This window comes from Eublepharis macularius, chromosome 4, assembly GCF_028583425.1.
Source record: "Eublepharis macularius isolate TG4126 chromosome 4, MPM_Emac_v1.0, whole genome shotgun sequence".
In the NCBI taxonomy this organism is placed as follows: domain Eukaryota; kingdom Metazoa; phylum Chordata; class Lepidosauria; order Squamata; family Eublepharidae; genus Eublepharis; species Eublepharis macularius.
In genome coordinates, this window is record NC_072793.1 from 166822949 (window position 1) to 166894842 (window position 71894).

The 71894-nt window shown below is 44.8% G+C and overlaps 2 protein-coding genes across 2 annotated transcripts; both read right to left on the reverse strand.

The window, feature by feature from the left end:
* Nucleotides 1–316: 316 nt before the first annotated feature.
* Nucleotides 317–14758, reverse strand: LOC129327772 (zinc finger protein 420-like). Its single transcript, XM_054976528.1, has 4 exons — nt 14673–14758; nt 9433–9571; nt 8608–8737; nt 317–3512 (listed from the first exon to the last, which is right to left on the reverse strand). The coding sequence occupies exons 1-4, from the start codon at nt 14756–14758 to the stop codon at nt 1474–1476; spliced, it is 2394 nt and encodes a 797-aa protein (XP_054832503.1). The 3' UTR covers nt 317–1473.
* A 2063-nt stretch (nt 14759–16821) lies between these two features.
* LOC129327773 (zinc finger protein 420-like) lies at nt 16822–44250 on the reverse strand. The gene is made up of 5 exons (XM_054976529.1): nt 44179–44250; nt 38317–40385; nt 35756–35818; nt 24453–24582; nt 16822–18423 (listed from the first exon to the last, which is right to left on the reverse strand). The coding sequence occupies exons 1-5, from the start codon at nt 44210–44212 to the stop codon at nt 16955–16957; spliced, it is 3765 nt and encodes a 1254-aa protein (XP_054832504.1). The 5' UTR covers nt 44213–44250; the 3' UTR covers nt 16822–16954.
* Between the last annotated feature and the right edge of the window lie 27644 nt (nt 44251–71894).

Consider the following 71894-nt stretch of genomic DNA (forward strand, 5'->3'; position numbering starts at 1 on the left):
TTAAACAAATGGAAATTGAACCCAGATAAGACAGAAGTGATACCAGTTGGGAACTGAGAGATCTTGAGGGACATTGTGCTCCCCACTTTCGATGGGGTTCAGTTGACCCCTGCAGACTCAGTTAGGAGCCTAGGGGTTATATTAAATCCACCGCCGCTGCGAGAGAAACAAGTTAATGCAGCTGCAAAAAGTGCCTTCTACCAACTCAAGAGGCTCGGGGGGGGGGGGGGGGAGCCGATGCTGCAGGCAGGGTGAATAGGAGGTTACTGGGAGAAAGCATTTTTGAATGTTCTCTGCAGTCTTCCTCCACCCCCATGACTGTTGTGGAGATCCACCCTTGTATAAATATCACTCACAATATGTCATCTTTTCACATACATTCAGAATCAAGGCTCTTCCCCTTGGAAAATTACACCATTCCTCAATCTGTAAGAGGTAATATGAGGCATTACAATCACGCTCATCATCTTGGAGAATGATCCATTAATGTGTCTTTTAGAGACTTCAAAAGGAAATGTGAAAGTTTTGCTCCCCAAGTGGTGCCACAAAGAGGGTGAGGTTGAGGGGTAAAAAGGAGAGTGTGACACCGTGATTGTTCGGGCAGCCTCACAGGGTCCAGCCAGCATCTCCATGCTCTGGGCAGCATAGCTGGAAATAAGTACAGATCAGCTGAGAATGTTGTGGGGATGCCGGCAAGGGTGCAGGGCACAACTCAGCTGGCTGCAGAGTTAAAAGGTGGTTGGGAGAAGACGGATGGTGGCTGAAACTATCGAATGGTAAAAACGTGGACGCCAGGAAGGCAAGTGGAGACTCGCTCACCAGCAGCAGCCCCAGCCCAAAGGAAAGCAGAGATGGAAGGAGAAGGACAAGGAGAGCCTGGACAGTGAGAAACCGTATGTCTGCCCCCGCCCCTTCCAACTACTACAACCACAAACATAGAACAATGTGCAATCGGCTGCTCAGGACAAGAGCAGGGAGGAACCACCAAACAAGGGTCATAAAGAGAGAAATTAGTCACAAGGGGGAGGAGGAAGCGCCTGACCAAGAAATTAAGAAATATTGGTGGGAAGCCTAGGCAGTAGTCACTCTACCCATAACCTCTCCTGGTGTATCTGTAGTGAGAGGAAGAGGCAGGATAGCAACTCCCTGTAGAGAGAATCATAAGGACAGCACTGAGGCACCCCAGGAGAGCGCATATGGGGAGCAGGTGAGGCCAAGGAGGAGCCAACAGGAGTCTAGAGTACTGCACGCAGGCTGGGAGTCAGTCTGAGGCCAGGGATGACAGTCACAGGACATTTCATGGACATGAACAAGCAAGGTCAGCTACCTCAGTTGGTCTCACATAGGCTGTGACTGGATAACTATTACCCTGTGTGAATTTTATGGTAGAAGGAAAGACTTTGACTGAAGCTATTTCCACCCACCAGGCATTTTCATGACATCTTGTGTGTGAACCTTTTGATGATCAATTAGCTAGTCATTCTGAGAGAAGCTCTTCCCGCACTCAAAGTATTTATATGGCTTCTCCCTTGCATGAACCTTTTGATGTTTACTTAGGTTGCTATTTTGAGAAAAGCTCTTCCCACACTCCAAGCATTTATACGGCTTCTCCCCTGAGTGAACCTTTTGATGTACAGTTAGGTGGCTATTTTGAGAGAAGCTCTTCCCACACTCGAAGCATTTATATGGCTTCTCCCCTGTGTGACTGCTTTTATGCTTAGCTAGTGTACCATTCTGAGAGAAGCTCTTCCCACACTCCAAACATTTATATGGCTTCTCCCCCGTGTGACTATTTTTATGTTTAGTTAGTGTGCCAGTCTGAGAGAAGCTCTTCCCACATTCCAGGCATTCATATGGCTTCTCCCCTGTGTGAATCCTTTGATGAACAGTTAGGTCAACTCTCCGAAAGAAGCATTTTCCACACTCCAAGCATTTATACGGCTTTTCCCCGGTGTGAATCCTTTGATGAACAGTTAGGCTACTATTTTGAGAGAAACTCTTCCCACACTCCAGGCATTCATATGGCTTCTCACCTGTATGAATCCTTTGATGTACAGTTAGGTCAATTCTCCGAAAGTAGCATTTTCCACACTCTAAGCATTTGTATGGCTTCTCCCCTGTGTGACTCCTTTGATGAACAGTTAGGTCAAATCTCCGAAAGAAGCATTTTCCACACTCCAAGCATTTATATCGTGTTTCCCCGGTGTGAATCTTATGATGAACAGTTAGGCTACTATTTTGAGAGAAACTCTTCCCACACTCCAGGCATTCATACGGTTTCTCACCTGTGTGAATCCTTTGATGTACAGTTAAGTCAACACTCCGAAAGTAGCATTTTCCACACTCCAAGCATTTGTATGGCTTCTCCCCTGTGTGAATCCTTTGATGAACAGATAGGTCAAATCTCCGAAAGAAGCATTTTCCACACTCCAAGCATTTATATCGCTTTTCCCCGGTGTGAATCTTTTGATGAACAGTTAGGCTACTATTTTGAGAGAAACTCTTCCCACACTCCAGGCATTCATGTGGCTTCTCCCCTGTGTGAATCCTTTGATGTACAGTTAGGTCAACTCTCCGAAAGTAGCATTTTCCACACTCCAAGCATTTGTATGGCTTCTCCCCTGTGTGACTCCTTTGATGAACAGTTAGGTCAAATCTCCGAAAGAAGCATTTTCCACACCCCAAGCATCTATATTGCTTTTCCCCAGTGTGAATCCTTTGATGCACATTTAGGCTACTATTTTGAGAGAAACTCTTCCCACAGTCCATGCATTCATGTGGCTTCTCCCCTGTGTGAATCCTTTGATGTACAGTTAGGTCAACACTCCGAAAGAAGCATTTTCCACACTCCAAGCATTTGTATGGTTTCTCCCGTGTGTGAATCCTTTGATGTACATCAAGTTTCCCTTTTTCAGAGAAGCTCTTCCCACACTCCAAGCATTTATATGGTTTCCCCCAAGTGTAAACATATTTATCCTTAGTTAATGTGCCATTCTGAAAAAAGCTCTTTCCATAGTCCAGGCATTTGTATAACTTCTCCCCAGTGTCAATCGTTTGATGCACAGTCAAGTTACCATTCCAAGAGAACATCTTCCCACACTCTAGGCATTTATAAGGCTTCTCCTCTGTATGAATCCTTTGGTGGTTAGTTAGGACATCATTCCAAGAAAAGGTTTTTCCGCACTCCAAGCATTTATTTGCTTTCTGGACTGTGGTAACATTCTGATATGTTTTAACACTGAATTTACTGCAAAACCCATTCTCATTCACAGGATCCTCATGACTTCTTTTTCTCTTCTGTATTTCATTTTGGGCTGGGATCTCAGGCTTATTCCTGCTTTGACAGGCAACCGATTCCTTCCTCTGGTTTTGTTTTACTCCTCTTTTTGTTTTGCACCATCTCTGCTCTATAACTTGATCCCTTGATTCTGAATCCCCCTCTGGATCTTCATCTTTTTCTGTAATCACCCTTTCTGGTGCTTTTTCACTTGCCAACTCCCACATTTCTGTAGCTGGAAAAAAAATAAAGATGAATAAGTACAAATACCACTTACACTCAGTAGTAAATGGTATTTTCTCTGAGGAGAGCCACTTGCTACCTCAATCAGCAGCCACCTCATAAAAAGCCCATGTGGTGCAGCACTAGAGTTTCAGATTAGGATCTGGGAGACCCAGGTCTGAATCCCCACTGTGCCACTGGGGGAATTCGGGACAGTCACATACTCTCAATTTAACTGACCTCACAGCGCTCTTATGAGGGAAAATGGAGAAAAGAATTATGTAAACTCCTCGGAACACATATTAGGGAGAAAGGTGGAGTATAAAGTAAATAATAAATATATTGTGTGTCCACTCAATTTAATTTATTCTATATCAACAGATTCAGAACAGAAGTGTTATATTTACAAACAAATATGAGAAAAGGATGTTCTAATGACTCTATAAGAACATCTGTGGCTTATGATAATTAAAGGGAACAAAAACATCTCAGAAATTTGGACTATAAGGATGAATATTCTTACATGCTATTTAGATGGTATTTAACAGCAGAAAGGATTGTAAAATGACACCTTAATTGTCTGGTATATGTTGGAAATGTAAGGCTTGTAAGGGCTCTTTTATTCCAATTCGGTGCTTCTGCCCAGTAGTTAAAAGATCTGGGATAAAAATTTTTTAATCGACTAGAAAAATAAACAGGTTCAGGCACTCTTGGATCCTAAATTGGCATTGCTAAACATTAGCAACAAAGAAGAAAAAAGGGGGTGTGGGGGAAGGTCCCCACAAACTCAACCCAAACAAGCAGGGGAACAGAACAGAGGGGTCAAGTAACAACCTAAAAATATATATTAGAAAGTATGTATTATAGATGTGCACAAGTATAGATTAAAAACAACATAAGGCCTGAATGGCAGGCTACATGTATATGCTAAACCTTGCTAAAGCATCTCAAAGCACAGATGATGGTACAGTGCAATGACCAACACAAATAGACCAAGGTACAGTAAAAAACCAGATGCGTTTCGGCCCTAAGGCCTTCCTCAGTGGTCAATTGTAAACAATTTACGATCAAACACACCCACACATATAGAAACCAATCATGAAATGCTCCTGGTGTTTTATCTAGAGCTGTAACAAAAGAAGAAAGGGGGAGGAGAATTTTTTTAAAAATATAATATAGTCTATTATTATGTACTAGAATTATTTTAGGTAAAATACTAAATCAAAGTTTACCTCTAGTATTGTGTGATAAAATACAAATACTGCAGTAGACCCAGGACTGCATTCACACAATGTTCTTCATTTACTGTTGTACTCTATAGAAAAAATGTACTAAATTTGATAATTATTTCATAACAAACTCTTAATTATCCCCCCAGGTTCTCAAAACCCAATCACAAACCAACCTGAGGCTTGGTTTCCAATGTATAAGGGTGTGTTACATCAATGTGCAGTAAAGATAGAATGGCACTTTAGGTCATCCTGGAAGCAGGAAAAAAATGCAACTGGAAGAATGCCTTTGTAAAGTTTGGTGTAATATGTTAATGGGCAACATTTCAGCATATAAGAAATCTTAGGAAGGAGATACATTCACACAGCAACAATTTATATAAACCTTGTAACCTTTTATCATATTGGAATAAAGTTAAATGACAGGAATGTGTTAAAAGAAGAAACTCTGAATTTATTTTAGAATCACTGAATCACAGAGTCGGAAGGGGCTTGGAGACCATCTAGTCCAACCCCCTGCCCAGTGTAGGAACAGCCTAAGGCATCCCCGACAATTATTCATCCAGCCACACACTGATGACTGCCAAGGAGGGGGACCCATTACTCCCCTAGGCACTGTTGAATTACTCTTTACATGAAGAAGTTTTTCCTAATATCCCTCCTATGGGTGGGAACATCGCCTCCTTTATAAATCAAAGGGGTTTAACAATGTCCCTGATCTATTAGAGCCACTGTATTTTAGTGAGTAGAGCGTCTCCCTAGGATCTGGGAGGACTAGGTTTGACCTACTAGTCATAAACTTATTTATTTACTTATTTAAAGTCCACCTTTCTCACTGAGATCCAAGATCAATTACAACAGTGCAAATGATAATACAATATAATTGACAGGTAGGACATCCATTGAGTAAAGTATAATAGTGAAGAACAGTTAGGACAGTCAGGGAAACAGATACAACAGAGAAAGGTCAGGATTTTTTAAAAACAAGCATAAAGCCGAGCACCGAGCTGAAATCTACCTGAAACAAAGGATAACTAATTTCTGTGGCCTGTTTAGCAGTGTGGAAACACACTAGTAGGCGCATATCTACATCAGCAGATAGTACCCAACAGCAAAGCACTCAGTCCTCATCCCTACCAAGGCATCTCTCAGTTATTTCTTATGACATGGTCCTCTAATCTAGGTAGAAAGCCCTCCTGAATAATTCAGTTTTGCATAGTTTGTAGAAAGCCAGGAGAGTCGGGGCTTTCCAGACTACCCCCGTCAGCCTACTCCTCCTTTCTCTCTCCTAAGTGACAGATTTTACATACTTAAAGAGAGCAATCATGTCTCCCCTCAACCTCCTCTTCTCCAAACTGAACATGCCCAGATCCTTCAGTCTTTTCTTGTAGGACTTGATCTCCAGGCCCCTGATCATCCTGGTTGCTCTCCTCTGCACCCGTTCCTGTTTATCCATAGCCTTTTTGATATGAGGTCTCCAAAACTGCACACAATACTCCAGGCAGGGCCTGACCAACGTAGTATATAGTGGGGACAATGGCATCCTATGATTAGGATGTTATGCCTTTGTTGATACACCCCAAGATTGCATTCACCTTTTTTGCTGCTGCATCACACTGACTGCTCATATTTGGCTTTCCATCCACCCATACCCCAAGATCTTGTTCACATGCACTGTTACACAGAACTGTATTCCCCCTTCCAGTATGCATACTTTGTATTTTTGATACCCAGGTGTTTAGAATCTTGTTTATGTTGTGTGGCTATAGGCTTTGGGCCAGGGGGAAGGGAGGGGAGGAGGGAAATCTGAAGACAGGGAGCTGGCAGATAAAAGGCTGGCACGTGGGTGGAAAGGAAAAAGGTAGAGGCTACTGAGATGTTCAAGAAAAGGAAAGAAGTGGTATGGGAGGAGAAATTGAGCTGCCACTCAATTACAAGTTTCCTACTTGTAAACATCTTAAAGGGATGGGTTAGTGGTTAGAATATCAGGCCAGGATGATGGAGATCTGGGTTTGAATCTCTACTCTGCCAAGGAGGTTTGCTGGCTGACATTGGACGAGTCTCACAGTCTCAGCCACACCTACCTCACAGGACTGTTCTCAGGACAACAGTGGGAGGACAACAATGGCTGATTCCGCACACGTTGGATAATGCACTTTCAATACACTTTATCAATCGTTTAAGGTGGATTTTTTGTTCCGCACACAAAAAAATGCGTTCCAAATGATCTATAAAGAGGATTCAAACGAGTCCAGTAGCACCTTTAAGACTAACCAATTTTATTGTAGCATAAGCTTTCGAGAATCAAGTTCTCTTCGTCAGATGCCTGATACAGAGACTGGTTTCTGTACCATGCATCTGTATCAGGCATCTGACGAAGAGAACTTGATTCTCGAAAGTGTATGCTACAATAAAATTGGTTAGTCTTAAAGGTGCTACTGGACTCTTTTTGATTTTGCTACTACAGACTAACACGGCTAACTCCTCTGGATCTATAAAGAGGATTGGAAGTGCATTATCCAACGTGTGTGGAATCAGCCAATGTAAGCAGCTTTGTTTCCCTACTGGGGAGGAAGGCAGCAGAGAGAGGATGGGTGGGGACATTGCCTCCTTTATAAATCAAAGGGGTTTAACAATGTCCCTGATCTATTACAGCCACTGTGTTTTAGTGGGTAGAGCGTCTCCCTAGGATCTGGGAGGACCAGGTTTGAATCCCCACTTTGCCACTGAAAATTGCTGGCTGAGCTTGGGCCAGGCACCCATTCTCAACCTAGCCTACCTCACAAGGTTGTTGTAAGGATAACATGAAGGAGAGAATGGCATAACCCACTTTGGGTCCTCAGAGGGGAAAAAAGGCAGGGTATGACATTTGTTATTAATCGAATTTTGCCTACAGTTTGGCAAGAAAGAAAAATTTCTGAGGCTGTTGCTTCATCCAGTATTGCTGCAACTCTTTTGTCAGGAGGAAGAGCTAGGCGTGCCAACTGTAGGTTGAAAGGTTCCTGGAAATTTACGTATGGATCCCAGGGAGGGTGGAGTTTGAGGAGGAGAGGGACGTCAGCAGGTTATAATACCAGAGAGACCACTCTCCATAGGAGCTATTTTCTTCAGGAGAACAAACGTCTGTTGTCTGGAGATCAGTTGTAATTCCGGGAAAATTCTGGCCTCACTTGGAGCAATGTTAGGTAGAACTGCTAATTCAGTATTCAGACTAGCATAAATATCACCAGCAGCTACTCCTTTAGTAAAATAATATTGCAATCCGAATGCTCTATCAAGTTGGCAAGGGGTACAGGAAGGGGTGGGCTCCCATATGCAACAACTGGAAATAGGAAGGGGGTGGGGGGCACCTGGTGGGTACGTGAGAGAGACTTTTGAGTGGAAGTCCCACGACTCTGAGCTGGCCAAGGAACAGCAGAACATTACAATGAGAAGCAGTTCTGCCTCATCACAGGGAATCTTGCTGTGGAGTCTGTTGCCTGGCTTCTCCTCCTCCACAGCCCACCTTCCCTCTTCCTCAGCTTTGTAACATCACCGAAGGCTCACAAGGGACTCCCATTCTCCTTTCCACCAAGACTTTGCTCAGAAATTTCTGAGCAAGATTTCACTACAAGGACTAGTGCCTCTGGAGGGCCCTGCAAACAAAGAGCCTCCTCTCGAAACCCCTTTCCAATTGCCATGGATTGGACAGGGACTTTTGAGAAGCCTCTGCCACTGAGCAAGGGCCCCTTCTCTAATCACCAGAGCCTTTTCTCTTCTCCCCCATCAACCTCAGACATACAAGCCAAGGATTATGCAAAAGCTACTCTGTGTCAAAACAGAAAGGCCAAAGAATACAGCAGAGGCCCCAGGGATCAGCTGGCAGGAAAAGATCCTTACCCAGAGAGGCCACAGTCTCGTAATTTTCCTGCATGACTTCCCAGTAGAGTTTTCTTTGGCCTGGATCCAGAAGAGCCCATTCCTCCTGTGTGAAGAACACGGCTACCTCCTCAAAGGACACCAGGGATCTCTGAAAGAGGAACATATTGCCCAGTTGATCATCTATTCCTCTCCCTGAGCATCCAAGAAAGAAAGAAGAATCCCATTGGCTGGTCATTTGATTAAAAGTACATTTAACTGGCAGCAAGAAAATTTGCATTGCATGTTTTCAGCACCTAAAAGGTATAATATACAGAAAGTCTCTAATACAAATTCATAAAATTGCACAAAACTGACCTTCTGTTCCTCAAATTCCCTTACAACTCAAGTCCACTTAATGTGAAAAAAAAACTCAGTTAACTGTACAGGTATCAACTGTGCTATCTTGCACAGTTCACCCCAGAAACGCATGGGAAATTGTATTTCAGCAGAAGGTGCCTGTTTTAAACGATTTTTCCTGCAAAGATGTTCTGTGTTACTCTGCAGCTGGCCTCCAGATCTACAAACATAAACTGGCCTCGTTAACATCATGATGTCTTTTGTTCTACTTTTTCCTAACAAACTCAAGGTCTATTAATCCCAGGCCACGCTCTGGATCAAGAAGAAAATCAAGCCAGGCTGGTTGCACGGAGCACAGCCGAGGAGGGCGTGAAAGCACAAGCGCCCGCCCGTGCAAAGATCCAGGCCAGGAAGGGAAGCGCCGCTCTCTCTGCGCCCAGGGGATCCCTCCACATTTTCTCTCCCCCTCTTCTTGACCAAGGTCTGTTCCTGAAGCCACAAACTCACCTCTCCTGCAGACGTGCAGAAGCCAAAGCCTCCCTCCGGCCGGGGAAAGCCACGGAGAGGAGCGGCCCCCTGGACCTCCATGCTCTCCAAATCACCGCCTCTCTCTTCCTCTCTCTCCCGGAAGAAGCGCCCCGGAAGCCTAGAATGGGCAAGGGCTGGTAGCGTCTATGGTGCTCGCAGGGCCTTCTGGGAATTGTAGTTTCCTGCGACAAGCAGCCGCAAACTGGCAGCAGAGGCAAAGCGTTTGAGAAGGGAAGATTTCTTGGCTTTCCTGTCGCTGGTCCTATGAGACCCCGCTGCAGAGGAAACAGAGAAGGCAGAGCCAGGAAAGTCCATTCCTTTGTGCCCAGAAGGGGAGATTCGGACTGGGAGGAAATTCCCTGGTCATTCCCCCTCGCCAGTTCCTGTGTCCCCTAGCAGCCCCCCCTCCACACACCTTTTTTCCTCTTAACAGCAAAGCAGGCAGCCCCCTGACCATCCCTGGAAGCAAAAATGGGCCAGGCCAGGAAGTCCAAGGGATGCTGTTCATTGTTTTATTGGTTTTCAGTTTGCAAACAAAGGGACTTTGGTATACCTGGCAGACTTCCCAAACAGGAAGGAAAATGCTGGTTTCTCCTTTCACTCTCCAAGGGGGCAAAAATCCTGAGAGACAGGGAGCAAGAGGGGTGTGTGGGTGCGCAGCCCGGAAATCTCTATGGGAAGAGGTCAAAGCAGAAGCACCAGGCCTCACTTCTGCCCAGCAGATGTGTAGCTGAAGGGAAACATCCCTTCCATTGGCTGCCTCTGGGCTCCCCCCCCACCCCAATAATTTATTATAGGAAGGTAAGAGAGGACACTTCATGCCAGCATAGTCGAGAAGGCCAGAACACTTCCATGTTGCTGAGTCATGAAGGCCCTAAGCCTTTCCCTCTCTTGAGGAGATCACAGGGACTTCCATTTGGCAGTTTCAGGGAGCCATCAGGATAGAGTGCTGCAAGCAGGCCCTTGTCCATCTGAAGAGCGATTCAAAGGCTGTTTCCACACTGCCTTAAAATAGCGGCAGGCTCCTGGAAAGCTGGCAGCTTCTTCATGCGATATGAGCTGAAAAACCGCCCCACATCCGTTTTAGAGAAAACATTGCGCGAAGAAGCCGCCAGCGTTCCAGGAGCCTGACGCTTTTTAAAGGTAGCATGGAAATGGCCAAAGGCAGCAGCAACCTGCTCAGAGCCATTAGACCCAACAGATCAAACTGAAGGGCTTCCATTCTGCAACCTGACCATTGTCTGTAGCAGGGCTGGGGCAGCAGTGGAAGGGGGCTCTAGTAACCATTACTCCTGAGGCAGGAATCTCCACTGTGGTCAGTGATGAGACACTGTGGTGCAAATATTGCTGGGCAAGAGATGAAGAGGGTAAATGAGCCACAGGGGAAGTAGGAAGTGGGGGAGATAAACAGGAACAGAGTGGGAAAGAGAAAAGGAGGAGGGGGAAGTGAAAGGTTTTTTTTTTTTTTGCTCTGTGACCACTTAATCCCACTCCCGACAATTGCTTGGGTGCCCAGCTGTTGTTCTGCTGCCACTGATCAATGGAGGAAGGAAAATCTTTTGTGCATGATTGTGATACTTTGCTCCAGCCCCACCATGTGGAATTGGAGATCCTGACAGATACGAATCATTTCTAAAATATGTTCTGCTTATTTCTTTATGATACATTTTAGAAATTATTTGTATCTGTCAGGATCTCCAATTCCACATGGTGGGGCTGGAGCAAAGTATCACAATCATGCACAAGAGAGCATAAGGAAAACTGAATTAAATGTAGATAAAGGTGGAGTGAAAATCAGTGGGAGGAATATTAAGAATTTGAGAAATGCAGATGAAATCACATTACTGGCAGAAAATAGTGAAGCCTTTAAACAACTACTGATGAAGGTTGAGGAGGAAAGTACCAAAGCAGGATTCCAGCTGAACATCAAGAAGACAAAAGGAATGACTACAAAGGAATTACAGCTTTAAGCCTGGCAATGAAGACACTGAAATTGTTCAAGATTTTCTATTCTTTATCTCAATCATCAACCAAAAGGGAGACTGCAATCAAGAAATCAGAAGGAGATGGAGACTTGGAAGGGCAGCCTTGAAGGTATTAGAAAAGTTCATTAAAGATAAGTATGTATCGCTTGGGACCAAGATCTAGATACTTCATAGTATAGTATTTATTCCCAGGTCATTACTATGTATGGATGTGAAAGTTGGATGGTGAAGAAAATAGAGAGGAGGAAAATTCATTCATTTGAAATGTGTTGGAGAAGAGTCTTTGGATACCATGGACCACCAAAAAAACCAAGAATCACAGAATCATAAAATCATAGGGTTGGAAGGGATCTCCAGGGTCATCTAGTCCAACCCCTGGCACAATGCAGGAAATTCACAACTATCATGGGGGAAAGCTAAAATTGCAGGGTGGGAACTTCCCACATTTTCTATTGAAATTTCTGAAAAATCGACTCTCTTTGCAATTTCTTTTTCCCTGGCCACCTTTTTAACATTGTGGCTTTGAGGAGCTTCGTACTTAGTTTTGCTGTATCTTGGGAGAAGGCCCTTTTAATTAGATAGAATATGGAAAAAATCTTCACATCACAAAATTCCTGAGCGCTCAAACATCCTTGGACAGATTAATTTCAGGTAGGGAGTCATACTGGTCTGCGCTACAATAGCAGGATTTTAGTCCAGTGGCACCTTAGTAAAAACATGATTTTTAGTGCATAAACTTTCGAGAATCAAAAGTCCCTTCTTCAGATATAGGAAGGAGGTGGGAGGGGTGAAGCAAAGAAGGAAATCAGGATGTAAAGGGACAATGCATCCTGAGTATTTTTTAAAATTTAAAATTTTAATATTTTATTTGAAAAAAAATTAAGTCAATGCAGCTTGATTAAACCAGAAATTAGCATCTCATTACAGACGGGAATTTTGACTCTTGAAAGCTTATACCCTGAAAATCTCATTTTTCTCTAAGGTGCCATTGCATGCAATCTTGAAAGAATTAAATTTCTTTATATTTTGGGATCTAAACCTCATTTCAAACCAGCCGTTGGCAGTAGGGATGAGTTTCCCGTGATACTCTCGAGTGTGAGTTTTGTGTACATCTGAATTAAGCATAGTGTGGGGGGAAGATGGAAGAAAATCGAAATGACATTAGTTCACATTGTCTCTCCTCAAAATCAAAGAAATGGAATACGAGTTGGAGCATATTCCTGAGGAAGAGCGGTTAAGCACCTGAGGGTTTTTAAAAAAAAGATTAAAACAAGCTCAGGGGACTGTGTATGACAGGATCTTATAAAATTATCCATAATATGAAGAGAAGGAACTTTTATCCCTCTCCCAAAGTACTAGTAATTAGGTTGTTGTGGGTTTTCCGGGCTGTATTGCCATGGTCTTGGCATTGTAGTTCCTGACGTTTCGTACTAGTAATTAGGATTGCTCTCTCTCATGAACCTTCTTCACATACAAATTTAGAAAGGAGAGGCAGCTGGAGGAAGGAGAGCAGGGGTGCTGGTGGTGCGAAGAGCTGCTGAAGGAAAAGCTGAAAGAAAATCTAGAAAAAACAAGATTTCCCTCCATCTTTCAGTCACTCTAACAGGTAACAAAAAGACACACATTATGCCTTCTCTGCCATGTTCCCCATGGGGTGAAGTGAAAAGACCCGCCATGAGGCCAGCTGAAGTAAGGGGGCAGGTCACTGGGGAGATGGACAGCAGATGGCAGGAGTGCTTCTTTCTCTGTTGTAGGGCTCAGAGGCTCGGTCTTCTTGCTCTCAGTTGTGCGAATGCGTGATATCAAGGCTACCCACTGGAAAGACTTCTCTTATAGCACAATGAAGGATTAGGGTCTTAGCATCTGAACAAACAGCTAATGATTTTATTTAAAGCAAAGCCTAACTCTCCTTATTAGGCATGAACTTGATAAGTAAACACAGATGCCAATTAATCCTTCAATTAACAAAAAACACATGCAACAAAAATCAAGTCTCTCCAATTCAAGATGGCGGATGTCTGAGAACACAGAGATCTGTGTGCTTCCGTGCTGGTTCCATTTTTGGATTATACAACTAATATATTATTTTCTTTTTTAACTCTTTGAATTATAATATATTGGGAATTTATATTTGCTGGATTGCTGTTAGAAATATTCTTTTCCTTATTGTCTTCAGCCTTTTTAATGAAGAAAAAAAATGGCCAAAACCTCAAAATAAAATCACTCTGGAACAAACTGTATTGCCATCTGTTGGCTGAGAGTAAATGGAACTGCTGGATTGTTCCAACATAATCGCCACCTACTGGCTTGAAGAATGAACTGACTTTCCGTTTTTCTTACTAATCTGGCCATCTGACAGCAATGCTGATTCTGTGACTCTAGGCAGACCAGGGAGGGCAGGAAAGGTTACATCAGTGCTTAGTTCTTGTGGCCCCTTCTTACATGCCCAGGGTAATGCCGATCGCCATCTTGGGGTCAGGTAGCAATTTTCCCCAGGCCAGTTCGGCTAGGGATTCTGACAGTGTTTTGCTATCTTCTGGGCATGGAACAGGGGTCACAGGGTGTGTGGGGAAGAGGAGGCAGTTGTGAATTTCCTGAATTGTGCAGGGGGTTGGACTAGATGACCCTGGAGGTCCCTTTCAACCCTATGATTCTGTCCAATGTCTTTCTTTTTAAATAAAATATTAAAAAATTAGGTCTCCTTACATTTATATTGAACAAATTTAAATTGAACCCAGACAAGATGGAAATGATGCTGGCTGGGAACTCAAGAGATCTTGAGGGACATTGTTCCTCCCCACTTTCAATGGGGTTCAGTTGACTCCTGCAGACTCAGTTAGGAGCCTAGAAGTTATATTAGATCCACCACTGCTGCTAGAGAAACAAGTTAATGCAGGTGCAAAAAAACCCTTCTACCAACTCAGGAGGGGGCAAGCCGATACTGGGGGCAGGGTGAACAGGTTGCTGGGGGAAAGTGTTTTTTTAATGTTCCCTGCAATCCTCCCCCCCCCCATGTTTGTTGTGGAACCCACCCTTGTACAAATATCACCCACAATATGTCATCTTTTCAGATACATTTAGAATCACGGCTCTTCCCCTTGGAAAATTACAGCACTATTCAAAGTGTAAGAGATAATATGAGGCAGCATAATCACTCTTATCACCTTGGGGAATGATCCATTAATGTGAGTGGCTTTTAGAGTCTTCAGAAGGAGATACAAGTGTTTTGCTCACCAAGTGGTGCCACATACTTTGTGTGAAAAGAGTGTGACACTGTGACTGGTCTGGGCAGCCTCATAGGGTCCAGGTGGCATCTCCATGATGTGGACAGCACACCTCGAAATAAATATGGTTCAGCTGGGTGGGTTGCAGGGATGCCAGCAAGAAGACAGGGCGCACTCAGCTGGCCACAGAGATAAAAGGCAGTTGAGAGCAGGTGGAGATGGTAGCTGATGCGATGGAGCAGTAAAAATGTGGAAGCCTGGTAGACAAGTGGAGATTTGCTCACCAGCCCCAATCCCAAGGACAGCAGTGTCTGAAGAAGGACGAGGAGAACCTGGACAGAGAATGAGAAACCATATGCCTGCTCCTGCTCTTTCCATCTAGTACAGCCGCAAACACAGAACAATGTACAATTGGCTGCTCAGGATGAGAGCAGGGAGGAACCAGCAAGCAAGGGTCATAAAGAGATAAATTAGTCTCCAGAGGGAGGAGGAAGCACCTGGCCAAGAAATTAAGAAACATTGGTGGGAAGCCTAGGCAGCAGCCACTCTACCCATACGCAACCTCTCCTGGTCTATCTGTAGTGAGCCAGTTTGGTGTAGTGGTTAAGAAGAACGGCAGGACTCTAATCTGGAGAACCAGGTTTGATTCCTGATTCCTCCATTTGAAGCCAATGCTTGATCCTCCACCATATGGTGGAGAAACTAGACCACATGGGGCCTTGTTCGTAGCCTTTGTAGATTACAGGATGCTTTTTGACAGTATCTCACATAATAGACTCTAGCTAAAACTCGAAGACTCTACGATAGATCGTAGGCTCCTTGCTCTTATACAAACATTACAGTCAGATGTAACCCACAAGGACAACTGTCCCATAAGGTTCCGGTTAGGAAAGGAGGTCAGCAAGGGTGTCTTCTTGCCTCCTTATTGTATAACTTCTTTATCAATTCGACAGTGCAGACTCTATCAAAGCCTGACTTTCACCCACCAAACATGGCAAATAGGCCAATTGCTACAGTCTTATATGCAGACGACACTGCCATCTTGTTGTATACTGAAGTAGGGTTGAGAAGAGCCCTCCGGGCACTCATGCTGTACTGCAAGGAATAGCACTTAACAATTTATCCAAAAGAAAAATACTCGAATTTACCAGGTTTGTAAAGCACAGATGGCAGACAGATGGTCACAAGATCGACCAAGTCAAAGTATTCAACTATCTAGGGGGTTGCCTTTCAATCATCTGGTTCATGGGCTGCCCAACTTTCTCAGATCACGGAATCTGCCTGAGGATCAGCCTTAGCAACAAGATTTTTCCATACGAAAGGGGGATCCTATATTCCATATGCACTGAAAGTTTTTCAGGGTAAGGTGGTGCCTCAGCTCAGGTATGGATCATAGGTCTGCTTATATAATGATTATTCTACGCTGGAAGCTCTTCAATCAAAATTTCTACGATCCTTTGTTGGAGTACCTCGGTGTGTGCCCAATGCTCTGCTCTGACTAGAGGCAGGGTTGGTAATACTAGAATCACAGATTTGGTTGCAAGCTATATGTTTCTGGTTGAAGTTAAATCCCCCCCCCCTTTAGATTAACTTCCTTACTCTTTGCAGATAGCTTTCGATCAAAGTGGATGGGAGCAATAGAGGACAAACTCTAATTTTTAGGTTTGTCTAGTACAGCACTCCTACATCTGTTCTATCAAGGAGACAAAACAATAAACAAACAGAGGCTATGGGATATTTCCCTCCAATTGGATAGACCTTGAGCTCACCTTGTCCCAGCAGTGGGGAACTACAACCAAAACTTTGTTCTGCCCTCTTATCTCTATATGTTGGAATTCCCCAAACATTGTAAAGCTTTTACCCTTGTTTGACTTAATGTTCTCCCATCTGCCCTTCTGGATGAGAGATATGCTAACATTCCATATGAAAAAGTCTCTGTCCATGCCATACTGGTATGGTAGAAACTATTGAGCATGTCCTCTTATACTGTCAGTTTTACCAGAACATTTGGAATGTATATATTACCCTACTTCTGCACAATTACCCTGCTAGGTCAAATCAATTTTATATTTCACTCTTGCTTGGTGACTGTTATAATAAAATATCTTTTAAAGTACCTATATTTTGTGTGCTGGCACGCTTGATTAGGCAGAAGAATATGGTTTTATCCTAGCAATTTTAATGAAGAATCATATTTTATGTACAGTATACTTTTATATCTATGACCTGAAGTTAACATATATGTCTCGATGACTTTGATTTTGACTTCTGATCTCGGATCATAACAATAAACTATTGATTGATTGATTGGTATTTTGTTAGGTTGTAATTCTGAGAGAAGCTGTTTCCACGCTCAGAGCATTTATATGGCTTCTCTGTGTGAACCTTTTGATGTGTAGTTAGGTTGCTATTTTGAGAGAAACTCTTCCCACACTCAAAGCATTTATACGGCTTCTCCCCTGTGTGAACCTTTTGGTGTGCAGTTAGGTTGCTATTTTGAGAGAAGCTCCTCCCACACTCAAAGCATTTATATGGCTTCTCTCCTGTATGACTATTGTTATGCTGAGCTAGTGTGCCATTCTGAGAGAACCTCTTCCCACACTTCAGGCATTCATATGGCTTCTCCCCTGTGTGAATCCTTTGATGAACATTTAGGCTGCCATTTCGTGAGAAGCTTTTCCCACACTCCAAGCATTTGTATGGCTTCTCCCCTGTATGAATCCTTTGATGAACAATTAGGCTGCCATTCTGAGAGAAGCTTTTTCCACACTCCAAGCATTTGTATGGCTTCTCCCCTTTGTGAACCTTTTCATGTGTAATTAGGTGGTAATTCTGAGAGAAGCTTTTTCCACACTCCAAGCATTTATATGGCTTTTCCCCAGTGTGAATCTTTTGATGCACATTTAGGGTACTATTCTGAGAGAAACTCTTTCCACATTCCCAGCATTTGTATGGCTTCTCTCCTGTGTGAATTCTTTGATGTATACTTAGGTTACCGTTCACAGAGAAGCTCTTCCCACACTCCAAGCATTTGTATGGCTTCTCCCCTGTATGAATTCTTTGATGTATAATTAGATTATCTTTCCTAGAGAAGCTCTTTCCACACTCCAAGCATTTACATGTCTTCTCCTCTATGTGCACCTTTTTATGTATAGTTAGAGTGTCTTTCTGAGAGAAGCTCTTTCCACATTCCAGGCATTTATATGGCTTCCCCCCTGCGTGAACATATTTATGCCTAGTTAGTGTGCCATTCTGAGAGAAGCTCTTCCCACAGTCCAGGCATTCATATGGCTTCTCCCCTGTGTGAATCCTTTGATGAACAGTTAGGTCACCATTCCAAGAGAAGCTCTTCCCACACTCTAGGCATTTATAAGGCTTCTCCCCTGTATGAATCCTTTGGTGTTTAGTTAGAACAGCATTCCTAGAGAAAGTCTTTCCACATTCCAAGCACTTACATGCTTTCTGGCTTGTTGTAACATTCAGATATGCTTCAACATGGAATTTGCTGTAAAACCCATTCTCATTCACAGGACCTTTCTGCCTTCTCTTTCTCTTCCATATTTTATTGTGGGCTGAGACCTCAAGCTTATTCCTGCTCTGATAGGCAACCAATTCCTTCCTCTGGTTTTGTTTTGCTCCTTTTTTCCTTCTGCACTGTCTCTTCTCTACCACTTGATCCCTCGATTCTGAATCAACCTCTGGTTCTTCTACAATCACTCTTTTTGGTGCCTTCTCACTTGCCATCTCCCACATATCTGTAGCTGGAAAAAAAAGAAATAAAATAAGGATGAATAGGTACAAATACCACTTAGCAGATACACTCAGTAGTGAATGGTAATTTCTCCAAGGAGAGACACTTGCTACCCTCGATCAGCAGCCACCCCGCGAAAGCCAATGTGGTGCAGCAGTCAGAGTTTCTGATTAGGATCTGGGAGACCCAGGTTTGAACCCCCACTGTGCCATGGAAGCTCACTGGAGGAACTCAGGACAGTCACACACACTCAACCTGACCTACCCCACAGTGCTCTTACAAGGATAAAACGTAGGAAAGGAGAATTATGTAAACTCCTTTGAGCCCATATTGGGGAGAAAGGTGGAGTATAAAGTAAATAAATAATAAATACATTTGGTGTCCACACAATTTATTCCATACCAGCAGATGCAGAACAGAAGCGTTATATTTACAAAGATGAGAAAAGGATGTTCTAATGACTCTATCAGAAAATCTGTGGCTTATAATTAAAGGGAACAAAACCATCTTGGAAATTTGGGATATAGATGGTATTTAACAGCAGAAAGGATTGTAAAATGACCCCTTAATTGCCTGGTATATGTTGGAAATGTAAGGCTTGTAGGGGCTCTTTTATTCATATTTGGTGCTTCTGCCCAGTGGTTAAAAGATCTGGGATAAAACTTTTTTAATCTATTGGGAAAATACTGCAGGACCAAGCATGCTTGGATGCTAAGTTGCCACTGTTAAACATTACTTCTCAAAGGGTTTCAGGCAACCCAAAGCAGTTGACTGTTAGTTTGGTTGCAGCTGCCATGAGAATGTTGGCTTCATCTTAGAAGCAGGAGAAAGAACTGCAACTGGAAGAACGGCTACATATAGTCTTGTATAATATGTTAATGGACAACATTTCAACATATCAGAAATCTTGGGAAGGGAATACATTTGCGCGGCAACAATTTATATAAACCTTGCGACTTTTTATCACATATTGGAATAAAGTTAAACCACAAGAATGTGTTAAAGAAGAAACTGAATTTATTTTAGAATCATTGAATCACAGAGTCTGAAGGGGCTTGGAGACCATCTAGTCCACCCCCCTGCCCAGTGTAGGAACAGCCTAAGGCATCCCCGACAAGTATTCGTCCAGCCACACCTTGAAGACTGCCTATGAGGGGGAACCCACCACATCCCTATGCAATGTTGGATTACTCATAAGATGAAGAAGTTTTTCCTAATATCCAGCCGGTACCTTCCCTCCTGTAGTTTAAACCATTCATTCATTCATTCATTCATTCATTCATTCATTCATTCATTCATTCATTCATTCATTCATTCATTCACTCATTCATCTCTAGTCCGCCTTTCTCCCTGAGATGCAAGGCAGATTACAACAGTGCAAGTGACAATATAATATAATTGATAGGTAGGACATTCATTGAGTAAAGTATAATAGTGAAGAACAGTTAAGACATTCTGGGAAACAGATACAATAAGGAATGGTGGCAGAAAATTTTTTAAATGAGCAATGAGTTGAAATCCATCTGAAACAACTAATTTCCATGGCAGCGTGGAAACACACTAGTAGGTACATACATCAGCAGACAGTACCTAATAGCGAAGCATTGAGTCCTCGTCCCTACTGAGGCATCTCTCTGAGCTATTTCTTTTGACATCGTCCTGTAATCTGGGTAGAAAGCCCTCCTGAATAATTCAGTTTTCCATAGTTTGCAGAAAGCCAGGAGAGTCGGGGCTTTCCTGACCACCTCAGGCAGTCCATTCCTCTTTTCCCTCCCCTAAGTGACAGCTTTTAAATACTTAAAGAGAGGAATCATGTCTCCCCTTAACTTTTCCAATATTCACAGGCCCTCAGTCTTTCTTCATAGGACTTCACCTCCAGGCCCCTGATCATCTTGGTTGCTGTCCTCTGCACCTGTTTCAATTCATCCACATGTTTTCAAGTGAGGCCTCCAGAACTACACACAACATTCCAGGTGGGGCCTGACCAATGTCTTATATAGTGGGGACAATGACATCCTGTGATAGGTACACCCCTTTGTTGATACACCCCAAGATTGTGTCTGCCTTCTTTGCCGCTGCATCACACTGACTGCTCATATTTCCCACCCACCTGTATTCCAAGATCTTGTTCACACATAGAAGTGTATCCTCCTTCCAGTATGCATGCTGGTTTTTTTGTTACCCAGGTGTTCAGAATCTTGTTTATATAATATGACTTGACTTTGTGGCAGGGGTGGGGAGGAGGGACAGATGAAGACAGGGAGGTGGTAGATAAGAGAGGCTGGCAGGTGGGTAGAAAGGAAAAAGGTACAGGTTACTGAGACTTTCAAGGAAGGGAAAGAAGAAGTGGTGAGGGAGGAGAAAAAGAGATGCCCCTCCTGCAACACCTTGAAACATCATAAAGGTTAGCTGACCTTTGACCAGTCACACAGTCTCAGCCAGACCTACCTCACAGGACTGTTGTCAGGGCAGGAGGGGAGGAGAACAATGTAAGCTGCTTTGTTTCCCCACTGGGAAGGAAGGAACCACAAAGAGGGTGGGTGAGAACATCCCCTCCTTTATAAAACAAAGGGATTTAACATCCCTGATCTATTGGAGCCACTGGAGTTTAGTAGATAATGTGTCTCCCTAGGATCTAGGTCCAGGTTTGAATCCCCACTTTGCCACTGAAAATTGCTGGCTGAGCCTGGACCAGTCATACATTCTCAACCTAGCCTATCTTGCAAGGTTGTTGTGAGGATAAAATGAAGGAGAGAATGGCATAAGCCACTTTGGGTCCCCAGAGGGGGGAAAAGGCAGGGTATGACATTTGATATTAATTTTGCCTACAGTTTGGCGGGAAAGGAAAATTTCTGAAGCTGTTGCTTTAGCCAGTATTGCTGCAACTCTTTTGCCAGGAGGAAGAGCTAGGGGTGCCAACTGTGGGCTGAAAAGTTCCTGGAGATTTGGGTACGGATTCTAGGGAGGGTGGAGTTTGAGAAGGGGTATAATGCCACAGAGTCAGCGGGGTATAATGCCACAGAGTCCACCCTCCATAGGAGCAGTTTTCTCCAGGAGAACAAACTTCTCAGTTGTAATTCCAGGAAAAATCTGGCCCCACTTGGAGCAACGTTAGGTAGAACTAATTCAGTATTCAAACTATCATAAATATCACCAGCAGGCAGCAGCTACTTCTTTAGTAAAATAATATTGAAATTGCAAGTTAGCAAGGAGTGCAGGAAGGGGGGAGCTCCCAATATACAACTGGAAAGAGGAAGGGGGTGGGGGTTCCTGGAGACAACCTGGGCCCAGATAAACATGCCAATTAAGAGGCCTTCATGAACATAATGTATACAAGATCATACTCTAGAGGAAGCAGCAAAAGAATAATACAGGGAGAGGACCCCCTGACTGTCCCATCAGCTAAGGATGCTTACCTGGTAGGTACACAAGAGGGCGTTTTCAGTGGCAGGCCCATGATTATGGAACCGCCTCCTCAGGGAAGTACACCTTGCCCCTTATCCGTCTTCAGGAGGCAGCTGTAGGTGTTTTTATTTACAAATACTTTTAATTAACTTTGCTTTTATGTTACCAGCCAACCTATACTATCTTGTTTGTAAACTTTATTATTATTCTGTGATTGTTTTTATTTGTATTATATGTTGCCTTGTTCCTGCATGGTTGAAAGGAGGTTAACAAGTATATAAAATAAATAAGATGTAGGGGAAGGAATTGTATTGAAAATATATAGCACTACAGGAGAAAGAAATGGCCAAACACCACATTGGTGATTAGGCAGTGAAGCAAGCAAGGGGAGAAAACTTAAACAACAGTACTGCAAGCGCAGCTACAGTCAGTGAGAAGAGTGGGCAGGTAGGGTGTAGCCTAAATGAATAAAAGGATGTGCCTGTCTGCAGGGCTCATTTCGAGGGGGAATGGGCAGGAACGCAGTTCCAGCAGTTCCCCAAAGAGGTCACATGTCAGGTGCACCCGTCCACCTGACTCTCGGCCATTTTGGGCCCGTTTCGTCCTGGATTGGGGCCGAAACGGCCCAGATTGGGCCTCTGAGGGGTGTTGGATCACTCTCCTGTTCAGCAGCAGCCCAATCCTGACCATTTGGGGCCTCTTTTCTGCCATTTTCAGCCCCTTTTTTGCTATTTGGGGCCCACTTTCGGCCCTGAACGGCCAGGATTGGGTCCAAAGCAGCCAGGATAGGTGACACCAGGGGGTGTGGCATATGCAAATCAGTCATGCTAATGACACATTTCTGGTGATATCAAGGGGCATGGCATATGCTAATGTGTTATGCTAATGAGTTCCTCCAGCTCTTTTTTCTACGAAATGACCCCTGCCTGTCTGTCTCATCAGAAAACAAGACTAGGCACAGGAAAGATGGCCACCAGGTTCTGGATGATTGTGGGATTAGCATTGCCTTTTGGGAATCGCAACACCCTGGCTCAGATTATCTCCGGAATATAATGTTTGCAATGGAAGCAAAGATTGACTTGCAAGAAGCCAGGAGGCAGCACAGACAGGAACATTGGAAAATATTCCCTCTTTTACAAAACACAGGGGACTCAGCAGCTTCACTGAGCTATCATATTCAGTGTGGTATAGGGGTCAGATTATTTGACTGGGAAGACCTTGGTCCAGTCACATTCTGTTGGCCAGATCTACCTGTCTCATAGAAAAACGTCCAGTATCACCTTTAAGACTAGTTATAAAATAGTAAAAAGTCCAGTAGCACCTTTAAGACTAACTAACTTTATTGAGGCATAAGCTTTCAAGAACCACAGCTCTCTTCGTTAAGATGCAGAAGAGAGCTGTGGTTCTCAAAAGCTTATGCCTCAATAAAGTTAGTTGGTCTTAAAGGTGCTACTGGACTTTTTAATATTTTACAACTACACGCTAACACCGCTAACTCCTCTGTCTCATAAAGTTGCTGTAAGCATAAAGTGCAGAAGAGAACAATGCAAGCTCCTTTGAGTCTCCATTTGGGAGGAACACGGAGCATAAATGAAGTGATTCCCTATGCTGTTTGCCACGGGAGGAACAGGTCCTGTTGCGGCAAACATAACTCAGCAGAATAAGAGGGCTGCATTGTAGGAAGGGGGTCTCAGATGATTTGCTAATGAGGTAGGGACCATAGACTTCACCACTATGTTGCCTTACTATGTTGCTGTAAATATGTTCTCCTGACTTCCTGTGCTTCATATTGTCTAAAGTCAGTCCTAGAATTGATTATGTTCTGTTTCAGCATTTCAACTCTGTATTGGATCCGTGATAATGCTATGTCTTTGTAAACTTGTATTTAATAACTCTTTGGCATGGTTCATGGAAATGTCCTTGACACTGATTGTTCTCATCTCACTTTATCTCAACTTCCATCAGGCCCAAAAGATTTCGCTACAAGGGCTAGTGCCTCTGGAGGGCCCTGCAACCAACAGCCTCTTCTCTAAACCCCTTTCCAATGACCATGGATTGAACCAGGGACTTTTGACAAGCCAAACAGGGGCTCTGCCACTGAGTGAGGGCCCCTGAGTGAGCAGAGCATTAAAACAGGAAGTAGTTCTGCCTCAGAAATCCCAGTTCATCACCTGGAACCTAGCAGCAGTATGTCCTGCCTGGCTCCTCTTCCAAGCACCTTCCTTCCCCACTCAACTTTGAGAGGCAAAAGAAAGCTCACCGGTAACTCTCCCCCCCCCCCCAAGACTTTGCCTGCAAATTTCAGTTAGGCCCAGAAGATTCCACTCCAAGGGGTGGTGGACTCTGGAAGGCCTCAGGCAGGGCCCTTCCCTAGCCCTGCAACCAAAGAGAATCCTCTCTGAACCCCTTTCTGACTGCTATGGATTGAACCAGGGACTTTTGACAAGCCAAACAGGAGCTTTGCCACTGACTGAGGGCCCCTCCTCTGCCCTTCTCTAACCACCAGTACCCTTTCTCTTCTCCCCCGTCAGCCTCAGACACACAAGCCAAGGATTAGGCAAAAACTACTCTGTCTCAAAACGGAAAGGCCAAAGAAGAAATCACAGGGATCAGCTGGCAGGAAAAGATCCTTACCCAGAGAGGCCACAGTCTCGTAGTTTTCCTGCATAACTTCCCAGTAGAGTTTTCTCTGGCCTGGATCCAGCAGTGCCCATTCCTCCTGTGTGAAGGAAACCGCCACCTCCTCAAAGGACACCGGGGATCTCTGAAAGAGGAACATATTGCCCAGTTGATCATCCATTCCTTTCCCTGAGCATTCAACAAAGAAAGAAGAATCCCATTGGCTGGTCATTTGAATAAAGAGTGCACTATATCTAACTGACAGCAAGAAAATTGCATTAAGTTTTTTCAGCCTCTGACAGGTATAATAGTCTCAAAGTCTCCAAGAAGTACAAACTCACAAAATTGCACAGAACTGGGCTTCTAGTGCTCAAATTTACTTAAAACTCAAACACACTAATGTAAAAAACTTTAATTAATGGTGCGGGCATCTACTATGCTATCTTGTACAGTTCAACCCAGAAATGCACAGAAATTGTATTTCAACAGAAGGTTCCTGTTTTAAATAATTTTGTCAGCAGAGGCATTCTGTGTTACTCTAAAGCTTGCACCCAGCTCTATAAACATAAACTGGCCTAATTCAGGCCATGGTTTTTTTTCTTGTTTAATTTTTTCTAAGGAACTCACGGCCTATTCACCCGAGGCTGTAATGCTTGGGGCTCGGCATTACACCCAGGGCAAACCTGCTCCCTGAGAGGCCTTTGCAGGTATATGTGTATTGTGGAATAACTGCAGTCGGAACTACAAGAAAGTTACTGCATCATCCCAACGTATTTTGGATTTCAAACGTAATGGACTAAGGAAAGAAACAAGATTGCAGAACAATTACTAAGGTTTTATTTGGAGGGGTTGTGTTACCTATACAAATAACTGAAAGCAAGGACCTCGAAATGGACTTCAGGATGATTTTGGGGTTGCAAAGTCAAAAATGAAGACAACTGAAACACCCTGCCCAAGATTAACTTCAGAATATTCCTGTGCTACTTTGTAATAGAATAGCTTTAGTCTGTAGAAGCCAGGAAAGTGATGGCAGCACAGACAGAGATAGCAGAATATATCCCTTCCTTTACAAAACAAGACTTTTGACAAGGGTTTTTAGGGAGGAGGGGTTGCAATATCTATACTAATAAAATTAAAAATGATAGTGAGGACCTCAAAATGGGCATCGAGATGATTACAGGAATTGCAAAGCAAAAGCCAAAAATGAAGGGAATTGAACTTCAGAACATTCCTTTGCTACTTTGTAACGGAAGTGGATGGGTTAACTCCCTAGAAGCCATGGAGGCAGCACTGATTGGAAAGAGGTAGTAGATCCCTTCCTCTACAAAACAAAATTTCAGACCATTTGCAAATTAAAAAATGCAAAAACAAAGCCAAAAATGAAGTCAATCGAAACATCCTCACCCAGTAGAGAAGAACAAGAGTCCAGTAGCACCTATAAATCTAACAAAATTTGTGGCACGGTTTGAGCTTTCCTGAGTCACAGCTCACTTCTTACAGATGCTAGTCTTCATCTTATAGGTGCTACTGAAATGTTGCTCTTTTCTACTGCTACAGACAGACTAAACAGGGCTACCCATCTTGATCCTGACCTAGATTAGCTTCAAAACATTCCTAACTACTTTGAAATGAAAGTGGTTTCCTCCCGAGAAGCAAGGAAAGTCGAGGTAGCACTGAAAGGGTTGCAAATTAAAAGCTCCTCTTGAGGATGATGCTCGCCGGAATCTTACTCTAGAGGAAGCAACAACATGAATTGAAAATGCCCTTATAGGGGCAAAAATGGCCAAACGCCTCTTTAGGGGGTTATCTCGTGGGAGGGGCAGGGAGCCCCTAAAACAGACACAGAGCCAAGCTACAAGTGAGGAGTGACACTTGCCTGGCAAGTGAACAGACTCACATGTATTCCTCAAGTGAATGGCAAGTGAACAGGGAGGAATACACGTGAGTCTGTTCACTTGCCAGGCAAGTGTCATTCCTTACTTGTAGCTTGGCTCTCAGACACACATGGGGGGGGAGCTTGGGGAGCCACGAAGAAGAGACACTAAACGGCGCTGGAGCAGACCAGCGGTCTGCGTAACAGCGAAGAATAAAACCCAGCGAGGCTGGTTGCATGCAGCACAGCCAAGGGAGTGAAAGCACCCGCCCATGTAAAGATCCAGCCCGGGAAGGGAGCCGCTTCCTCTGCGCCCAGGGGATCCCTCCCTCCAGCCGGCGTTTTCCTGCCTCTCCGGCTCTTCACCTCTCTCTCTCATCCTGTTCATGCACATTTTCTCTCCCCCCTCTTCTTACCCAAGGTCTGTCCGTGAAACCCCAAACTCACCTCTCCTGCAGATGCCCAACAGCCAAAGCCTTCCTCCGGCCGGGGAAAACGAGAGACAGGAGAATCCCCATGGAACTCCATCTTCCCAAATCCCCTCCTCTCTCTAGGAATTGAAGCCTCTCTGGTCCTCGCAGGACCTTCTGGGAAGTGTAGTTTCCTGCGACAACGAGAGCCTAAACGAGGCAGCAGAGCCAAAGCGTTTGGGAGGGGTCTGGCTATTCTGTCGCTGTGCGGGGTTGCTTCCGATGAGGGCCCGCTGGAGGACAGGAAAGCTCAGACCCTGGACTGAAGCCCCCTGACCCCAGCCCTCTCCTCTCTTAACACTTGGTCTAAATGGATAGGACAGGGGCTCTCCTCTTTTCTGCCTGGAAGCCGAATTTGGCTGTTGCCTGTGTGCAGGAAAAGGGAGTTTAAGACTTCCTAAAGAGATCTTGAGCGAAAATGAGAAAAGAGAAAATATACGCTTGAAATAATGAATGAATTCAAAAGTGAAGGAAGGGGGTGGTTGGAGAGAGCATATGAGAGATTTCCAGTTTGCTTGTTCTTTAAATATTCCTAAATGTGTTCCATGCAGGTTGCATGCGTTTTTTACTATTATATTTATTACTATTGTGTGTGTGTAAAGTGCGCTCAAGATGCATATACCAACCCTTTTTCATGGCAAAAGACTTCCAAAGGTGGTCTCCCATCCAATTGCTAACCAGGGCCAACCCTGGTTAGATGTGATGAGATTAGGATAGGCTGAGCTATCCACGTCAGGGCTCATTAGTATTACTAACAACAATTCTTTCCATCCTTTTAGTTCTTTATACTTAATATTACACAGCATTTCTCCACCTCAGTCCCTCTGACCAAAGGATTACAGTCTGGTCTGAATAGGCCTTAAGTTTGTTACTAAAAAATAGAACAAAAGTCATGTTGCCAAGTCCAACTCAAGAAACCCCTGGACGTTTTGGGGGTGGTGCTTAACAAGGATGTAATGTCACTGTGAAGTCATGTCCCATAACGTCACTTCCAGGCTACAGATGATGTCGTATCACAATGTCCCTTCTAAGTGATGTCCCAAAATCTGCTCCTTTCTATTAGAAATAGTTATATTTTGTTTGGTAGCAGAGTTACTTAGAAGCGTTTTCCCCCAATGGGCAGTAATTAATTCTCAGGCAATCAAACTGTAGAGTAGATAGAACTTAAGAGTTTATTGAAATAGATTCCATTTCTTGGTAATATCTTGGGGAAGAAAGAAAGTCCTAAAGAATCACTTTCCCTATGGATCTCATGGCCAGCGGTCTGGCATCGAGGCTGCAAGTGGGTCTGTGGATGAGGCCTTCATGGCAGGAGCTCTGAGAAATACATCTTTCCCCTTGGAAGACCATGAGGCAAGAAAAAGAATCTCCCAAGAGACACAGAGACAGAGGAGGAGTCAGGAGGCTTTCCCACTTTAGACTGAGAGCAGAACCACAAGTGACAAAAGGCACAGATTGGACACTTGTCAGCTTCCCTCAAGTTTTGATGGGAAATGTAGGCATCCTAGTCTTGAAGCTTGGCTCTCCGACTGCTGTCCAATGGACTTTTCAACTGTCACTTGTCCAACATTCCGCCAAGCTGCCTACATTTCCCATAAAAACTTGAGGGAAGCTGACAAGTGTCCAACCTGTGCCTTTTGTCACTTGTGGTTCTGCTCAGAGATAAGCAGCTTACTATCAATAGAGTTGCACATACACTCAGAGAGACATGCAGCGCCCCCCAATGGCCAAGGCATGCTGAGTCGCCTATTCCATCATCAATGAAGTCACTACTGTCTCCTTTCAAAATTCATATTTCTGCTGAACCTGGAGAGTTTGGGACTGTGCCTCTGATCCCTCGAACACACCCAGTTGCCAAGCTGTCAGTGCAGCATGCTTCTGGGTATATGCAGTCCCCTCAGCACACACAATTTGTCTCTTCATCTATTAAACTGTTGGTGGGGGGGTGGGGGGAAGCCAGAGGCAGCGTAAAAGCTGATTGTTAATTTGGGGGGGAGGTTGTCTGTTTTAACAATTTTTTTAAAAAAAGAAACATCTGCGCATGTTATCATCTCTTCTCACCTTTTAGGATTGTCTGACATTTTTGATCTAGAGGAGTTAGCCGTGTTAGTCTGTAGTAGCAAAATCAAAAAGAGTCCAGTAGCACCTTTAAGACTAACCAATTTTATTGTAGCATAAGCTTTCGAGAATCACGTTCTCTTCGTCAGCCCTCCATGCATCTGACAAAGAAAATGTGATTCTCGAAAGCTTATGCTACAATAAAATTGGTTAGTCTTAAAGGTACTAGACTCTTTTTGATTTGACATTTTTGAGATAGCAAAGGGGCTGCCATGTTACTAGTTCATATTAGCAAAATAAAACGAAAGCCTAGAGTGGCACTTTAAAGAATAACAACATTTATTTCAATATGAGCTTTTGTGAGTCACAGTCCTCTTGGTCAGAGAGAGAGGTGAAAGAAAAATCATACTGAAAAGTCTTGTGGGGAAGATTCTAGGAGAGGAGAGGCTTTGTGTCATCAGTTTTTTTATATCATCAGTTTTTTAAAGTATAAATCTTCCACACAGGATTTATTTGCATGTGTAGATCAGCAATTAGTGTCCATATTCATGTGGGATAGCGGGGTCCGTGAACAACAGGATCTCAGACACATGCTGATCCAACCTGTGGTGTCTCTTTCACCTCTTTGTGAGAAGCTTGTTTCCCTCCCAGTTAGAGCATCTCAAACCTGATGTAAACAGGCAGCAGAATGGGGCAACAGAGTAGGCTCTATCCCACCAAGTGGAAAGAGATCCAATTTTTGAATTCTCCTATTTAAATAAAACCTCCCCCAAGACAAAAAAAATTGTGGGGAGAAAAGTTCTGGGCTGCTCCCTACAAAGCTTGTTTTCTACCTGTTGGAAATTCTTTTACAAAAGGGAGCATTCAAAAAAGTGATTTTCTCCTTTCCCCCCTCTCCCCCCAGTCTGAAATGATGCCTCCAGTTCTCCCAGTGTGCCTCTCTGCATGGATCACGTATGAGGAAAGCTGTTTTCCCTCCACACTTACACTCCTAGAAAAAGGATGCCTTGGACCACTTGCTTCATCTTAAGAGATGAAGAGAAGAGACAAATTGTGTGTGCTGAGGGGACACTTCATGTCAGCCAAGTCAAGACAACCTGAGCACTGAGAATTTTCAGCTAAACATTAGGAAGAACTTCGTGACAGTTAGAGTGGTTCCTCAGTGGAATAGACTTCCACAGGAGGTGGTGGGCTCTCCTTCCTTTGGAAATATTTAAGAAGAGGTTAGATGGCCACCTGTCAGCAGTGATGATTCTATAATTCAATATGAATGTATGCATTGGTAGAGGGAGAGCATGAAAAGATGAGCTGGTGCTAGCCTTTTGTGGCCCTTTCTTACATGCTTATGGTAATACCAATTGCCACTTTATGGTCAGGAAGGAATTTTCTTCCAGACCAGATTGGCCGAGTATCCTAGAGGTTTTTTGCCTTGCTCTGGGCATAGGGCAGGGATCACTGGGGAAGGCAGGAGGAGGGGGGAGATAGCTGTGAATTTCCTGTATTGTGCAGGTGGCTGGACTAGATGGCCCTTGGGGTACCTTCCAGCCCTATGTTTCAAAGATAGATGGAAGCTAATAAATACTTTAAATTTAAATAGTTCTAAATTTTAGGGGGAGGAGTGAGCTAGTGGCAAGAAGGGAGAAACAAGAGATTGTTCTCCCCTCAGCTTGGTTGAATCTTTTTTTAAAAAAGAAACTAAGCCATTACATTGATACAATGATATAACCATGAACAAAAAATAAAAGAAGTGTGCACCCTGCGATGCCACCAATGACAATAGCACACAGGCTTGAAAATCCTGATTATTTAAGACACATGCAGAACAAAATAAAGTGACCCAACAATTGCAGAAATGCAAAGGGTATGGGCAGACGTGCAGAACAACTGTACTCAAACCAATTCCAGTCCTTGTGGATCCACTGCTATGAAAATTTGGAGTGAGTCAAACATGAGGAAAAGCCCTAAGTCTAATATCACTGCAACAGGCACATTGCCAGTTGCCTGATTCCTTGGAATTTCCCGGCAATTCTTCCTGGACGCCCTTCAGAAGGTACAAGGACTTGAAGTGACATATCCACCACCTTGACATGGTTACTCTTCCAGAATTTGGCCACACCAGAAGAAGCGCTATCAAAACAGAACACCCTTTTCATGGATTGTTTCTGTGAGTAGACAAAATAGAGATCTAAAAGAAAAAAATCCTGAAAAATCCCATAAATTGGCTTCTTTATTATCTTGCTTCCTCCCCCTTACATCTTCATACCTTCTAAATTCCTCTGAGCTCTGGAGGAAGAGCATTTTCCTTTCAGGCTGTGAGAAATGAGGTTGGAACCCAAAATCCTTCAAAGGAAACTTGAAACAACAGGTAAGTGTTTATTTATAATATGTATTTATATCCCATCTTCCTGCCCAGTTAAGGCCATCTAATTAGGGCTAGTATTTTGTCCTTCCAAGAATGTGTGCCCACCACATTTGTGAAGGGAAAATATTTTCCTATATTCAGTCTACTCAAAAAAAATTTGTCCCAAGATGAAAAAAATCATAATAAGGATCAAGCTGGAAACATACGCAATGGTAGAAGTTGTGGGGGAAAGATCAATTTACAGGGTGGAATCACAGATTTCCCAGATTTCCAATGAAAATGTGACAAGTTCTGTCTTCTTTTCCAGGGACATGGAGTAGAAGGGTTCCTAGTTAGAATTCAACTAGAACCTGATAGCTTTCACTATAACCAAGAACTCTTTCTCTCCACTCTATTTTTTAGAGAACACCACTCTGGTAATTTGGGTCAATGCTGAGGTGAATTTTGTCCTCCTCCAGCTTGAACTTCCTGTATCTCCCCACAAGAAGAACTCTCCTACTTTCATGATCATAGACTTCCCACATTTTTGGTTGGAATCCAAACACCTCCCCGTCCCCCGCCCCCAAATCGATTCCTCCACACTGCAATTACTTTTCCCTTGGCCATTTTTTAGCATTGTCTTTTATGAACTTGGTACTTAACAACAACAACAACAACAACAACAACAACAACAACAACAACAACAACAACTGAGCTTATATACCATTCTTCTAGATAGATTAGTGCCTCACCCAGAGCAGTGAACAAGTTAGTGTTATTATTATCCCTACAATACAGCTGGGGAGCTGGGGCTGAGAGGAGGGGCTTACCCAAGGCCACCTACTGAGCTCATGGCAGTAGTGGGATTCAAACCAGTAGACTGTTGATTTGCAGTCAAACCACTTAACCACTGTGCTACAGCAATATTCAAGGTGGTCCAGGTCCCTTCACATTGAACACAGAAACTCCCATCTTCATCCTGAAGTTCAGGCAACTTTTGAGACTCCTAGCTTTAGTTTCAGATGACTTATGCCTGGTAGAGACAACCATAGCTTCCAAAGCAAAAAAAGCAATGGGGAGGTTAGAGGGTTTCTGGTGATGCAAGGACCAGGATGTTTTGATTCCATTTCTGATACGTGTCTCAAAATGGCAGCACCAATCTTTATTTCCAGAAGTGGTATGCCTGCCAAATACAGATTGGCTTATATAGAAGACAAATAATATAATAAGTCCTAGGATACAGTGTCCTGGGCTTCAATTTGGTTTAGGTGAAATTCTCTGGTCCCCTTGATTTGCTTAGGTTCTGGTGGGATTCCATCTGTTCCTTTGCTTCAGTTTGGTTTTGCCAGGCTTTCTCTTGTATTTGGGAGTGTGCCTTTGGCCACTGGCAGCCTTGCCACTATGTGTTTCTGCCTGAGAGCCTGCTTGGAAATGTTTTCCCCATAGGAAACAATGGAGAGTGGCCAGGGAGACCTTCTTGAGGGGCCCATAGGAGTGTTCCCCCCCCCAGCTCCACAGATAGCCCCCAGATAGTTTTTGCCATAGCAAATATTGGCCAACTAAATCTGGGATTCTCTGCTGTGTCTTAACTGGATCAGAAAATCTTTCCTGGATGTCAGGAACCCCAGATTTGTTTGTTTGTTTATTTATTTGGATCCCTGAAACCCTGATCCAGGGGGAAGGACGCCTCTAGTGGAAAGTGGTTGCAGCTACACCAAGGCTGGGGCCTGGGTTGAATATAGAAGCCAGCACTGTTGTGGTGGCTGTGGTGGTGGCAGCAGCAGAAAATGGGGGTCAAGAAGGGGGACACATTCACAACCATGGCAGAAAGCTCCCAAGAGGTCTCCAGTGCTGCAAGAGCCAGGAGAAGGCAGATGGCTGGTGATGGTGGGGGAGGATCAGGGGAGAGGAGGAGGATGCAGATTGCCAATGGTGGGGTGGAGGAAGAGGGACCTTTGAACAGAGTATCATCAAAGAACCCCAGAACTGCCCATAACTGGGGGCAGGGGGTTGCAGGAAGGAGACCCCTTTCTCATTGAATGGATACATGAAGACCCCATATTCAACAGGGATGCTGAGGATGGGAAAGACTGTAAGAGATTGTGGCGATCATGCTGACATAAGCTGTCCTGAGATGCAAGGAACTCAAGCTAATTAAATTTCACATTTTACTTCCGTAGCCTATCATACTTTGCAGCACCCCTCCCACCTTCTAACTGGGAGAAACAAAGACTCGGGTCTCTATTCCTACTTGTATCTGATTAAGGAGCTTGAACGCTTATGCCCTGTTGATCTTTAAGGTGCTGTGACACACCCCTTTTGGTTGACGGGGCCTCTTGGGGTTGGGGCCAGCCACCGCCCCTTTAATTGCCATCCCTGCCTCTCCATACTCTTCCTCTAACTCCTTACTCTCCACCCCCACTTGTGGGTGGACTTCCCTTTTATCCTTTCACCAATTCCAGCGTCCAACTCCTAGCCTCGCCCCCAACAAGGGAGCCACTGCCTTAGGCTACTCCCCGCCCTTTTTAGCCTGCCTGTGGGTTTGCTGTGTGGCTGCATCTCTTCTGCCAGCTTCTGGGTAGTAGTGTGGTTTGGCTTGCTGCTTGTGCTGGCTGTTTCTGCCCTCTGCCCCTTCTCCCTCTGGCTGGGCTGTTGTTCTTCTGAGGAAAGAGGCTGCACTGGAGCCCTGACGGTGCAGACGGCAGTTGTTAAGACCCAGGAGACGCCATCCAGCCTGCCTTCTGCTGTTGAGACTTTGTCTGAGCTTCTTGCACCTGGGGCTTATTTAGTGCTCTTGGCCCTTGTTAGTGCCTCCTTCTTCTGTCCTCTCCTGGCTGGGTGAGTGTTAAGGGTGGTAGGGATGGGCTGGGGGGCTGCAAGCCTTGTTTCTGGGGTGGGTGTCCCTGAGGGGTTCCCTGAGTCCAGCCCTGGCACCAGACAGGTGCTAATGGACTACAACCTGGCTTTCCAAGAGTTAAAGTGAGAGAGTTCACAGTCCTAGGCGAGCATCTGGTATAAGAAGAGACCAGGAAAGCAATTTCCTCTTTGCGTTCCCCCTCCCCACTGAAGGCGTCACCCCCACCCCCCTTTGCATTGCTGGGAAGAGAGCTATTGAGCTCAAAGGGGCTTCGAACAGGGAGCGAGGGAGTTATGGCGGGCTGCGTTGCAAGATTAAACACAAAGGGAGGAGGGGGAATGCAAAACCCCTCCCCCAGTTCCCACCCTGCTCCTTCCCTCTGGGAGTCTCCCTCCTGCATCACAGGGAATTTCTTGACCCCACTGTACGGGACCCAAACTCTACAACTTTGGAGGTTGGATGGCATTCAAGTTTATAAAGAGGCAGCTGAAGGAAGGTGTGTGTGTGTGAGGGCTGTTAAAGGAAAGGCTGAGAGGGGGCATGCGGCAAAAAAAAAAAAAAAAGCTCCTCACCATCTTGCTTTGTCACTGTCCCAGGCAAAAATGAAAAGACACACAGGACTCCTTCTCTGCCATCTGATCTCTGTGCTGAAGGGAGACGAGCCACCATGAAGGCAGCTCAGGTAAGGAGGTGGTACACAAAGGAAGACGCTACCCTCGAAGTCAGCTAAGTATAAAGGAGGTAACCGCCAAACGAGGGATAGGATACAATAAAGTGCAATAATATAATTCCTATGAAAATAGTTTGTATTTTATATCAAAACTGCAAGTGCTACTAATATACAATGAATAAATCCATATGTATAAATACATAAATACATATAAATACATAAATTATAAATACATATGGGTAAAGATAGTCCCATGTGCAAGCACCAAGTCATTACTGACCCATGGGGGGATGTCGCATCATGACTTTTTACGGGGTGGTTGGCCATTGCCTTCCCCAGGGGTCAGTAATGACTCGGTGCTTCCACAGAGGACTACCTTTACCTTTTTATAAATACATAAATTATAATTATACACATGTATAAATTATATCTATATAATTGATATATAACATATATATTATATAACATATAATATTATATTAATATATTATATATATTATATAATATATATATTATATTATTATATAATATATATCATACATTATTTATATTATATATAAATTATACTTAACATGCATAATAAATAAACAATTAAATAAATAAATGTTGTTAGCCGCCCTGAGCCCATTTGTGGGGAGGGCAGGTTATAAATCAAAATAAATAAATAAATTTTAATTAATAATAAATTATAATTATACATATGAATTTATTTATTGTATATTCATTAGTAGCACTTGCACCTTTGCACTTTTGATAAAAAATACAAAATATTTTCATAGGGATTATATTATTACACTTTATTGTGCCCTATCCCTCGTTTGATGCTTACCTCCTGTATGCTCGGGTAAGGGGGTCGGCCACTGGGGAGGTGGACAGCAGATGGCTGGAGTGCTTTTTCCTGTCGTAGGGCTCAGAGGATGGGTCTCCTTGCCCTTAGTAGTGTGAATGTGAGATGTCAAGGCCACTCACAGTGCTGCCTTCCTTTCTGCCCCCCCACCCCACCCCACAAGCCCTGCAGCAGCAGACCCTTAGCCACGCAGCCAACTCACCTTTCTCTTGCAGCAGTCCAGGCAGCTCCACCCCAGCCAGGCCCACAGGAGGTTGTTGGCAGCCTGGGCAGAGCCAGCACAAGCCGAAGAAGTTTCAGAAGCAACAGGGGCAAGCCAGTGAATAGAGCAGGGTGAACAGAGCAAGTGCCCTGCCCTGGGCTGAGACGGAGTGGGTGGGACAGGGAGGCTGCAGAGTCCACTCAGGGAGGCTGGGTGAGAATTGTGAGGAAGCCCAAGGAGGTGGGGCAAGGGGAATCCTTTAAGAGCAGGTTCCAGTTGGGGGCCAAGGAGGAATCACAGGGAGAGGCAGCTGGGCAGAAGGAAAAAGGTGGCATAACTACATTCCCTGCCCATTTGAGGCATGAGGACCCCTGCCTGGGGAAGCGGGTAGGGGTGCCCGTGAGAGGGGAGCTACAACTGGGAACTTCTCCGTGGGAAGGTGGAGAAATTGTCACACTGTTGTTAAGAATTTTCTAATTCAGACCCAATTTAGGGCCTTTACTGCTAAGTTCTGTTTCAGCGGCTGCAAAATCCCTATGAAATCTATGGAAGACGGACACTCTGAGACAGACTGGTCTCTTATAGCCCAATAAAGAATTAGGGTCTCGGCATCTGATCTTTTGCCAGCAGAACAAACAGAACCACATTAAGTTAAAGATTTTATTTTTTAAGCAACACAAGTCTTCATCAGGCAAGAACTTGATAAGTAAACACAGATGCTAATTAATCCTACAATTACAGAAACAGCACATGCAATAAAAATCAGGTCTCCTAACATTTCTCAAACTTAGGCTAAATACATGAAGGAAAGGCAAACCAGGTTTTTCACCAATTGGCTGAATGCTATATAAAGTTTTGAAGCCCCCTGCCCAGGGAAATACTATATACCTAGCAAATCAGGTATCAAACAAATTGAAACTGAACCCAGACAAGATGGAAGTGATGCTGGTTGGGAAGGCAGACATTTTGAAGGGCATTGTACTCCCCCCTTTCAATGGGGTTCAGTTGACCCTTGCAGGCTCAGTTAGGAACCAAAGGGTTATACTGGATCCAGCACTGCTGCTAGAGAAACAAGTTAATGCAGCTGTAATAAATGCCTTCTACCGATCAAAGGGCCTCAGGGGGTGGGACCAATCCAACAACAGGGGGGATGAACCAGCGGTTACTAGGGAGATGTGCTTTTTGAATGTTCCCTGCAGCCCTCCCCCCACTTCATTTGTCATGGGAGCCAACCCTTGAATAAATTTAATCCACAATATAGCATCTTTTCAGACAAATTTAGAGTCAAGGTTGTTGCCTTTGGAAAATTAAAGCACTCTGTAATTTGTACGAAGTAATATGAGGCATTAATCATGCTCATCACCTTGATGAATCTATTAACATGAGTAGCTCTAGACTACAGAGAAAAATGTGTATGTTTTGCTCACCAGGGGGTACCACATAGATTGGTGTGAGGTTAAGGAAAAGGAAGGAGGATATGACGTCAAGATCAGGCTGCACGGCCTCATGGGGACCACGCGACACTCCACACTCTGGACTCCACACTCCAGCAGCACTGTAGAAAATGAGTCGGTGAGTTGCAGCTGGGAGAAGGCTGAGATGGCAGCTGCGGCGACGGAGCACCGAGAATGTGGACACAAAGAGGGCAAGCGGAGACTCACCAGCAGCCGCCCCAGCCCCAAGGACAGCAGCAGATGAAACAGAAGGGTAAAGAGAGCCTGTAATCCTAGACGAATAGTGGGGAAGCGTCTGCCTTCACCTGCCCCTGCCTTGAGAAACAGCCACCAAACCAGAGCAGCATGCAACAAACTGCTCAGGAGGAGAACAGGGAGGAGCCAGCAAACAAGGGACCTACTGAGAGAAGTTAGTCCCAGGGGAGGAGGGAGACATCTGGCCCCAAAAGGAAGAAACGTCAGTGGGAAACCTAGCAGCAGCCACTTTCTCCATACACACACACACACACACACACACACACTCATCTATAATGGGATGAGGCAATAGGATAGCAACCTCCTGTTGGTAGCATCATGAGGACATTACGGAGGCCACGTCTCAGTCTGAGGCCACAGTGACAGTCACAGATATGGAATGGGCCAGAAGGCGAGGGTATTGGCAAAGAGATGAGCTTCATCAAGGGCAACTATCATAAAACACTTCATGAATTTATAAGCCATGTTAATTGGTTTCACACAGGCTAAATGTGGTTGGATGGCTTTATAAATCTTTGTGGTGTAAGGTAAAGTTTCAGTTTTGACAAAAGCTGTTTCCATACTCCACGCATTTATATGTTTGCACCTTCTGATGTTTAGTCAGGGTGCCATTCCCAGAGAAGCTCTTCTAACACATCAGACACTTATATAGCTTTCCCCCTGTGTGTGTACCTTTTGATGTACAGATAGCTGGTCATTCCACCCGGAGCCCATTATTGAATAAATCAAGAAGCTGTTTCTACACTCAGAGCATCTGTACAGCTTCCCCCCCTCCCCCGGCTCATGTGAATCTTTCAATGTACAGTTAAGTGATTAATTTCAGAGATCTTTCCACCCTCCAAGCATTTATACAGCTTCTCCCCTCTGTACATTCTGCTGTATAGTTAGGTCGCCATTCCAAGACAATTTCTCCCCACAATCTAAGCTTTTATATGGCTTCTCCCCATTGTGAACCTTTTGATGTTTAGTTAGGCAGTCGTTCCGAGAGAAACTCTTTCCACACTCCAAGCATTTGTATGGCTTCTCCCCTGTGTGAATCCTTTGATGTATAATAAGTTTTCCATTCTCATAGAAGCTGTTTCCACACTCTAAGCATTTGTATGGTTTCTCCCCTGTGTGAACCTTTTTATGTTTAGTTAGGCGGTCATTCCTAGAGAAGCTCTTTTCACACTCTAAGCATTTGTATGGCTTCTCCCCTGTGTGAATCCTTTGATGTATGATAAGTTTTCCTTTCTCAGAGAAGCTCTTTTGACACTCCAGGCATTTGTATGGCTTCTCCCCTGTGTGACTCCTTTGATGTATGATAAGTTTTGCATTTTCAGAGAAGCTCTTCCCACATTCCAAGCATTTGTATGGCTTCTCTCCTGTGTGAATCCTTTGATGTATGATAAGTTTTCCATTCTCAGAGAAGCTCTTTCCACACTCCAAGCATTTGTATGGCTTCTCTCCTGTGTGAATCCTTTGATGTATGTTAAGTTTTCCATTCTCAGAGAAGCTCTTCCCACATTCCAAGCATTTGTATGGTTTCTCGCCTGTGTGCATCCTTTGATGTATGATAAGTTTTCCATTCTTAGAGAAGCTTTTCCCACATTCCAAGCATTTGTATGGTTTCTCTCCTGTGTGAATCCTTTGATGTACAGTAAGTTTTCCATTCTTAGAGAAGCTCTTCCCACACTCCATGCATTTATATGGCTTCTGCCCTGTATGAACCTTTTGATGTTTAGTTAGGTAGTCATTCCGAAAGAAGCTCTTTCCACACTCCAAGCATTTGTATGGCTTCTCCCCTGTGTGAATCCTTTGATGTATGATAAGTTTTCCATTCTCAGAATAGCTCTTTCCACACTCCAAGCATTTGTATGGCTTCTCCCCTGTGTGAATCCTTTGATGTATGACAAGTTTTGCATTCTTAGAGAAGCTCTTCCCACACTCCAAGCATTTATATGGCTTCTCCCCTGTATGAACCTTTTGATGTTTAGCTAGACGGTCATTCCGAGAGAAGCTGTTTCCACACTCCAAGCATTTATATGGTTTCTCCGTTCTGTGGTCCTTTTGATGTGCAGTTAGGTTGTCATTCCGAGAGAAACTCCTCCCGCACTGCAAACATTTGTATGGCTTCTCTCCTGTGTGAATCCTTTCATGCATAATAAGTTTGCCATTCTCAGAAAAACTCTTTCCACACTCCAAGCATTTATATGGCTTCTCCCCTGTGTGAATCCTTTGATGTACAGTTAGGGGACCTTTCCAAGAGAACATCTTCCCACACTCCAAGCATTTATATGGCTTCTCTCCAGTGTGAATCTTCTGATGTGTATTTAGATTACCATTCTGAGAGAAGCTTTTCCCACACTCCAAGCATTTATATGGCTTTTCCCCAGTGTGAATCTTCTGGTGTACAGTTAGATTACCTTTCCAAGAGAAGGTTTTCCCACACTCCAGGCATTTGTATGGCTTCTCCCCTGTGTGAGTCCTTTGATGTACATTTAAGTTGCTGATCCAAGAGAACCTCTTTCCACACTCCAGGCATTGATAAGGCTTCTCCCCTGTATGAATCCTTTGATGTTTAGTTAGGACATCACTCCAAGAGAAAGTCTTTCCACACTCTAAGCATTCATATGGTTTCCATCCTGTTTTAACATTCTGATCAGTTTTAACAATGAATTTGCAGCTGATCCTAACGTCATTCACGGGATCCTTATGCCTTCTCTTTTTCTTATGTATTTCACTTCGAGCTGGGATCTCAAGCTTATTCCTGCTCTGATAGGCAACAAATTCCTTCCTCTGATTCTGTTGTCCTTCTGTTTTCCTTCTGCACTGTCTCTTTTGTACCACTTGATTCCCCGATTCCATCTCCAGATTTTCATCTTTTTCTACAGTCTCCCTTTCTGGTTCCTTCTCACTTGCCATCTCCCACACATCTGCAGCTGGAGAAAGACAGAAATACAATAAGAATTAACAGGTACAAATACTACTTAGCAGGTACAGTCAGCAGTTAATGGTATTTTCTACAAGGAAAGACAAGATCATGGAAGAACCTCAGCAATATGTAAACACCAGCCAGGAAATCTTGGGAGTGGAAGAAAGAGGTTGCCAGAATAGGAGGAAGGAGATTCCTTGCCTCTGTTGGAGAACGTTTATCTTGAGATCCAGAGGAAGACTGGCCAGTTGAGGTTAATGTGTTTTCTGGGACAGAATGCCCTTTTGGGCTGCTGCTAAGCAACAACACAGTATTACCAACCTTCCAGCCTTGGCTTCTCTATTAGGTCCAGGCCTGGCAGCAACCCACAGGCAACTTGCTACCATGCAGCTTGCATGACCTACCCTGGCCAAGCCACTCCATGAGACCCAGTGTGGTGGAGTGATCAGAGTCTCAGATTAGGATCTGGGAGACCCAGCTTTGAATCCCTACTGTGCCGTGGAAGTTCACATATTCTCAACAATCACATATTCTCAACCTAATCTACCTCACAGGGCTCTTATGAGGACAAAGTGCAGAACAGGAGAATTATGTAAACCACTTTGAGCCCATATTGGGGAGTATACAGTAAATAAAAAATAAGTAATTTTTGTGTCTAAACAGTTTATTTTACTCTATATCAGCAGACACAGAACAGAACTGCTATTTTAACAAAGATTAGAAAGGGCTGATCTAATGGCTGTATCAGAAAAGCTATCGTTTAAGATGCATAAAGGGACAAAAAACTTTGTAAATGTGACTATAAGGAGACATTCTTAAGATGCTGTTTATATGGTATTTAATAATAGAAAGGATTCATAATGACACCTTAATCTCTGGTATATGGCAGAAACGTAAGGCTCATAGGGACTCTTTTATTCACATTTAGTTCTTCTGCTCAGTGGTTAAAAGATTTTGGATGAATTTTTTTAATTACCCCTCCAGGGGTTTCAGGCAACCCAAAGCAGTTGGCTGTTACTTGGGAAACAGCTGCCAGAACGATCTTGGATTCATCCTGGAAAGAGACTTGCAATTGGTATAATTTGTTATAATAGGCAACATTTCAGGGTATCAAAAATCCTGGGAACGGGATAAACTTGCACAACAACAATTTATAAAAACCTGGCAACATTTCATCACATCTTGGAATTAAACCACAGGAATGCGGTAAAGAAGAAATTCTGAATTTATTTCAGAATTGTTTAGGCAGTGTGGCTATTGACTGTGTGGTTGGATATTGTGCCGGCTCCGCTTCCCCTGCATCTGCAGGACTGCCTCTCCCTAAACATGCCCCAGAGGACGCTCAGATCAGGCACTAAACAGCTATTAGCGGTCCCTGGCCCCAGAGAGGCCCGCTTAGCTTCGACCAGAGCTAGGGCCTTTTTGGTCCTGGCTCCAACCTGGTGGCAGGGCTGGATCGAGGGGGGCAGGGGGGGCAGCCTGCCCCCGGCGCTGCCAAAGAGGGGGCGCTGGGCATGGCTGCCAACCGCAGGGAGCACGCCGCGGCTTGCCACGCAGGAGGCTAAACACAGGGTTGGGAGCGACTGGCTTGCTGCGCGTGCAGGACCCCCCAGCCCTGCGCTCAGCCATCCGTGCAGCAAGCCGGCTGTCCCAGCGCATGCCACGCTGCCAGCTTCCCAGCACACCGAGCACTGGGGCGGGCGGCTTGCCGCGCAGGCAGCATGGGGCAGCAGGACAGGCAAACCACGTGGAGGGCCTCCTGGCCCTGCGCTCAGCCGCCTGCACCGCCGCCACCAGCTCCGCAGCGCACCAGGCACTGGGGCGGCCAGCTTGCCACATGGGCAGCAAGCCTCCCACCGCCCTGCATGATGACATCACAGAAGTGACATCATCACGCAGCGCCGGGAGTGCGTGCGCACCGGGCACCAGCAACCCTAGATCCGGCCCTGCCCGGTGGAACGCTCTGTCCAACGAGACCAGGGCCTGGCAGGATCTGTTATCCTTCCGCAGGGCTTGTAAGACACAGCCGTTCTGCCAGCTGTACGGCTGAGGCTGAGCTGGGCTCCCACCAGCCAAATAGAGGCGAACAGCCTCTCTACTAGAAACATCTACCATCAAACTTTTTAACCAACCACACAAGTAATTCTAATATGGTGGAGTAGGTGGCAAACTGATTGATCAACTGACTACTCCTGCGCTGCTTTCTTGTACCCTGTTAAAAAAAAAATAGAAAGTTTCTAAACTGAAAATATTTATATTGCACTGTTTTATATTGCTGTTTTAAAATTGTAAAATATAAGTTTTTAGTGTGTTGTTTTGCAGAGTGTAATCCTCCCTGAGCCTGCTAGTTGGGAAGGGCGGAATAGAAATTGGAAGTAAATAAATACATAAAATCCCACCTTCCTTCCGCCTCATCTCAGAGAGGCAAGGCTCACAGGCTACGGTCCTTTTGCTCTCCCACCAAGACTTTGCCTGGAAATTTCCATCAGGGGCAGCGGATTCCACTCCTCTGCCCTTTCCCAGCCCTGCAACCAAACCGTCTCCTCTTGGAACCCCTTTCTGACTTCCATGGATTGTGCCAGGGACTTCTGACGAGCCAAACGGGCGCTCTGCCAGCGAGCGAGGGCTCCTCCTCTGCCCTTCTCTAACCACCAGTGCCCCTACTCCTCTCTTCAGCCTCAGTCACACAAGCCAAGGGACTGTGGGAGAGCCACTCTGTCATGGATATGGCTAGAACTACAGAGGAACAATTGCTGGATATGACAGTGCTGTTCAAGACACCTATGCACATAGAAACAGGGCTAGCCTGACCCGATAACTAGATTCGAGGATAGTTACATTGGGGGAGGGCCAAAAGAAACTCAGATGTACGAGACACTTGTAATCACTAATTCGACATAGACTTTGTTGATACAAAAAGTCGCGATAATGAACTAGCTATTGTTATATGTTTCGAGATGTTTCAAATATGGATAATCTTGTTAAAATAAAAAGTTCTGAAACCCTATAAGTACGGCAAGCTTCCTCTTTGGAGGTGTTCCTTGCCTGTGACCTTCGTATCTTTGGGTAAGATACTTTTTTGGACTCGTGTAATTGCTCTCCTTTAACGATCTATGTATTTATAATGGATGGTATGGTTTTTTGTTGATTTGAATAATCATTTTGTAATAAAGGCTTAACACAGGAGCAGAGACTCCATAATTGTATTACTTGTGCCCAACACCCAGCAACAAACCTAAAACATTATCAGTGGTGTACCTCTTGCCAGGAGTTAAATGATTTGATACAGAAAAGCTAACTAGACACTCAAAGCTTCTTAAGTTCATGCCTATATCTGAATCAAGCCTGAACCGAGAGCTAAGCTACAAGAGACAAATTATACAAAGAGGAGCACATGAAGGGAGTCTCAGTGTTAGCTGAGAAGCTGAGTTTTAAAAGAGATCGAAAGGCTTTGTCAATTTCCCCTCTCTACAGAGCCAGTGAGATGGCTGCTCAGAGGGCTTGTTAATTTCCTCTTTGCCTCCAGAAGGCTCTGTCAGTTTCACCTCCCCTTCTAAGAAGAGAAATGGAAATAAACTTTCTGAGCAGCCATCTCCCTGCCTCTGTGGAGAGCGGAAATTGACAAGGCCTTCTGATTTCTTTTAAAACTCAGCTTCCCAGCTAACATTGCGACTCCCTTCACGTGCTCCTCTTCGTGTAATTTGTCTCTTGTAGCTTGGCTCAGAGTCATCCAGAACAACTCGCGTGTTAAAATGTAAAGGCTAAAGAAGAAAGCGGAGGCCAAAGGAAACGATTCTTACCCAGAGAGGCCACAGTCTTGTAGTTTTCCTGCATGACTTCCCAGTAGAGTTTTCTTTGGCCTGGATCCAGCAGTGCCCATTCCTCCTGTGTGAAGAACACGGCTACCTCCTCAAAGGACACCAGGGATCTCTGAAAGAGGAACATATTGCCCAGTTCATCATCTATTCTTCTCTCTGAGCGTTCAAGAAAGAAAGAAGAATCCCATCGCCCAGTGTTTTAATGAAAAGAATGCAATACATCTAACCGATGGCAAGAAAAATTGTGTTAATTTTTTACAGAAATATAAAAGAAACACAAATTCAGAAAATGACACATCACTGGGCTTCTGTTGCTCAGATACACTTAAACCTCAACTCCACTTAATGTAAAAAACCTTAATTAACTGTATGGATATCTACTATAATATCTTGCACGGTTCACGCCAGAAAAGTATGGAAATAGTATTTTGACAGAAGGTTTATGTTTTAAACTATATTGTCTGCAGAAGTGTTCTGTGTTACTCTAAAGCTTGCATCCAGCTCTATAAACATAAACTGGCCTAGTTAAGGTCTTGAGGTCTTTTTTTCTAACAAATGCAAGGGCTTGGGGCTTGGCAGGAGAGGGACGCAGGGCACAGAACATCCAGGGAAAACCTGCTCCCTCAGACGCCTTTCCAGATATTTGTGTGTTGTGGAATAACTGCAGTTGCAATTGCAAGAAAACTAATGCATCATCTCAACATATTTTTGATTTCAAACATCAGAAATGGACTAAGAAAAGATACACTGCAGAAATATTACTCAGGTTTTGTTGGGGGAGTGTCTTATCTATACTAATAAAATGAAAGCAAGGACCTCAAAATGGACTTCAGGGTGGTCATGGGACTTGCAAAGCCAAAGCCAAAAATGAAGGTGATCGAAAAATCCTGGCCTTCATTAACTTCAGAACATTCCTTTGCTACTTTGTAATGGAAGTGATGAGTTTGCTCCCAAGAAACCAAGAAGGTAGAGGCAGTACAGACAGGAAAGGCAGAGTCTATCCCTTGCTCTTCAAAGCAAGCCTTTGGACAAATTGCAAATTAAAAGAGCCTCTTGAGGAGGATGCTCACTGGAATGCTACTCTAGAGGAAGCAACAACATGCACTGAAAACACCATTATAGGAGTGAAATGCAACCAAACACCTCTTATGGGATTAGCCCATGGGATGTGCAGGGGACAGAGCTAACCCAGTTGGGTGGAGTCAGTAGCTACAGCCAGGCAGCTGAGGAAGAAGCTGGTTGCTGGGGAGCTTAATCCTACTTTATAAAAGGCTAAACGTATTCAAGACAACTCAATTCCTACCCTGGTGTACCACCAGAGGGTGCTGCTGTAGAGGGAAGCCCAGATGAGGCAGCCAGACCTTCAGAGAGTATGCTACGACGGGAAGCCCAGGCCGGGATCACGCGTGGAGCAGGACGCAATGCCTGCCCCCCCCCGCCTTCATCTAGCTGGTATCAGGAGCAGAACAGGTGGCAATGCCCGCCTGCCCTTCGCATAGCTGGTATCAGGAGAGGAGCAAGTGGCAATGCCCATCCCCTGCCTTCACACAGCTGGGATCAGGAGCAGAGCAGGTGGCAATGCCCGTTCCCCCCTTTACCCAGACGACGTCAGGAGTGGGGTAGGTGGCAATGCCCGCCCCCCCTTCATCCCCCCTTCATCCAACCAGGATCAGCTGGAAATACTTGCCCCCCCCCCCTTCACCTAGCTGGAATCAGAAGTAGAGCAGGTGGCAATGCCCACCCCCCTTCACCCGGCCAGGATCAGGAGCAGAACATGAGGCAATGCCCATCCCCTTTCACCCAGCCTAGATCACGTGCAGAGCAGGAGGTAATGCATGCCCCCAACTTTACCCAGCAGTGATCAGGAGTGGAGCAGGTGGCAATGCCCGGCCCTTCACCTGGATGGTATCAGGTGAGGAGAAGGTGACAAACCCTCCCCCTTCACCCAGCCGGATCTGGAGTGGAGCATGAGGCAAGGCCCACACACCCCTTTACCTGGCCTGGATCAGGCGCAGAGCAGGAGGCAATGCCTGCCCTCATTCAACCTGCCAGAATCAGGCATGGAGCAGGTGGCATTCCTCCCCCCCAACTTCAGCCAGATGGAGCAGGAGGCAATGACAATCCCTTCTTCACCCAGCTGGGTTCAGGAGCAGAGCAGGTGGCAATGCCCATCTCCGCTTCGCCTGTCCAGGACCAGGCCTGGAGCAGGCAGCAAGGCCTGCCGCTTCACCTGGCCAGGATCTGGAGCAGGTGGCAATGCCTGCCCCCCTTACCCAGCTGGGATCAGGTGTGGAGCAGGAGGCAATGCTCATCCCCCATTCACCCAGCTGGAATCAGGGGCAGAGCAGGTGGCAATGCCTGCTCCCCCGTCACCCAGCCAGGATCAGGTGCAGAGGAGGTGGCCATGCCCACCCACCCCTGCCTTCATCTGGCCAGGAACAGTGATAGAGGAGGAGGGAATGCCTGTCTGCCCACTCTCCCCTTTCTAGAGTCCATTATATTCTTTCTCACAATCGGCTTTGTTGCTAGTAATAATTAATATGCTCTTATCACCTTGAATAAGGTAATCAGAAACATTGTATGTGAACAATATGACTAAAAGTGGTGTTTGTGTATTGTGTTTGATTGGTATTACTGAAATTATATTATTTTTGCAGGGCTGTAATTTCCCAAGAAGAGGACAGAAGCTTGGGCTCCAGTTGCTTCAAAGCAGAAGGATTTTGAAAAAGGACTCTGTCACTTGGTGGAATCAAGACAGGTTGAATTGCTGTGTGGTATTAATTGTTAAAAGATTTTTTAAAATTTCTTAAACTTAAAATTGTGTGAAAGTTTGCCCCATAAAACCCATACAAAGAGAAGTTACACACACAGCGACCCATTGTGAGTGCAAGGAGCCACTGAGAAGAGGCAAAATAGCAAAGAGTCAGTTGATGCATCTGATGAAAAGAGCTGTCGCTCTCGAAAGCTTATGCTACAATAAAGTTGGTTAGTCTTAAAAGTGCTACTGGACTCTTTGCTAGTTTGCTACTGCAGACTGACATGGCTAACTCCTCTGGATCTATGACTGTGAGAACAGGCAATGAACCCCGCTGGATCCGAGCAGACGTCTGTGTAACTCCTATGAATAAAATAAATCAAGGCTGGGGCGACTTGCAAGGGGCGCATTTGAGAGCATGAAAACTCAAGCAGTCACCCACGTACCGCCCGGGAAGGGAGCTGCTCTCTCTGCGCCCAGCAGCTCTGCCTAGTGGCTCTCTCCAGCCAATTCTTTGTCTCTTTCTTCCGTCCCGTTCACACGTACTGTCTCTCCTCTCCCTTCCCTCTTCTGTTCACGGAACCACAAACTCACCTTTCCTGCAGACGCCCAACAGCCAAAGCCTTCCTCCGGCCGGAGAAAACGAGGAAGATGAGAATCCCCGTAGAACTCCATCTTCCCCTAATCCCCTCCTCTCTTTCTTTCTCTCTAGGAACTGACGCCTCTCTGGTGCTCGCAGGGCCTTCTGGGGATTGTAGTTTCCTGCAAAAACGAGAACCTAAACAAGGCCGCAGAGCCGAAGCGTTTGGGAAGGGAAGGTTTCCTGGCTCTCTTGGCGCTGTGCGGGGCAGCTTTCTATGAGGGCCCGCTGCAGGAGAGGCCAGCTGGAGGGCGGGCAGAAAGACACACATGCCCCCCCCCCTTTCAGACTTGATCTAAATGGCTAGGACAGCGAGTCAAGGAGAATCATAGAATCATAGAGCTGGAAGGGGCCATACAGACCATCTAGTCCAACCCCCTGCCCAGTGCAGGATCAGCCTAAAGCATCTCTGACAAGTATTCATCCAGCCTCTTCTTGAAAACTGCCAGTGAGGGGGAGCTCACCACCTCGCTAGGCAGCTGATTCCACTTTTGAACTACTCTGACGGTGAAAAAGTTTTTCCTAATATCCAGCCGGTACCTTTGTGCATGTAGTTTTAGCCCATTGCTTCGCGTCCTACCCTCTGCTGCCAACTGGAACAGCTCCCTGCCCTCCTCCAAATGACAGCCTTTCAAATATTTAAAGAGAGCAATCATGTCCCCCCTCAACCTCCTCTTCTCCAAACTAAACATTCCCAAGGCCCTCAGCCTTTCCTCGTAGGGCTCAGTCTCCAGACCCCTGATCATCCTCGTCGCTCTCCTCTGGACCCTCTCGATTTTGTCCACATACTTTTTGAAGTGAGGCCTCCAGAACTGCACACAGTACTTCAGGTGTGGCCTGACCAAGGCAGTGTAGAGAGGGGCTATGACCTCCTGCGATTTCGATGCTATGGCCCCTTTGATACAACCCAGGATTGAATTAGCCTTTTTTGCCACCGCATCACACTGACTGCTCATATTCAGTTTACAGTCCACTCTTACCCCAAGATCCCTTTCACATACACTACTGCCCAGAAGTGTATCCCCCATCCTGTATTTGTGCTTCTCATTTTTGTGGCCCAGATGTAATACTGTGCACTTGTCTTTGTTGAATTGCATCCTATTCACAGCTGCCCACTTCTCCAGAGTATCCAGGTCTTGTTGAATTTTAATTCTATCTTCTTGGGTGTTTGCTACCCCTCCCAATTTGGTATCATCAGCAAATTTAATGAGCAGCCCTTCCACTCCTTCATCCAGATCATTGATAAAAATATTGAAAAGTACCGGGCCCAAAACCGAGCCCTGCGGCACCCCACTGGACACCGCCCTCCAATCTGATGAAACGCCGTTGACCACCACTCTTTGAGTGCGATCCTCCAACCAGTTCCCTATCCACCGAACTGTCCAATAGTCTACTCCACAGTCTTCCAGTTTGCCCATCAGAATGTCATGGGGGACCTTAGCAAAAGCTTTACTGAAATCCAGATAAATCACGTCACGTCACGAGTTCCCCCGATCCAGTAAGCTGGTCACTCGATCAAAGAAGGAAACCAGGTTGGTCTGGCAGGATCTGTTAGGAACAAAACCATGCTGACTTCCCCGGATCACTGAGCGGTCCTTCAGATGCTTACAGATTGATCCCTTTAAAATCTGTTCTAATATCTTCCCAGCAACAGAAGTCAGACTGACTGGCCTGTAGTTTCCCGGGTCATCCTTCCTCCCTTTCTTAAAGATTGGGATAACATTCGCTCTTCTCCAATCTTGTGGCACATCCCCAGTCCTCCAGGAGGCCTTGAAGATGATGGACAGGGGTTCTGCAAGTTCTCTGGCAAGTTCTTTCAGCACTTTTGGGTGCACCCCATCCGGCCCTGGGGATTTGTATTCATCCAGTGCAGCCAGATGCCTCTCCACTACCTCTCTGTCAATGTCAATTAGCCAGTCAGGTGTCCTGCCACATTTTCTACTATCTCTAGATATGCCTGAGTTCTTCGGGGAGAAAACAGAGGCAAAAAAGTCATTAAGCTGTCTGCTTTTTCTCTGTCCTGCATCAGAGTTTCTCCATCTACTCCCAACAGTGGTCCAATTGCCTCTTTTACCTTGCGTTTGCTTCTCACATATCTGTAGAAGTTTTTCTTGTTGTAGCGAGCCCTCCTGGCCAGACCCAGCTCGTACTGAGCTTTGGCCTCTCTGATGGCTGATCTGCAGTACCTAGTAACCCTCATATACTCCTCTTTAGAGGTCTGTCCTTCTCTCCATTTCCTGAACATTTCCTTTTTCTCCCTTAGCTTATTCTGGAGCTCTCTGTGCATCCACATCGGTTTCTTGGAGCCCTTACCATGTTTCCGTCTTGCTGGGATAGTGAGGGCTTGAGCTTGCAAAAGCTCGTGTTTGAGAATGGCCCACCCTTCACTCGCTCCTTTTCCTTCCAGCACACTCCCCCATGGAATGACTCTCATCAAGCCTCTGAGTTCATCGAAGTTGGCCCTACGAAAATCTAACCTACGAGTCTGGCTACGAACTTCCTTGGCTCCCCACAGCAACTGGAATTCAAGAAGGACATGGTCACTTCCCCCTAAGGTCCCCACCACCTTCATCTCATCTACCAATTCTTCCCTGTTGGTTAATATCAAGTCCAGTATGGCCGAATCCCTTGTAGCTTCCTCCACCTTTTGAAAAAGGAAGTTATCGGCCAGGCAGGTCAGGAAATTGCGTGATTCATGACGCTTTGCTGAGCCGGTCTCCCAGCACACATCGGGGAAGTTGAAGTCACCCATAATTACAAGGTTCTGATGTCTGGATACTCTGCCAATTTGTTCAAAGAGGGCAGCATCCATTTCTTCTCGCTGGTCGGGTGGTCTGTAGCAGACTCCAACAACAATACCCTTTGTCCTTCCTCCCCTTATTTCTACCCATATACTTTCCACCAGGCTGTCTGCCCCATTCTCCATAACTTCTTGACAATCAAGCCCTCTCCTCACATACAACGCCACTCCACCGCCTCTTCTACTCTTCCGGTTTTTCTTGAACAACTCGTACCCATCCACTAGCACATTCCAGTCATGGGAATCATCCCACCAAGTCTCAGTAATTCCTACTATGTCATAGCCCTCTGTTTGCAATAGAAGCTCAAGCTCTTCTTTCTTATTGCCCATACTTTGGGCATTGATATATAAACACTTGTAGCCTTGTACCTTTGCTTGACCTTTCCTACCCAGGTGGGTCCCCACTGTGTTCACCTCATCATTGAAGTCGCCATGTCAATCGTCCCCTGCCCCTTGCGGCATCAGTTTAAAGCTCTCCTAATGAAGTTCTCCAGGTTCGTTCCAAATGTTTTCTTCCCTGCCCTTGAGAGGTGAAGCTCATCATGTGCTAGAAGGCCTTCTCTAAGAAAACCTATCCCATGGTCTCAGAACCCAAAGCGCTCCTGCCGGCACCACCATCTCAGCCAGCGATTCACCTCAAGTATGGTCCGCTCCCGGCGTGCTCCTCTTCCTGTGACTGGAAGGATAGAAGAGAATACCACCTGAGCCCCCAATGTCTTCAACTGCCTTCCAAGGGCTTCGTAATCCTCTTTAATTCTTGCAACAGTATTCGAAGCCATGTCGTTCGTTCCCACATGAATCAGCACAAATGGGTACTTATCAGCAGGCTTGATGAGTTTTGGCAGCCGGTCGGTAATATCCTGAATTCTGGCTCCCGGCAAGCAACACATCTCTCGGAATAGGGGATCTGGCCCAGAGACATGGCGTTCCATACCCCTGAGCAAGGAGTCCCCAACGACTACCACCTTCCGATTTTTTCCACTTCCATGAGGCCCCATGTCTTCTGCACTCCCTCTTCCAGATCTTTGCGGTTCTCCTCCCACTGTCACCTCTGTCACCATCCCTAGCACTTCAAAGCGATTCTTGAGCTCAAGTGGACCAGAGCATCTTCTTCGTTGACGCCTTCGGGTTTGTACTGTAGATCTGAGAGGAGGCTCAGAAGGGAGATCGGCTCTTTCCCCTCCTCCTTGACTTTCCTCTTTTTGGCTGTGCGGAGCCCCCAGGCTGTCCTCAATAAAATTGTCTCCCTCCTTGATCTCCTGAAGGGTGGTGATCCTTTCCTCCAGGCTCTGAACTCTGACCAGCTTACACTTCTGGCAAGTGAACTCTGTCTTCTCCTCTGGGAGGAAAACAAACATGGCACACTCCATGCAGGTGACTGCGAAGGGGGCGTCAGTAGACATGATTGCCTTCCAAATGTACCTAGAGTACTAGCAGAACCAGTATACGATGTAAGCTGCACTGGATCTCCACTGTGGAGAAAGTAAATTAAGAAATATAGATGAAGATGGGGAGGCAGATAAAAGATTAGTTGTTTAGTAGGTTTGAAGGAGAGAAGGATGTAGGGAAAGGTGAGCATATGGAGGCTGCCAGAAGGAGGAAGGGAAAAGGGAGACAGGGGAAAGTGAAGTCCCCCGCCGCCGCCCACAAGTCCTTGTAGGTCCCCTACCATGCAAAAGAAGAGGCTGCTGGGGTGAAAGGTGAAAGCAGGGAAGGGGGGAAATGCTAGGGAAGGGAAAGAGGACATGTTGGAGGAAAGGAAAACGAGAGGCCCCCTGCACGTTTTTTTGGGTCCCCCACATCATATATCTAATTCCCAAGTAACTCCGGTAGGCAGATCCTTAAACCAGCATGTCTGGGGAACTTTGGAACAAAAGACATCTTTTGCAAACTTGAGAGGAACCCCTGGGGCTGCAGTAAAAAAATCAAACTTGGAAAAAATAGATTGGGGGATTAAAATCCACCCTCCCCCAACCAAAAGAATTTCTGCCCAACCTGAAATGACTTCTCACTTACAATCATGAATCGGCTAACAGAGTCACCAGCACAGGTACCAGGCCCTTCAACAGACCCAGATGCCAGCTCTGCCCTTATATCTACCCAGGAAATACAATTACAGGACCCAATGGTATCAACTACACTGTCTCTGGCTCTTACAACTGCTTATCCTCCAATGTGATATATGCCCTCATGTGCCAACAATGTCCATCTGCTCTGTACATTGGGCAAACCAGCCAAAATCTGCTCAAAAGAATAAATGGACACAAATCTGACATTAAAAATGGCAACATCCAGAAACCAGTGGGAGAACACTTCAATCTACCAGGACATTCCATCAAGGACTTAAAGGTCACTGTAGTTCAACAGAAACCTTTCAAAAACAAAATCCAGCAGGAAGCTGCTGAATTGGAATTCATATGTAAATTTGACTCATTCAAGATGGGATTGAATAGAGACTATGAACGGTTATCTCATTATCAGAAGTAACTGACTTCCTTAACAGAAGCAAACTGATCTCCATATCAGAAGCTACTGTTTGCATCTACTCTGCCCTCCCCTCTCCACCTATATATCTGACCAGTTTCTTCTTGTCCTCCATGCACCTGACGAAGAGAACTGTGATTCTCGAAAGCTTATGCTACAATAAAGTTGGTTAGTCTTAAAGGTGCCACTGGACTCTTTTTGATTTTGCTACTACAGACTAACACGGCTAACTCCTCTGCATCTATGCCCATGTGCAGAAACACAGTTTCCTCATCCTCCGTCAGGTTGAAGCAGAGCCCATAATGAGCCCATTGAAGCAGAGCAGCTCCCATAATGAGAGGCAAGATGACAGCATGGAGTGAACTTTTTTGGTTGAGGTAGGGAAGTGGGGAGGGGGAGCTGGGAAAGCCACTATCATTGCAGTAATAAAGTTGGAGTCTTGGGAAGTGGTCACAGCCACACCGAGGGGTGGGAATGCCCATAATTGGGGGTAGGGGTTTGAAGGAAGGATACCCCTTTACACTTTCTCATCGAATAGGTACGTGAAGATTCAACAGGGATGCTGAGGATGAAAAAGGCAATGAGAGGTTGTGAGGACACAGCTGACACAAACTGTCCTGAAAGGCAAGGAACTCGGGTGGGGAAGAGCAAAAGCAATGTGAGGAACCGGGTCAGGCCTGCACCTTGGGAAAGGCTTCATGGAAAACAGTCACCATCTTTCACAGTGGAGAATACACAGCGGGACAGCCCAAATAAATGCCCAATATGAAATATATGCTCATTTCCCATCAAAGAAGTTAAATGCCTAGAGTGTGGGAAGTGCTGGCATCAAAGCAAACGGGTTAGAATGTTTTTCTTACTGGGAGGCTCTCTTTGCTTTCTGTCTCCCAGGTTATTTAATTAGAGAGAGAACCTCTACGGGTTCTACAAGATAGGCCAAAACAAAACAACTGAACACGACTGGTGGTCGCATACTGCTCTCAGCTCAAACCAGTTCAATACATCATTAATTACCTGCAACCTACGTTAGACAATATTACCCCTCTTGCACAAGCACTGGGAGGCAAATCTTACCTTCAGGCAACCCCCTAAACAACTTCTTGTCCCCAATAATGTACTTCCTAACATGGACACAGACACTGTGACCAGGGCCTGCAACAAACCAAGAGGGCAGCTTTGTCCCCATTTTTACCCTAAAAACACAATCACAGGGCCTAACACCACCCGACATACCATCTCAGGTTCATTCATTTGCTCATCTCCCAACATCATATATACGTTACCGAGCCAGCAATGCCTTTTCGCTCTCTACATGGAACAAACAGGCCAGTCCCTACGTGAATGAAGAAATGGACATAAATCCAACATGAAAAAGCACAACTGAAAAACCATAGGGGGAATATTTTATACTCCCATTGCTGATTTAAGAGTGGCTGTCCTCAAATAGAGAAACTTTACTTTACATCAACACATTCAAACTGAGAAGAAGCATATGCGGTGATGGCAAAATTGACAAATTACATAAACAGAAGGCCAATTCAAGAATTTGAAGAGAAATGAGGAAAATACTTTGTCTATAACAGATAACATTTATAAGATACTTTAGTTCTGGAGATTTGAAAATGATTGTATTGTGATACATTTGATAACTCGATTGTAACATAATTAGTGATATAAAGATAATAGATTTTATAATATTGAAACACTGGCAAAAAGTCAATTACAGTTGTTACAGTTATGTAAAGTACAAGTAAAAGGTAATGAAAATATGGAGTAGAAATAGGTTAGAACTCTTAATAGTACTTTGTTTTAAGGCTCTCAAAGGTCGTGATAATCTGTTAAGTAATAAGCAGTGTTAGTGTTAACAGTTGTTTTTCTCTCTCTTTATTATTACTAGAATTATTATTATTAGAATTGTTTATTATTACTAGAATAATAAGTATTTTAATATCCATAAAATACTCTGGTATTTTGTATTTTAATAATCCTTGTAGCACAGAGTTTCACATCTGTTTGATCCCTTTTCTTCCTTCTTTTCTGTACCAATTTTTTTTGCTTTAATATTAAAAAAATCTGAGAAGCCATATAAATGCACAGTTTGTAGCAAGAACTTCAGTGCAAATAACAGACTCCCTTTACATCGAAGAAATCACATAGAGGAGAAGCCATATGCATGTTCTGATTGTAACAAGAGGTTTTTCTGATAAAACAAGCCTTATTACATGTAGCAGGATTCATAAAGGGAAGAAGCCATATAAATGCTTGGAGTGTGGAAAGAGCTTCAGTTGGGGAGATAGCCTTACTTTGCACCAAAGAATCCACACAGGATAAACCATAGGAACCATGAACTATCAAGGCAGACACCCTGCTGAGGCCAATCAAGGGGCATCCCTTGCCCCATCTGAGGCGGGTTGGGAAACAATTGTTTGAAGCTGGCTACCTAGCCTCAGATAGAGAGGGCAGAAGCAGCTGCTGCTGAGCCAAATGTCTGAGCCTCAGACAGGGTGGGCAAGTGTGGTGGTGGCAGAAGCCTGCTATTTTTCTCCTTTCCCCCCTCCATAAGGGGGGACATGAGCAGCTGGTGTTTCCCCAGCATGTCCCTGTTGCCCACTGGCTAAGGTCTCCCCTGCTCTCTCCAAGAAAAGCATTTCTTTACTCTAAGCGTCCATATAGTTTTTCTGTCTCGTAGGGATTCCTGTGTGTTCAATGAACTGGATCTTCCAAAGGAAGCTTTTGCCATGTTTCAAGCAACCATAGAGTTTATCTCATGTATGTTTTCTTTGGTGAAGAAGAAGATAGCTTTTGTCACAGAAGCTCTTCCCACACTCCAGACATGTGCATAGTTTTTCTCCTGTGTGGGTCCTTTCATGTTTAACAAGATTACCTTTATATCTATAGCTTTTTCCACACACTGAACATACATGCATTTCCTTTTTTCTCTGGGCTGGAAAATTCATGAGAAGGCCAGGACTCTGCCTGATGCTTTTGCCACATGCTGCGTCCCCCATTTCTCTCCCCCAGGAAGCTGATTTTCTTAAATTTTGTTCCTCTAAGAGACAATCCCTTCTCACTGGAGCAAATTGTGCCCAATTGTGTGGACTTTCCCATGACTCTTGTTTCTCAGGCACCTGGAAAGTCATCATTCTTTCTCCATCTCTCGATGCCCCAGGGACATTGGTTTTCTCAGGTCCTTCCAGCAAAAGAGTTTCAATCTCACTCATGCAACCAACACCTGCCAGGATAAAAAGAAACTTGTGATTTTATTCAGGGGCACTTCATGTTCTAAGAAACAGGCACCTCTTTTTATTTTCATCATACTTATCATTTCAGGCACACAGGGCTCATTTTGAGGAGGGACGCGCAGGAACGCAGTTCCAGTAGTTCTCCAAAGAGGTCACATGTCAAGTGGCTGCGCCCACCTGATTTTTGGCCATTTGGGGTCCATTTTGGCCTGGATTAGGCCTAAAATAGCCAGGATTGGGCCTAAAACATCCAGGATTGGTCCCAAAACAGCCAGGATTGGGCCTCTTATGGTCAGCAGTGGGTTAAGGTGGGGGTGGGCATTGCCACCTGCTCTGCACCTAATACCAGCCGGGTTAATGAATTCCACTCCTAATACCAGCTGGCTGAAGGGGGGTAGGCATTGCCACCTTCTCCGCTACTAATATCAGCTGGATTAAGGTGGGGGTGGGCATTGCCACCTGCTCTGCGCCTAATACCAGCCGGGTTAAGTCACAGGGAGGGCATTGCCACCCGCTCTGCTCCTGTTCTCAGCCTGGGCTTCCCACCATAGCAGCAAGGAGAGAGTATCAAGTGGTGTCACAAAGGTATAACAGCAAGCAACCACGTGACGTGTCTGACAAGAATGGAACCAGCGTATTTAATACATAAAACACATTACACAGTAAAACACATAATTCTAAAATAGCAATTCATAAAACAAATACTACACTCCACATATACAATACCATTAAAAAAGTTGCTAAACTACAGGTACCATATATTGATAAAGTGCTGGTGCTACAGACTGCTACAAAAATTCATTGCGCATGTATATTGTTAAAGTGCAAGTGCATTGTAACAACTCAGCATATTCTTTTTTCACAGGTCCTTCTATGCAACAGTCCGACAACAAGTGGAGAGTTCCAGTAAAATAAAATCAATCTCTTGTTGTATATTGTTTCTTGTTAATATTTCATATTGGCTGTAAAAAATCCAAAGGTAGCCCTCCGACGGGTTATCCAGATCCTAATGTGCCCCGTTTCCTACAATCTTTGTCAAGGAGTACACAATACTGAAAATTCAAAAATAATTATCAATAAATATAACCATCATTAAAATTCAACGTGAAATACAAACAAGACATTTTACTCATGTTAAAACTCCATCAGTATCACTCATAGGTAACCATTCATAAAACCACTTCTTAGTGTTGTGTAATCACTGCCAGTAACAAGCTCAATAGATCCAGCTGCTCCATGCCCGTGAGTCTGCTCATTTCTTAAAGGGAACTTTAATAACAGTCAAATACTTCTTACTCTACCATTGTTTAGCCCAAAAAACAAAGAATAGTCATTGGCAACGTTTAAGCCCACTGGAGTCAAGCTGTTAAGCTTGAAAATCCAGTATGTTTCTTTCCTTCTAAGTCCCTTTATCACATTTTCCGAAGTTCTCTGTTCTACTTTATAAGAAATTATAAATTTTATGTCAATTTCCTTATGTGCAAGATCACTGTAATGTTGTACTAGAGGTGCCTCCATAGCCTTATTTTTCATTCTGGACTGATGTTCATAGAGGCGAACCTTTATTGGGCGAGCTGTGCGGCCCACATACAATAAGCCACATGGGCACTTTAAAAGGGAGTTGCAGCTAGCAAAGACTTGTGGTGCTCTGATGTTCAGCTCCTGCAATTCATTCTCATTCATAATTAATTTGCACTGTTTGCACCTGCCACACTTATGTAAGCCCTTAGGAAGGCATGAACTCGGATTCACATATTTCAACTGTGTATCAGAGTATATAATTATATCTTTAATGTTGTATGTTCTTCTAAAAGCTAGATAGGACTGTTATCATTGAGGACATGGGCAGGTGGATGAATGGTGTCCATCAAAATATTAAATTTGTTTGGCAATCCAATGGTATGCAAATTAATTATTTGGATATCACGGTGTACAGAACGCCTGATAACACACTGGCGGTGAGCCAATACAAAAAAAAGTAGAGATAAGAATTCCCTGTTACGTTATGTCTTTACATCCTAGTCACCTTAAAACCAATTTACCGTATGGGCAATTACTAAGAGCCAAAAGGAATTCTACTAATGAAGTTGACTTTGAGATAGAGAGCAGTCGCCTGATGAATGAGTTTAGGAAGTGGGGGTATCCTGATAAGGTACTAGAGAATGCTAAACAACGGGCTATTGCCAAGAATAGGAATGAATTGTTTTTAGGGAGGGAACGAATAAATTAATTTAATTTAATTTATTGTATTTATATTCCGCCCCCCCCCCCCACTTTTGCAGGCACAGGGCGGATAACAGAATACAAATATCACATATCATTAAAACACTTAAAAACACAATATCATATCATCTACGATATCATCTGTTGCATATAAATAATTAAAAAATTAAAAGCAGCACATAGCATAAGTTTAGAATATCACACAGCGGTACTACCGGAGCAAATACATACAGTAGTAATAAGCGTGGCAGCAGCATCTACGTTCACATGAGAGCAATAGTTTAACCCCCCCCTCCACGGGGGGGGGCACCGCCCGGCATCAGCCATATGCCTGACGGAATAACTCCGTCTTACAGGCCCGGCAAAATGCAAGCAAATCTTGCCGGGCCCTAGTCTCGTAAGACAGAGCATTCCACCAGGCCGGGGCCAGGACCGAAAAGGCCCTGGCCCTGGTCGACGCCAGGCGGGCCTCCCTAGGGCCAGGGACACTTAGAAGATGCTTTCCACCAGATCGAAGAGTCCTCTGGGGCTCATACGGTGAGAGACGGTCCCACAGATACGTCAGTCCCAGCCTGCATAGGGCTTTGTAGGTTAACACCAAAACCTTGAACCTGATTCGGTACTCCACTGGCAACCAATGCAGCTGGCGTAGCACCGGCGCTGCATTGCATGAACCAAACCTAAACGTACCATTTGTGTTCTGGATTATAGCACAAAGGCTAATCAGATACGGCAGGCTATTTTGAAATATTGGCCATTGATTAATGAGATCCCAGGATGCCAAGAAGCTCCTTTTGTAGCTTTTAGAAGAAACACTAAAGATATAATTATACACTCTGATACACAGTTGAAATATGTGAATCCGAGTTCATGCCTTCCTAAGGGCTTACATAAGTGTGGCAGGTGCAAACAGTGCAAATTAATTATGAATGAGAATGAATTGCAGGAGCTGAACATCAGAGCACCACAAGTCTTTGCTAGCTGCAACTCCCTTTTAAAGTGCCCATGTGGCTTATTGTATGTGGGCCGCACAGCTCGCCCAATAAAGGTTCGCCTCTATGAACATCAGTCCAGAATGAAAAATAAGGCTATGGAGGCACCTCTAGTACAACATTACAGTGATCTTGCACATAAGGAAATTGACATAAAATTTATAATTTCTTATAAAGTAGAACAGAGAACTTTGGAAAATGCAATAAAGGGACTTAGAAGAAACATACTGGATTTTCAAGCTTAACAGCTTGACTCCAGTGGGCTTAAACATTGCCAATGACTATTCTTGTTTTTGGGGCTAAACAATGGTAGAGTAAGAAGTATTTGACTGTTATTAAAGTTCCCTTTAAGAAATGAGCAGACTCATGGGCGTGGAGCAGCTGGATCTATTGAGCTTGTTACTGACAGTGATTACACAACACTAAGAAGTGGTTTTACGAATGGTTACCTATGAGTGATACTGATGGAGTTTTAACATGAGTAAAATATCTTGTTTGTATTTCACATGTTGAATTTTAATGATGGTTATATTTATTGATAATTATTTTTGAATTTTCAGTATTGTGTACTCCTTGACAAAGATTGTAGGAAACGGGGCACATTAGGATCTGGATAACCCGTCGGAGGGCTACCTTTGGATTTTTTACAGCCAATATGAAATAATAACAAGAAACAATATACAACAAGAGATTGGTTTTATTTTACTGGAACTCTGCACTTGTTGTCGGACTGTTGCATACAAGGACCTGTGAAAAAAGAATATGCTGAGTTGTTACAATGCACTTGCACTTTAACAATATACATGCGCAATGAATTTTTGTAGCAGTCTGTAGCACCAGCACTTTATCAATTTATGGTACCTGTAGTTCAGCAACTTTTTAAAATGGTATTGTATATGTGGAGTGTAGTATTTGTTTTATGAATTGCTATTTTAGAATTATGTGTTTTACTGTGTAATGTGTTTTATGTATTAAATACACTGGTTCCATTCTTGTCAGACACGTCACGTGGTTGCTTGCTGTTATACCTTTGTGACACCACTTGATACTCTCTCCTTGCTGCTATGGTGGGAAGCCCAGGCTGAGAACAGGAGCAGAGCGGGTGGCAATGCCCTCCCTGTGACTTAACCCGGCTGGTATTAGGCGCAGAGCAGGTGGCAATGCCCACCCCCACTTTAATCCAGCTGATATTAGTAGCGGAGAAGGTGGCAATGCCTACCCCCCTTCAGCCAGCTGGTATTAGGAGTGGAATTCATGGCAATGCCCACTGCCACCTTAACCCGGCTGGAATTAGAAGTGGAGAAGGTGGCAATGCCCGCCCCCCCACCTTAAACCAGCTGGTTTTAGTAGTGGAGCAGGAGCAATGCCTGCCCCATGCATTAACCCAGCAGATATTAGGAGCAGGAGCAGGTGGCAATACCCACTCCCCTTCAGCCAGCTGTGATCTGGAGCAGAGCAGTTGGTAATGCCCACTCTCTGGCTTAACCTAGCTGTTATTAGGAGTAGAGAAGGTGGCCCCCCGCCTTAACCCAGCTGATATTAGGACCGGAGCAGGTAGCAATGCTCTTCCCCTTCACCCAGCTGGGATCAGGAACAGAGCAGGTGGCAATGCCCCCCCCCGCCGCGCCTTAACCCAGCTGGTATTACGAGTGGAGCAGGTGGTAATGTCCGCCCCCTTAAGCCAACTGGGATCAGGAGCAGAGCAGGTGGCAATGCCCGACCCTGCCTTAACTCAGATGGTATTAGGAGCAGAGCACTGGACAATGCCCAGCCCTCACCTTAACCCAGGTGGTTTTAGAAGCGAAGCAGGAGCCAATGTCCACCCCCCTTCACCCAGCTGGGATCAGGAGCGGAGCAGGTGGCTATGCCCAACTCCCTTCATCCAGGTGGGATCAGGAGTGGAGCAAGTGCCATTTCCCACCCAGCGCCTTCACCTGTGTGAGATCACGCACAGAGCAGGAGGCAATTCCATTTTTCCCTTCACCCAGCCGGGATAAGAAGTGCCACAGCTGGCAATGCCTGCCCCCTTCTGCCTACTGGAATAAGGCACTGAACAGGCGGCAATGCCCACCCCATCTTCATCCTGTCAGAATCAGGCACCAAGGAGGCAGCAATCTCTGCCCCCATTCAACCTGCCGGAATCAGGAGCAGAGAAGGTGGCAATGCTCACACCCCCTTCACCCAGCTAGGATCAGTCTTGCCCCCCCTTGCATGTAGCAAAGCCCACTGCCTGCCTTCACCTGTCAGGATCAGGCAAGGAGCAGGAAGTAATGCCCACTCCTCCCTTTATCCAGCAGGGCATAGGTGTAAACTACGGGGGGGGGGGCTGAGGGGCTCGAGCCCCCCCGGATTTGGCCAGGGGGGGCTGAGCCCCCCCGGGAAGCCAGTGAACTACATGGGGGCTAAGGGGCTCAAGCCCCCTCAGATCTCACATGAGGGTCTCAGTTACAATAGCTGATGAAGCACAGGATTGTCCCCTCCTTCCTGTTATATCATATTATAATTTCTATGATTCTTTGGGGCTTTGTTCCTGTTTTTTGCTTGTATGTATTAGTGTGTTCATTAAGAATTTATCATTTTTAAAGGTATTGTGGTTTGTATAAACAATTTACAAATAAATGTTACAGAATAATTAAGAGACTCTGATAGAAGATATTTGATTTTGAAAATCAGGCTCCTGGAAGGCAAGATTTACACACTAGCAACAATATATGCACCAAACAATGCAAGAGAAAGTTTTTATGAAAATGTTTTCCAATCCAGTTTCAATTTTCAAGAAGATAATGATCTTTGGAGTCATGAATGGGGTAATGTATCTAAGAAAAAGATAGGTGGGAAAAACAAAAACAAAGAAGGCAAACTTCCCCAAAATGTGCTCTCTCCCCTCCTATCAAGAAACTATTTTTGAAGTAATATCTTAAATAGTATATGATTGCTTCAGTGGGTTAAATGTCTAAAAGATTTTTAATCCTACGAAGGGAACACAAAGCTTACAAACTATCAACCAAGCTTGTGTCTCTTTTACATTGTGGGCGACTGAAGAGGTTTACATAAATAAAAGGACCAGAGAGCATGTGAGATTTTGACAGCCATAAATCCAGAGAGCATTTACCTCAGAAGTCTCTCCCCTCTCTTCACTTCCCCCCATCTTTTCCAAAATGTGTTTAATTATACAGAAATGTTACAATTGGAAGATGCTTGTAGGATCAAAAATCTGAATATTGGAGACTATACTTTCTTTTCTGACAGACATCAAACACATTCAAGGATTGATATGTGCTGGATATAAAAAACATGAGTTATTTATATTGTTTGTTATATTATGTTTACTCCTTTTCTTTTGACATAATTATAATTATGCTATTGTTTTTATTTTCTTTTTTCTGTTCTGCTTATATTTATAAAAATAAATTTTATATAAAAAATAATTTATACACTACCTGAAAATACCTTTGTCTATGACACACTAATTAGCTTAGTCCTTAACCCTGGCTGGCTCCACCCATTTTCAATGTAGCAGCAGTCAGATTGCAAGACCTCTGTTGAATATAAGTGCATGGCTACAATTTACATTCAGGGAATGTTAGAAGATTCCACTTCTAATGCTGTCCCATTCCTCAGGTTTCATAGGGAGAGAAACCAGAGAGTTAGAAAGATAGACTGGTCAGAGCATCTGTTTACTGTTTATTCCTTTACTGCCCTTTGAAGTGTAGATTACTACTCAGGAGTAGAGATGGGCACGAACCTAAATACAACCCAAAAAAACCCATGAACCAGGCTGGTTCGGGGTTCATGAACCAGGGTTCGTGGAAGTTCCTTTCCACGGAACTTCCACGAACTGTATGCTTGTTCGTTGGGTCATATTTACAGGGGCAGTTTAAATGGCCATTTTCCCAGTTAAATGGTCAGAGCATCTGTTTACTGTTTATTCCTTTACTGCCCTTTGAAGTGTAGATTACTACTCAGGAGTAGAGATGGGCACGAACCTAAATACAACCCAAAAAAAACCATGAACCAGGCTGGTTCGGGGTTCATGAACCAGGGTTCGTGGAAGTTCCTTTCCACGGAACTTCCACGAACTGTATGCTTGTTCGTTGGGTCATATTTACAGGGGCAGTTTAAATGGCCATTTTCCCAGTTAAATGGCCATTTAAACTGCCCCTTTAAGGGCCCTGCTGCAGCAGGTCATCCCCCCCCCCGCCGCCTGCCAGCTGATAGTTTAAAGGGACCTGCCTGGCAGAGCCCTTTAAACTGCCCAAACCCCAGCGGTCTTCCTGCCCTTCAAATGGCTGAAAACGGCCTTCCTGCCCTTCAAATGGCTGCCGCAGCTGTGGACTGGGGTTTGGGCAGTTTAAAGGGCCCTGCCAGGCAATTTCAATTTCCATTCCATGTTTAAATGGAGAGGTGGTATCTATTGCAGAAAAGGATAATTCCTAAAAATGAGTGCTGTCTCTCTGAAGCAATGAGAAGCCCTATCTGCATGAACAAGATTGGAAGAGGGGGGTGCAGATCAGAGGCCTTTTAAAAATTTCCTTTTGCCCTGTGTCCAGGCTGTGATTTAGTGAATGATGTCTTTTAAGGTGGAGTTTAAGCAGTGTGCTAAGAAAACAAGGTCTATAAAATCCTAGGAAGTATAACTGAGTTTTCTTTGGGGTCATGACTAGCACTGTTCTGAATTGCCTCAAAATGTGCTTGTACTCACTTATAGGATATGAGTTTGAAGTGAGAAGATGGGAGTTTGCTACTACTTTGCACTCTGTACACTGCTCAGAAATTGAGTGCACGGCAACGGTTTTGTATTCTGCCCTGGTTCAGACTTCAACCATGGATTTACCAAACAAAGGCATCTGCAATGCCATAATTTAGTAAATTTCAGTACTAAGTCACCCTTATGAATAAGTCAGCACAAAATATAGAGCAACACGGTAAGTATAGCAGCAACAAAACACAATTTCCCGTGCAATAACAATGTCTCCCTATTTTATTTACATTAGTTGCATAATTTAACAGAAAACTATACCACATGTAACCAGTCCTAGGAAAAATTATTTTACAGGCGTCATATATGCTCCAAGGTCAATACATAAAGTGTCCAGTGCTTCAAGTGCTCTATTAATATTGCAACAGGTATTAAAGTGCAAATGCTTCCTAGCACCATGTACACACTAATTCTTTCATTCAAGCTCAAGCTCGCCTTGTATTCCAACTGGAATTGGGTATAGTCCAAGATTTAGTTCCAATAAACTGTGTAGTTCACAGATTACAAGTAGACCTTTGCGTGTATTCTTTAGGTGTACATTGATAATTCTGTGACATCAGTATTCTATTCTAACGGAAGGTCCAGATCACCATTGAATCCGTTTCCAAACTCTTTCTCAAAGAACACAGTTGTCAAAGGTTCATGCAGCTACCACTCCATACTAGTCATCAGTTTTGCAATTTTCACCTTCCGTTAGAATAGAATACTGATGTCACAGAATTATCAATGTACACCTAAAGAATACACGCAAAGGTCTACTTGTAATCTGTGAACTACACAGTTTATTGGAACTAAATCTTGGACTATACCCAATTCCAGTTGGAATACAAGGCGAGCTTGAGCTTGAATGAAAGAATTAGTGTGTACATGGTGCTAGGAAGCATTTGCACTTTAATACCTGTTGCAATATTAATAGAGCACTTGAAGCACTGGACACTTTATGTATTGACCTTGGAGCATATATGACGCCTGTAAAATAATTTTTCCTAGGACTGGTTACATGTGGTATAGTTTTCTGTTAAATTATGCAACTAATGTAAATAAAATAGGGAGACATTGTTATTGCACGGGAAATTGTGTTTTGTTGCTACCCTTATGAATAAGGCAGAATCAAGACTCCTGTAAACGAACATCCAGGAAAACTTAAAAAATGTTCCCTTACAGGCTTTTCTGTGTTGCCTTTCTTAGTGTCAAATTTGTGACCATTAGTTTGTCCTATACACATGGTATGTATAATTATAGATCATAAAGTGACTATCCTAAAAGTGAATTTCAAAAACAGGACACAGCAAGAGATTGCTGAGATAGCACTATAACCACTGACCAACTCCCACATTTTCCTAGGTTTGGCCCAGCTCAGGGGCATTGTTAGGGGGGTCCCCACGGGTGCCTGGGTCCCCCTAAATTTGTGCGGAGCCCCTCCCTAAATCTCCCATGGCCCCGCCTCCATAGATGGTGGCAATGGAAGCCCCTCCCTGTGATGTCATTGGCTTCTCCCTATGATGTCACTAGCATAGCAATACCTCTGGCCCGGCCCCAGCCCCCCCCCCCCCGGGAAATTGGAAAGTCTACGCCCCTGCAGCAGGGAACAGGTGGCAATGCCCACTCCCCTTCATCCAGCTAGTATCAGGCTTGGAGCAGGCAGCAATGCCTGCCCCCCTTCACCCAGCCATAATCAGGCACAGAGCAGAAGGCAATGCCTGTTTTCCCTTCACGTGGCTGGGATCAGGAGCAGAGCAGGTGGCAATGCCTGCCCCCCTTTACCTGGCCTGTATCAGACGTGCAGCAGATAGGAAAACCACCACCCCTTCATGTTGCTGAGATCAGGTGTAGAGCAGGTGGCAATGCCAACCTCCCTCCTTCACTGGCCAAGATCAGTGACAGAGGAGGAGGGAATTCATGCCTGCCCATTCTCCCCTTTCTAGAGCCCGTTGTATTTTTCCCCACAACGGGCTTTGTTTCTAGTGCTGAAATAAGTGATGTTAGGTTTTAAGGGGCCATTGGACTTCTCTTTTGTTATATACAATAGACTAACATAGCTACCCCCTTTGGAGTTAGTCCTGCCCAGCCCTAAGCTCTGGGGAGAGGTAAAATACCTAGTTAAATTCAGAACAACCACTCTGGCACAGAGGACTAGAGCAAGACAGTACTCTCAGTACTTCGTCGAGTTAATGTTCAGACCTACAGCAGCAATTCAGCCCAATCATTTCTTAGGTCCCCTTCTCTGTTTCCCAGTCTTACAGATAATTTCCTGAATAAGAAACCCATCTTCAGGAATCTGGGAACAGATTAACTGTGATTCCATCAAGGCAAAAACACTCCCCCATGGAGCACATCACTCATACTGCATCATGTTTTAACTTAGCTGCTCTCCAGGCAAAGCAGCTGCACACGCTTAGTTAAGCACACCAGAGATCGGGTTGGTTCCTACGATCTGCGGATGGAAGGACTGCAAATCTTTCTTACGTTCCCTTTCCCACAACAGTCCTTTCCAACCCCAGGAAAGTTTGTTCCCGGAGTTGTAGGACCTCATGATCGAAGGGAGGTCAAGATGCTGCACTGGAGAGGGGGAAAGGGGCAAAATCACCCTCTCCTCTTTGGAAGAGAGTGCACTGATGGAAGAGGCAGGAAGTGTGATTTCATTCTCTTCCCACTACATCCTCCCAATCTATGTGGCTGTTAGACCACACAGGTCCCACAACCCCAGGAGTGAACTTTCCCAGTGTCAGAAAGGACTGCTAGGAGGGGAATGCATCTTCAGCGGGGATTAAAATTATTTCTATGTATTTATTTGCTTCATTTATAAGCCTGTTTTCTCCCCACAACAGGGACTCAAAAGTGGCTTACATTATTCTCCTCCATTTTATCCTCACAACAACCCTATGAGGTAGGTTAGGAGACTGGGCGGCTTTCCCAAGATCAGCCAGAAGCATCCATGACGAGGATTCAGACCTAAGTCTCCCAATTCCTAGTCCAACAGTCTAACCAATACACCACGCTGGCAACTCCCTCCAATTCCTGCTGTCACTGGACATCCTACAGTTCTGTGCCCGTTGTGCTGCTGGGCTAGATACCCTGCGGCCTGCTAAGCTCTGCCTTTGACCTGAGGCCACTGGAAACTGCTTTGCCAGAGCAGTTCTTTATTCCCAATCTGCCCTTGGCCACATTTCTCACCCTCAGACTGGCGTGAGAGTTGTCTGTGACACCTTGGCCCAGTCACACTCTCCCAGCCTAACTTACCTCACGGGGTCGTTAAGAAGACAAAATGGAGGAGAGTAGAACAATGCTCTAAGCCACTTTGGTTACACATTAGAGAGAAAAGCTGGGTAAAAATACCTGAATAAATAAATATGACTGCATGGGTCTTGTTAGAGGGCCATCAGATGCGCATCCTTGATTACTTTTATGTCAATTCATTCTAAACAAAGAGGGTTTTTTTATACTACCCAGGATAACAAAGACCAGACAGCCTAAGAATGATCTCCTGTCTAGTAATTCAGCAAAAGGGATTCTTACCCAGCAAACCAGCACCTTGCTTGGACTCCATCTTCAGGAAATCTGACAGGTCCAGTGCTGGTATGAGGGGCTCAACAGATATCTCCCCCAACAGCCCTAGTACCTGGAAGGATAAGTCAGAATATTGGGTCGGACAGGACAATATGTTTATTTATCAACAAAACTTATATGACACCTCTCCAGAGAACCTGCTCGAGTCAACTTGCAGAGTAAGCCATTATGAAAAATGTAAAACAATCTTGACGTTAACAAAAACAGCTCAAAACATTCAGCATTAAAAACATAAAACACTTCCTAGCTTAATATGAGCCATATGAAGCAGTTCTCAAGCTAGCAAAGAGGCAATCACACAATTTTAGAAGATCAGTCCCTTAAGAGATTAATAAGGTGACATGTCTATCAAATTCATCCCCCAGATATGAGAAGCTGCCCTAGAAATTATGAAGATGAAAAATCCCTTACCCTCTGCTCCCATTTCTCAAGCATTGGAAAATCTTGTGGAATCTCTTCCTTCCCTTTTCCAGAGGCAGCTGATCTCTGGAGCGCAGGCACGTCTTCACAGAGGCCTGGCATGGTTTGGGCCACCCATTTTCCTCCAGGCCATTGGTTGTCATTAGCTACTGCCATGGACTGAAAAGCTCCACAATCATCCCATAACAAAGGCCTTGTCAGCTGTGGATTCTTCATTCCCCAGTGGAAGGAGCATGTGGTGCTCATATACGCTTGCAGTGGGACTTCCCAGTGTTGTTGCAGGTGCCCCTTTGGAGCCTTTGTCATTAGGGCAGGTGGTCTTGTCCACAGATCCTTGATGGCTCTAACATGGGTTGGGTGAGGGGCTCTCCCATCTTCCTCCCTTTTCTCTCTAGGCTCAGGTCCTGATGATTCATGCACCTCATTTGCTAGAGGGATGGAATTTTTTTTAAACAACTATCAGCACAAAATCATGCTCACTGGACAGCATTGACCTAAAAAAAGCATTTGGTAGACTTTGGCTACTCCTTAAGCACAGCAGCTGCCACAGATACTGAACACAGGCTCTGTAGTCTACTTTACGCAAGAACTAAGATATTATGCACCCTGACCTGGATAGCCCAGGCAAGCCTGATCTTGTCAGATCTCAGAAGCTAAGCAGGATCAGCATGGTTAGCAATTGGATGGGAGACCTCCAGTGAAAGACCAGGGTTGCAGAGGCTGGCAATGGCAAACCACCTCTGATAGTCTCTTGCCTTAAAATCCTACTAGCAGTCACCATAAGTCAGCTATGACTTTACTGTACTCTCCACCACCAAGATACCATGCAATTAGTAGTAGTGGAGATTGCTTCAACTTCCACATCTTAATCACTTGTTCCTTTTGTCTTTCCTGAATCTACTGCCCATGAGCCTCCTTCCTAGAAACATCTTGCTAGCTTCTCTTGAAAACCAAATGCTGGCATAGATGGAGTCTAAACCAGCAAAGGAGCTTTTACAAGAGATTAGATAAATTTATGAAGACTCCATACACACAAACAGTAACACATGTGGACACACACCAGGCAGAGAGGCTCCTGATACCCTGATATGTCTCACCTACACCCAAACAGAAACCAGTCCCAAAGAGGAAGAGTATATGCAGGCACAGACCTCCAACACAGACAGGAGAGGGGATTGGATGGGAGGGAAATGAAAGGCTTTTGGCTGGTAGGATGTGCCAGCAAGTAGAAATTACAAGCCAAGTTATATGGGGATTAGGGCTGCCAACTTCCAGCTGGGAGTTGGAGATCTCCTGGAATTACAACTGATTTCTAAACTACAGAGATCAGTTCCCCTGGAGAAAAGGACTACTATGGAGGGTGAATTCTATGGCATTAACAACCTGCTGTCCCCTCCTTCCCAAACTCCACGGTGCCCAGGAGCTGTACCTAAATCTCCAGGAAATTCTTAACCTGGAGTTAACAACCCTAAAAAAGGCAAGGAGGACATTCTGGGGGGAAAAGCAGGAGAACTGGAGAGAGGTTCCAGGAGAGACCGAGGGAAGCTCCAATTCAGACCCAGGAGCGGGTTTCACAGAGCAAAACAAGGGGGGAAAGAGCTGCAGCAAGAGAGGGGAGAATAAGGAAAAGAGGGGGTTAGATCATACTTTGCCTGCCCTGCATCATCTCCATGGTCCAGGGAAAGAAATCAACAGGGTGCCTGGCTAAGGAAGCCCCTTTCATGCCTTCTTCCTACCAGCACCAGGACACTGCCACAAAACCTGAAACCTTGAGTTACTCTGGGGACACTTGCTTATCAGGCAAGGGGTGATGAGGTTATAGTGCATGACTAACCATTTTGATTGGGTTTCTGGATAGGCTGGCCTTGTCAGAGAGACAGGCCTGAGTGGAGAGGAATGCCAAGCAATTGTCCTGCAAAACCAGGACTGGGTGTGGACGGCCTCATGGAGCCATGGACAAGAGCCTTGATTAGGGCGTGTCACAGCCTTCCCTCAGGAATCAGGCTGTGTTATCAGGAGAGGCTTTGAACTACATGTAGCCATGAGGGGAAATTTCTGCTACAAAACAACATGGATGCATAAGGCCTTGGGATACAGGGGAATTCTAGGAAATGTTCTGGCTTCTAGCACTGAAGAGGTCTTGGGGGTGCCAGAACCTAATTTTCACCACCCCCACCCCTACCCAGGAATCACTCCCCCGTTGCTTGAATTCTGCCTCTAGAAACTGTTGCATTATGTTTCTCTTGGAAATAAAGAGCAGCCACTAAAATGATGGCGAAGACAACCTTCCTGAAAAGGAGAGTCCAGTAGCACCTTTAAGACTGACCCACTTTATTGTAGTATAAGCTTTCAAGAACCACAGCTCTCTTTGCTGTAATTCATGAAAGCTTATGCTGCAATAAAGTGGGTTAGTCTTAAAGGTGCTACTGGACTCGACTGTTTTGCAACTACAGACGAATATGGCTAACTCCTCTGGATCTCTGACCCTGAAAAGTTGGAGTGAGAGGAAGGGACTTGGAGATCTCCTGGAATTACAACTGATCTCCAAAGGACAATGATCAATTCCCCTGGAGAAAAATGGGTCCTTTGCAGCATGGTCTCAAGATGCTATTACGCCCTGCTAAGTTTCCCCACCACCACCTTTCCAAACTCTGCCCTCCACAGGCTCCATCCCCCCAAATTGCCAAGAATTTAACTATCCAGAGCTGGCAACCTTAATGAGAGGGGAATTCCCATTTATGAGCTTCTAGAAATTAAGGTTCTGTGTGTTTAATTCTTCCCAGCCTCTCCAGGGAAAATAGCAGAAAAGGGAAAAATGCCCACATCTGAACAAAAGCAAAAAGATGCCATCTTCAGCTAATTTAGGAGGCTATGTGCCTTCTTCTGTGGCAGGGCAGGGACACAGTATAAGCAGGTCTTTGCTTCCCTGCATGGTAGAGAAAGCTGCGCCAGCTGAATTTCTGCCTGTCAGAAGTAGACTGGGTGGGCATCAGGCCACAACCCCCCCCCAGTAGCAATCTTTAATTTCTGAAGCGGATGCTGCTGAATATGGCTAGGGATTTCCCCTGAAGTTGTGGAACAATCAGGAAAAGAATTCCTCTGAGCATGTACCTGTTATCACACTGCCTGCTGCCTGACATCCTTTGCGCCTGGGACATTCAGTAATCAAACTCTTAAATCATAAGTACAGCTCCTGTGCAGGACTGAGTATCTTTTTCCCCCCACCAAAACTCTACTGAATAGATGGTGAACTCTAGTCAGTGTGGTCAGAGCGCTGTGAATAGAGTGACCCACCCAGGTTCAAACCCCTATGCTGGCCTGCAATAAACTGGGTGATTTCAGTTCAGTCATAATCACTCTGCTTAATTTACCTCACAGAGTTGGATCTTGCAAGCTACCTCAGGCACCTTTCAGAAAGGGTGGGATAAACATGTACCAAAGAGATATTCTGCTGGGTCTCTGGTTTCCATTATGGGAGGCAGAAGTTCAAGCAGTACAGGTTTCCCTGCCATAGAGAAATACTGAAGGGAAAATGTGAACTTCTTGCCTGCCCAAAGAGTTGACAACCAACCTCTCCTGCTCAGACCTACAGTCATTGTTCTTTCCTTGGGAGGGGCTAGAAGGTGTTAAATGCAGAGAGCATTTAACACCTTCTAACCCTCCTAGTTGATTTCTCAGCCCTCCTGTTCTCCCCGCTCCTTTTTTTTTTTTTTTGCTCATTAAATTTTCTGTTACCAGTTTTCAGACTGCTCTTATTCCTAAGAGAAAGGCAATGCAAAATTTCCCAGGAACAGGTGAGTGGAAGCAAGGAGTCCC

What these genes read in the sequence shown, in the direction of transcription:
- LOC129327772 (XM_054976528.1), bottom strand. Translation starts at nt 14,758, where the DNA reads ATGGAGATGCCACCTGGACCCTATGAGGCTGCCCAGACCAGTCACAGT. An exon ending in AAAGTATGTGGCACCACTTG is followed by an intron (nt 9,572 to 14,672) that starts GTGAGCAAAACA and finishes TGCCCATTCTAG; the next exon opens with GCTTCCGGGGCGCTTCTTCC. An exon ending in TCTGCACGTCTGCAGGAGAG is followed by an intron (nt 8,738 to 9,432) that starts GTGAGTTTGTGG and finishes TTCCTCTTTCAG; the next exon opens with AGATCCCTGGTGTCCTTTGA.
- LOC129327773 (XM_054976529.1), bottom strand. Translation starts at nt 44,212, where the DNA reads ATGCAGGAAAACTACAAGACTGTGGCCTCTCTGG. An exon ending in ATGTACAGAGGGGAGAAGCT is followed by an intron (nt 35,819 to 38,316) that starts GTATAAATGCTT and finishes GGCTCTGCCCAG; the next exon opens with GCTGCCAACAACCTCCTGTG. An exon ending in CGAGACTGTGGCCTCTCTGG is followed by an intron (nt 18,424 to 24,452) that starts GTAAGGATCTTT and finishes TTTTTTTTCCAG; the next exon opens with CTACAGATATGTGGGAGATG.